Source organism: Lactuca serriola, chromosome 4 (assembly GCF_051521515.1).
Source record: "Lactuca serriola cultivar US96UC23 chromosome 4, Lser_US96UC23_V15, whole genome shotgun sequence".
Taxonomy (NCBI): Eukaryota; Viridiplantae; Streptophyta; class Magnoliopsida; order Asterales; family Asteraceae; genus Lactuca; species Lactuca serriola.
Window position 1 is genome coordinate 184,385,049 of NC_136411.1, and position 61,015 is coordinate 184,446,063.

The 61,015-nt window shown below is 39.2% G+C and overlaps 1 protein-coding gene, 1 non-coding gene and 1 pseudogene across 2 annotated transcripts; 2 read left to right on the forward strand and 1 right to left on the reverse strand.

Annotated features, from left to right (window-relative positions):
* The first annotated feature begins 26,858 nt into the window (after positions 1 to 26,858).
* LOC145103016 (uncharacterized) lies at positions 26,859 to 30,023 on the forward strand. Its single transcript, XM_079040551.1, has 6 exons — positions 26,859 to 27,193; positions 27,293 to 27,425; positions 28,227 to 28,330; positions 28,424 to 28,568; positions 28,672 to 28,812; positions 28,907 to 30,023. The coding sequence occupies exons 1-6, from the start codon at positions 27,153 to 27,155 to the stop codon at positions 29,849 to 29,851; spliced, it is 1,509 nt and encodes a 502-aa protein (XP_078896677.1). The 5' UTR covers positions 26,859 to 27,152; the 3' UTR covers positions 29,852 to 30,023.
* Positions 30,024 to 30,221: 198 nt separating this feature from the next.
* Positions 30,222 to 30,294, forward strand: TRNAE-CUC (transfer RNA glutamic acid (anticodon CUC)). The gene has a single exon. It is a non-coding gene; the product is annotated as a tRNA-Glu (tRNA).
* A 27,692-nt stretch (positions 30,295 to 57,986) lies between these two features.
* LOC145049180 (5S ribosomal RNA) lies at positions 57,987 to 58,104 on the reverse strand (annotated as a pseudogene).
* Positions 58,105 to 61,015: the final 2,911 nt, after the last annotated feature.

Here is a 61,015-nt window from a genome sequence, read left to right on the forward strand (position 1 = left end):
TTCCCATGCTCCACATCGCTACTTCTTCTTAGCCCCTGCAAATCATAACAAATGTGAAAACCATATCCTATATCAAGGACCCAATAACTATCATGTGATGATTTATTAGATTGAATAGCATAAATACATGCGAATGTGGGTTTTATCTTCCCAACCTTGATGTCCTGCAAGTATTTTGGGCAACTTCGTTTCCAATGCCCCTTGTCGTAACAGTAAAAGCACATTGCTTCTTTGGGATCGGATGACGGAGTAGCAGAACCACCTTTACCTTTGGATCCATTTGAAGTAGATACATCATGGGGCTTTCCCTAGTGGTTCTTGGAGGGAGCTTTCCTCTTCTTCCCTTTTCCATGTCCTATAGCAAGGACCGGGACAGCAGCAGCAGGGGTGGAATCGACAGCTTTGCCTTTAAGTCCACTTTCAGCAGTTCTTAACAAACCTTGAAGTTTGCTTAAAGTGAATTCCTCCTTGTTCATATGATAAGTCATCTTGAATTGATCATACCAATGAGGTCAAGAGTGGAGGATTATATCAATCATTGGCTCTTCGTCAAAGTTGACATTTAACTTCAGCAAACGATCCACATACCTTTGCATTCTTTGCAAGTGGGTTGTGATAGACTCTCCATCTTTCATCTTGGTTGTTATTAGTGAGGCAACAATCTCGTACCTTTCTTGACGCGCACTCTGATGGTACTTTTCCATCAAATATTGGCACATCTCGTAAGGCTAGTAGTCCTCGTAGAACCGCTGCAGCTCAGGAGTCATAGTGGCTACCATGATACACGACACCTTTGTCGCGTCCTTTTCGTGAGCCCTATACTCAGCTATCTGTTCAGGGGTAGATTTAGTTTCATCGATCTCGTTGAGTTGTTTGTCCAAAACGTATTCCTTCTCTTCGTAACGCAAGGCCATTCGAATGTTGCAAATCCAATCATTGAAGTTAGACCCATCGAAAGTGATCCTCGTACAAATGTTCATGAGAGAGAAGGAGCTTGAGGAGTTGGAGTTCGAGCCAGAAGCGTTGTTTGAGCCAGACATCTGAAAAAGAAAAAAGAACAAAGTTTAGATTAGATAAAGAATCTTTAATATAACACCCAAATGAAATATTAAGGCTAGGACCCAACACAATAATTTACAATTCGGAAGAGCGATGTCGTAATCCAATTGCAAATTATTTGAAGGTAGGTAAATAACGATTTACCAATTCCACCACGAAAAAGGAAATGAAGAATTAGGTTTTAAATGAAATGAAATTCCTAGATTATTTTGAGATTCGTTGAACTTTTCAATGGCATGTTTAATCTCGATTATGCCCTTTAAGTTTGTGACTGGGATACCGAGGATCACAAATAAGGTGTGAATAACCATGCAAATTAGCTTGGCACTCTCGAGTCATTTACCACCTAATCAATGTGTCGGTTAACCACACATGCTCCATTGATCTATGATAATTTTTGAGCTACCCTTTGCCACCCTTGTTGGTCCAAGTTAGTGTGTTGGTTAACCACACACGTTCCACTAACAACTTGGCAAGGTGCAAAGTGCAATTTCATGGAATAGCACCATTTTCACATTTTCCTAAAGTAACTAAGATCAGGAATTTATAAAAATGTTTAGTTACTTTATAATATTCATTATACTTATTAATGAGGAATTAATGTCCTATCCTATCCGTTTGGCTAACGACCCTCCACCAATCAAGGAAGCGGTAGGTGAGAGTGAACACACATTCAACCGCCATTTTATAGGCAGATTCCTTATACCCCCTTATAGATTGGCTTCGTGAATGAGGCATACTAATGGTAAGACCGACTCATCTTATACATATATACCTATTAATCTTTTAATATTACAACGATATAAGGGTTGTATTTTAAACTTTTAAAGCACTAGGCTTTTAAAATTTAATATTTCAAAAATAAAACTTTTTAATCAAATTTTAAATTCCAAAACTTGAGGGAAATTTTTGAAACTTTTCAAAACTTCTAGATCAAATTATAATCAAACTAATCACATAATTTTGAAAATTATCTTAATTAGATGATGATATTCATTATCATATCAGAAAATTCAAATTTAAACAATTAAAAAATTTTAAGGTAATGATCCTTATCTAATCTTGGGCTGAAATCTGAAAAATATGCAATCAGACGAACCAACTCGTCGATTCAAGGCTTGGACTCGTCGAGTTGGTCCAACTCGTCGGGTTCTGTAGTCAGAGAGCCAAAATCGATTTTGTTCCAGCTTTGGCAAAACACAACAGCATCAAATATAACATAAAAACACTCTAAGCATACAATTTTTGGATTTAACAATTAAACTAGAGTTAGAAGAATACCTTTCTTGGTAGCTAGTAGTAACAAGCAATCCTTTCCTTGATCTTAACCTTCAAGAGCTTAGTGTCTCAATTGTTGCACCTCCAATGGAGTCAAAAACACCACTTAGCAATGGATGAACAAGAGAGAGAGAGAGAGAGAGAGAGAGAGAGATGGAGGCTACAGGATTTCGGCTAGGGTGTCTTTTATGGTATCAAGTGCCGATTTCAAAAGCCTTGGGGTTCCTTTTATAGTTGAGGCTACTGGGGTTTTCAACCGGAAGATTTGGTTTTAATTTTGTTTATCAAACTGTAAATTGATTGTATTAAACTGTGAATTTAGTGTATCAAACTATAAATTGATTGTATTAAGTTGTAATTTTTTTTATTTTGTTTAGGCTTCTGAAATAGATTTGGTTTTCTCTAATATTGAATAAAGTACGTAAAATTTAAAACGGTGAATATTATATAAATAAAGTTTTCTCCACATCTAAAGGTATAAAAGTAATTTCTAATTCGAGAATATTACTGTAAATATATATTTTTTATGTATAAAACTGTGAATTTGTTATATTAAGTTGTGAATTTTGTGTACTAAACTATAAATTGATTGCATTAAGTTGTTAATTTTTTATGATTTTTTTGTTAAAATGTGAATGTTTATATTAATTTTATTGTGACTATTTTTTGTATAAATATGTAAGAATGTATTAGTTTTTTTAATTATTTTGCATTAAACTCTAAATTATTGAATTAATTGGTTTATTAAACTTGAAAGGAAGTGGTCGGAGGAAATGATAGTGATGTATAATTGTATTAGTTTATTTATAGAAATATTTATGTAAATAAACTTTGAAAGAAGCACTAACTTATAGGTCTGAAGATACAGATGTTAGTTTTAAGTGAAAAATATGGTTTTGAATGTATAATTTTTGTGCATAAAACAATTACTTTATTATATTAAACTATGAATTGTGTGTAAAAAACTATAAATTGATTGTATTAAGTTGTGAACTGGCTCTGTTAAACTGTGAATTAACTCATGAATTTTGTATTAAAATATGAATCATTTATGTATGAATGTGTGTATTAATTTTCTTGTGAATGTATTTATTTTTTATGTTATATAAATATATAAGAATTCAGAATGGTTTATTAAACTGTGAATATAACATTTAAGCTGTGAAACCATGATTTTATATGCATATATGATTTGGAAGGAAATATGGTTGTGACGGTGGCAGGAAATGCTTAGTGTGGCGGTGTATGATAGTTAATGATGGTAGCGCCGGTGGTAGAATTCGGGTTTGACTTCTCAGAATATGTGAATTATTGTATAATGAATTGTATTAAGTTATGAGTTTTATATATTAAACTGATAATGGATTGTATTAAATTGAGTATTTTATATAAAATTTGTGTCAAAATATGAATGAAGATATGCATCAAAATAGTAAACTGTGTATTAGTGAATTATTATGTTTATTAAACTGTGAATATTGTTTTTTAAATGTTAATATTTCTTATACATGATACATTTATTTTAAAGAAATCTATAATTTAGAAGAAAAAAAAGGAAAACTGAATTTTTCATGATATAATTCTATTTTTATACTAAAATTTTGTATATTTTGCTGGAAAAATAAAAATTATTACCAAAGAAATAGGAATTATAATGTTTGTTCTATTAAATTGTGAATACGACCGCAAAATATCATTGAATTTAATGTTTGTACGTCAACGGTCCGATGGTGGTCCGAAGACAAGTGGCAAGTAGTTTGTAGACAAAGGAAAGAAAATGATTGCTTAATACAATATAAATGTTAGATTTGTTAAAAATATCTTTAATAAAAACATTTAAAAAATGGTTTTTAGGGTTTTTAACCTTTTTGAGTTTTCAAAGCACTCCATATATATATATATATATATATATATATATATATATATATATATATATATATATATATATATATATATATATATATATATATATATATATATATATTCTAATCAATTTAAAATAGTTCTCTACGTGAATCCATTTAAAATTTATTTATTAAGCAATAACAAAATTCATTTAAAAAAACCTCACGAAACGTGGTCACTGATCGACATCTACTAACGTTTGATGCCCCATCATGTTCTCGTTGGCATGATCGATCGATCCCGTTGTCCGTCGTCCGGCCGGGCCATCGGCCACTGTCACCCCTCCACCATGCGTCAACGCCTCCTACTCATATTTTATATATTTCAATTTTTGAATGATAGTTAAATGTCGCATATAGAAAAAAGTGTTTTAAAAAGTATTGATAACGATATAATTATTAATATATTTCAAGATATAAGACCTGGTAGAGTTCAGATATAAAACTTTATTATAAATATTGAAGTTATGTTTAACTATTTTAAGACATACAACCCGACAGGACATCATTAATATTTTTTATTTTTTTATTTTCATTAACATAAAACTTCATGTGTTTTTTGGTTCTAGATTTGTCTATGTTTAAATATTCAAAGATCAGCCGATAGAGATTTTGAAAATTAGATGGCCCGTTGTATGTTGTAATTGTGAGTTGTGAGTTATGAACTGCGACTCATATTGTGAATTTGTGGCTGACTATAAAAGAGGCCCATGTGACTCAACCTTGAAGATTTGAAGGTGTTTCACTTTGGTCATCCAATATTCTCATAGTATTTGTGGCAGCCGGGCTTGGTGGGCACTGGGCAGGTGGGGTGATGGAACTGGTTGAAATTATTTAACTCAAATAAATACTATATATTTTTGAAACTAGTGGTGAACAAAATAGGGTTTGGAATGATTTCGGATTGGTTCGGTATTTTTTTGGTTTTGGGTGAATTCGGTCCGATTTGAAGTGGTCTTTTTTTTTTGTTTAGTATTTTTTGGTTTCGGTCTAATCTAGACCAGTTCGGTCGTACTGTCTTTTGCATTTGTTTTTTGTTTGGATTTTTGTTTTTGGGTCGGGTTTCGTTTCTTTTTTGTCCGGTCTTTTTTTGGATATTTTGTCCGGTCTTTTTTTGCTCAGGTTTGGTTTTGGTTTTTTTTGTCCGGTCTTTCTTAGTAAGATTTTAATGATGCATCTTATATGTGTTAGAACACTAACATAAAAATAATGATTAAAGGACGATAAACTAGTGAAAGAAATGACATGTAAAACCTTATCCATAAATTGGCTTACAGTACTCAAAATTCTTTCATGACTTCATCGAATTTAAAAGATTTAGGAAATGATCCTACATTCATTTTCCATGAACATGTAAAGATGCATTTTTTAGTTTTTATGTAACAGAAGAATGAAACAAATGTGAAAAAAGTGCAACCAGAAAATTGAAGGTAAATGACCTGTGTATAACATCACAGATAAATAATAATAATAATAATAATAATAATAATAATAATAAACATGTAGGGGCCAAACACCCAACATAAAAATGGTTAGCATGAAGTTGCTGAAACTTATACTCAAAAAACGATGCCAATTGGCAACTCATCAACTACTTCGCCTTATTAACCCACTCCATCACCTCACAATTGCTGTCATGATATTGAGACTCCCTATTCCTACTTTTTTTTCCAATCATTTCACATAAACAGAAAACTTGTATAGTGAAATATATTGTATCCTTTTGTAATTTGCCCAAAAAAAAAGGTTTAAATGATGGCCATATATATAAATAGATGACAACTGGCTCAAAAATTGAGTGTAAAGGGAACAATCATCCTTTTAGTTTGAGGCAAGGGACAAGGATCTCTCTTTTGCTTTCTTGGCAAGTTTTCGGCTTCCTTGTCATGAATTGCCAATAATGACAAGACATAATCAATCAAACAAAAGAAAGGATATAAAAGTAAAAACAATAATCAAATGTTAAAATATTCATAATTTGTTTAATATATAAATTAGTCGTAACACCCGTATAATACACGAGTTTATTGAAAAAATATGAATATGATAAATTTAGGAAGTTTGAATTTATAAAGAAAGAAAAAAAAAATATATTGAATTATTTGTAATGTTCATTTAACTTTTTTTTTTAATTTCTCTTTTAAATTTAAACAAAATAAATAAACAAACAAATAAAATAATTGGATTAAATTTAGAAACTTAGAAATTAAAAAGAAACTTGCATTAATTAAATTGATATGCATTTATTATTACATTTATTACAATTATTACATTAGATATTATATTATATGGAATTTAATAAAATGAAAAAAAAAAAAACATACAATGACAAGTGGAAAAAACAATAAATCAAAAAATCTTATAAAATGACATGTGTCAAATGCAATGAGAATATGGCATTTGTCAAAAATGATTTTTATTTATTAGGATAAATATTATTCTTTTTATGTTATCTTTGTTTAGGCTATCCGGAGTGGTAGTTATTCAACCCGTTAAATGTTGAGTTGGACCCTTGGAGACGCGTGAACACCGCCCCCAGGGTGGGTGGGTTGGATGTGACATGGGTGGTAAGACGGAAGAAGACGTGCAATATGATTGGCTAGCCTTTGTATTCGACCGTTGCTCCATAATCCTCTCCTTAATGGTATCGAACAACAAAGGGGTAGCATCCAACATATCGGGAGTAACCTCACAAGAAATGGACTCGCGCAGACGTTCATCAATTGGTTCTATGTTGGAGCTAGAACCTGAACCAGAACCATAGCTAGAGCCAAAACCTCTTTGAGTAATCATCACCATCCTCCAAACTGAAACACAACATATAAACAACCAGCAAAGGACTCGAGGGGATTCCTCTACAAAGGCCTCCTTAGAGTTTCCAGGTCTGCTCTTGTCACAGGTACATGTCATGTGTTTCTAGTAGTACGGGTTCAATACTACCTTTCACACTTACCTTTACCTTCCTCAAGGTCAGTCCTGATTCCCCTAAGCCACCATACTAAAACCATATACCAATCCTATGGTATACAACATACATATCCTAGACTCTCCTAGGAATTCTCAACTCCTACCACTCACAATACCAAGAACCTCAATCAACATCGTTGGTTGCATTATGCATGCAAGTTATACACAAAATAGGATTGCATAAACTGTCAAATGATGATTCTACCTTAAGTACATAACCAAGCAAGGAACAGGAAATGAGGCCAAATCGATCATTCTAGGGATATACAATCATAATCGTATATAACTTTGAAAGCATGTAGTTAGCAATTAATTGAGCCGATATCAATTCCAAGTAATACATAGCATCAAGTTCAACTAGGCTATAAGGCATCACACAAATCAGGCAATTCTATCATATGATCCCTAAATGTATCCTTAGCCCTAATCTAACATGTAATTCTCATATCAAGCATACTACTCATAATACATAGGTATGGGTAATTTGGGAATCACTTACTTGAGCTTGGCTAATTGCATGCATCTCACCCCTTCATCTTAGTAAAAAACATTTTGAAGCTTAACTTTATTTTTCTTTAGAAAAATTATCATTTCCTTTGTTTGAGTTCTGACACACCCAAAAGTGCGCTCGAATCCCTCAAATCAAGGTTCTGATACCAACTTATAACGTCCCAAATATGGTAATAAAATTTTTCATTTAAAAGTCTACCAAACCTTTCATTAATTGTTTGAATCAACACCTAATCATAATGTTCAAAACATTAGAGTACAAGTATTTCAAATGCGGAAAACATGAGCGGAGGATGTTGTAACAACATAAAATTTCAAACAAATTTTTTCATCTTAAAATCATATATTTCTCATAGCACATTTCACAAAAATCTCATTGATTTAATTTACAAAACACAACTCCATAATTATTTGATTCGTACTCCAGGATCATCAAAACATAACACCTTCTAAATATCAAGTGAACTCGTCGAGTTGATGAAACAACTCGGCGAGTTGGCTAGGGTTTGATCAGGTTGTTTGGACTCGGTAGGAACTCAATGAGTCGCTAGATGCACTCAACGAGTTGAGGTCAACATGGACTGTTAACTTTGACTTTGACCAGGGCTGACCTTGAGGGTAATTCTGGGATTTTGACAAGTCTATCTTTTGATGCTTACAGGCAGTTGAGTTGGAGCAACACGTGGGACATATCTGGTTCTAGCATTGTCAGTTTCAGCATATGAGAGAGGTGAGTCTTCTCAGCATACCAATGGGTCTAAGGTACCAAGGCCGTCCCATTTTATGTTATGTGGTACACTAGTGTTTCTAGGGATATGTGGTATGATAGTTAGCTTCGTGTTAAGTAGTATGCTAGTGATTGTATGTTATTGCATGGAAGACCTCGGGGGAGCCTGTGGCAGTTAGATATAAGAGCCTGTGGGGTAGCCCATGGCATTCCTAGGTAAAGACCATGTGGGGTAGCCCATGACATGATGGTATAAGACCCTGGGGGAGCCCATGACATCCTTACAGGTTTATGTATGTGTATGAAGTATGTTAGACACTTCTGTGATATGATATGCTAGGTTGATTATGTATGTTATTGCATGAAATACCCCGGGGGGATCCCGTGGTAGTTAGATATAAGACCATGTGGGGTAGCCTATGGAATTCCAAGGTAAACACCATGTGGGGTAGCGGGTAGCCCATAACACGAATGTGTAAGATCCTGGGGGAGCCCACAACATCCTTACAAGTTTATGTATGCATAGCTTATGTGGTATATGTAGCTTTTATAGCTAATATGATATGTGTTATGTGGATTGTGTGTGGGGTATGCTATGGGGAACTCACTAAGCATTAGCTTACAGGTTGTGGATTTGTTTCAGGTACATCGGATCCCAAGGGCAAGGGAAAGACTTGATGGTGCGGCGTGCACTCTTACACAAGCATTTTATGGGATAGTCTGATATTTTAAATAAAAGTTGTAATTGATATGAGTTTGAAAACACACACACACACACACACACACACACACACATATATATATATATATATATATATATATATATATATATATATGGGATTTTGTAATTTATGGAAATGTGTTCAGATAATCAAAAATGAAAATTTTCCTTTGAAAAATCGAGTCGTTACAAGTTGGTATTAGAGCCTTAGTTTGAGGGATTCGGACACACTCTTGGTTGTGTCAGGACTCAAACTAAGGAAATGCTAAAATTGTTTTCAAAAATAAAATGAAAAAGCATTTAAAGAAAGGAAAAGATGAGAGTGCAACGCACGTGATCAGCTGAGCCAAGTAAGTAGTTCCCTAATGTGTTAGCCATGTTATACTAATGCTTGAGCTTTGATAATCATTTGGAACTTGTTATGTGTATGCTTTTAAAGTTGTATACGGTTAGGAGCTTATAGCCTCAGAATGATTGATTTGGCCTTATAACATGTTCCTCGTTTGGTTGTGGTCCTAGGGTAAAATCTTTTATTCGAAAGTCTATTTGATCCTTTTCTGTAATCTGCATGCATAAAGGCAACCAAATATGATTGGTATGGGTAGAGCAAATCTTAGGACAACCTAGGATTTGAGGGGTACGGTAGTTTGTGGAATGTGATTTATTTTGGGACGAACTGAAGTTGTTAGGTAGAGCATTGGGAAAGGTACAGGTAGGTGTGGAAGGTAGTATTGGGCCCGTACTACTGAAAGCACAGGACCTGTACCCGAACCAATGTTAGATCTTACGACTCCAAGGAGTACCAATGTAGGAAAATCCCTTTTATGAGTATCCTGATCGTTATAATTTATGACATTTCAGCTCAGTATGGTGGTGACACGATTTGGAGCAGGGGGTCAGGATCGGGATCTGGATCCGGGGTTGGATCAGGCGACACTACCGATGTCATCGATGAGAGGCTGCACGAACTTATTGCAGCCGAGGTTACTAAGGGCATCCTTGAAGCTACCCCAATCATCTTTGGGACGATCAAGGAGGGTATGATCGAGATTATGGAGGAAAGGCTCAGGGCATTCAGAGCCAAGATTGTTGCAGGCCAGGTTGGGGCCCGAACTCCCTCATTCCGGGAGTTCAAGGCGTGCGGAGCACCAGATTTTTTCGGGGTCAGGGACCCCATTGTTAGCCGACGCTAGGTGGAGGGTAACGAGAACTCCCAACGCACGAGTTCTTGCCCGGATACGGCAAAAGTGGGATTTACTTCTTGCATGTTGAGAGACAAGGCCCGAGATTGGTGAGGCGAGGTCACTAGTCAGGTGGGAGAAGCCGATGTGGCTGAGATGACAAGGGTCGAGTTTGTCCGGCGATTTGATTTGGAGTTTGCACCATCCATTGAGGTGAAAAGGATGGTGAGGGAGTTCCAGGAACTCCAACAGACCACCGAGACTGTGGCGGAGATCACCGCCAAGTTTCGTAAGCGAGCATTGTTGATTCCACAGTATGCTACCGATGAGGATATGTGGAGGACGAGATATCATTCTATGCTGAGGGATGATATCCGGGAGTTTATGAGTTTTACATGGTGGAAAACCCTTAACAATATGATGGAGAAGGCCTGAGAACGGGAGATGTAGTTAGACTTCCGCACCAAGCGGAAGCCGAAGCAAGCACAGACAGCGGTAAGTTAGCCTAAGAAGCCTAATACCTCAGACACTTCCAGCAGGGGCCAGCAGGGTCGGGGCTGGTGTGCCAGGTGCGTTAAATCGTACAGTGGGGCTTGTTGGACAGCAAGGATATCAGGATGTTACTTTTGTGGTCAGCAGGGCCATTTGAGCAGAGATTGCCCCAAGAAGGGCTTAATATGTTTCCACTGCAACTAGACTGGCCATAAAAAGGTCGACTGTCCGAGGTTGCAGGGATGGGGAGGAGCAGTGGCAGTACCTGCACCCGCCACACTGAGGATCACCGATGGCCGCCTTGCTAAGGCGGATGCCCCGGCGGTGAAGAGTCACGCATTTCAGCTGACTACCGAGGAGGCTCGGACAGCGCCAGACATTGTGGCTGGTACGTGTCTATTATTCTCTGCTATTATTATTTGTATGACTTATGTGTGCTTTACGCTTGTTGGTGGTTGTCGAGGCCAACAAAATTAATAACCCTAAATATTACACACTAAAATAGTGTATAGTGGTAAAGGGGTCAAATCCATGGAGATTGGTTCAATTTATAACTCTATGAAAAATCTCTTTGTAAAAATACTTGTAAAATAACAATAAAAATATAATGGGGGGGGGGGGGGGTGTTTAGTTCTTTCGAGTGGTTGACAAAAATTAAAACTAGCTAGGATGAAAATATGACAAGTAAACAAGTAAAAGATTGGATTAAATTCAAAGAAGTGGAATTGGTTGATTTTGGGGTACACCTCATGGATGATATAATTGACTTATCATTAGACTTAATGGAATACCACTTGTGAATTGGTTTAACTTGGCTATAGCAATTCATAAGCACAAATTGCCTCAACTCTTCTTAGAAATAAAAATGGTTAGAGGAGCTCTTAACACATTTCCTTAATTGAAGTCACAAAATCAATGAAGCATAAAATCTTGTGAAAATCAATTAGCTTTAAGTTGTAAGAGTTACCAAGTCCAAAAGATAATCAAATGCTTACATTATCATTATGGAGGAAATATTTCCATGGTCTAAATGAAATGAAAACAAACATATAAACCATTTGTTGCTTACTAATTTGAAGATCCATTACTTAACCAAGAAATTAGTCAACAAAAACAAGCATTCATTCATCCAAGCTCATGATCAAAGATAAATAAACACAACAAGATGTTTAACTACAAAACATTCCCATAAACTTCAAACACAATGTAATAATAAGTCTTCAAAGCAAATAATCATCCATGGGTCAAACCCTAATCAACCAAATGAAAGTTTAGCCAAGCATGGCCAAGGTAAAAGAAAAACAATAGAGTTTAGAGATACCAAACATTGTCTTAGATGCAAGATGAAAGGAAATTACACTAATCTTCCAAATATTCTTCAAATCTTCCAAAGCTTCTTAGAGAGAATATGGAGTATGTTCTTCAAGTCCTCCCTCTCAAATGAGCCTCCAATCACCAGCTAAGGAGAGCCAATTTCCGGATTCAAAAAGAGACCAAAAGCTACCCACCAAACTTCCACAAATAGAGTCAACAAGTCAAAACCCGGAAACAACTCAGCACAATTCACGCGGACCACGTGGGTCACTTTGAATGTGAAACTTGGGCCATTTAACATGCATTTAAGCCCAATCTTCATTTCTTCAACTTCAGCCCATAATCATAACTCTTTAAGACCCATTTTCCATTCCAAAGCCTTCTAATGATTGACCCAATACTCCTTAAATTTTCTTGTGGCTCGATTCCGCGCCGCATCATCATCATCCTTGCCCATAAATTAGATCCAAATTGATTTCTTCTTTTACGCAAGCACCTAGCCCAATCGCACCACTTCAAGTCCACAAGCAAATCACATGCCTTCATAAGTCTCGCATCCTTCTAAGCCTCCAATAACAAATAGTCTTCAGTAAATCCTGCAATTAAGCTCAAAAGACTAGAAAGCACCCGGTAAAGGAGAAAAATGACAAAAAGAGAAAATATGCATGAAGATTGACTAAAATGAGATGGTTTTAACTAAAAATAAACTATGAAAAAAAGTAATAAAAATGAAACTATCACTTGTATAGGGACCTTTTGGTCAATGGTATGTCTGCTCATGTCTTGTTTGATTCGGGTGCTACCCGATCGTTCATGTCCCTTGCACTTAGCAAGAAGTTTTGGGACGCACCGGGAACTTTGGATTCTCCACTCGAGGTAGAGATTATAGATGACCACATTGTGAATGCTACGAGGGTGTATCAGGACTGCGTCCTGAATGTGTTGGGCGAGAGGTTTCGTGTGGATCTAGTCTCGATACCGTTGCAAGGGTTGAAAGTGATACCTTTAAACTAGGAAATCTGCTTTAAACCCTACAAAATATTGACCTCTCATCACATTCATCCTCATCGAGCATATCATCCCCCTCAACATCTCGCCACCGGTTCTCATCTTCGTCCTCCTTCTTCAACTAATAGTCTTCTTCATTTTTTTACATAGAACCTATTACACTCCCTTAATCTATCGACCAAACCCAATCCCATTACTTATGTTAATTTTCACCCATGCCTCCATAAATTTAAGCGGACATTAGTTGCAACAGAGCACTTCATCACAGCTATGTAAGCAATATATTTGTCTTGTTATTTAGTTTCTCGACTATAGGTAAGAGGGAGTAGGTATGTCGGTTGCCAATAATTAAAGTACGGACAAGTGGGTGAAGTCGATAATAGATCCAGTTTCAAAAAATCAAAATTGAAAGATGGAAAGGGTTAAGATGGAAAGTTAAGCACTTCATCGCAGCTACTCAATTCTTCTATTATTCGATGCCTCCTTCTACGATTCAGTAATCCATTTTGGGTTCAAATTTTTTAATAGTGAATAATCAACAGGTTTGTATTTCAATCTTGTTTTCTTTATTTTTTATTATTGTTTTTACGTTATTACCAGTTACCAAAATCTCATTGTATATGTTCTGGGAACCAAAATCGCATTGTCTTTGCATTGTCTATTTCTTCTTTGGACCTTTATCACCGCTAATGTCTTCATTTGTTCTTGATATTTGATTGTTCTAAATTTGTCTTTGATGAAAAGGGTTAAGCTGGTATTCTGTCAGAATTTGCATGAAAAGGGTTAAGTAAGGAATTTTTTTTCATATCATAATGCAATCACATGTTCATTCTATGATAATATAAATATTACATAAAACATGTGTTGCGTTAAAGTACAAAATGTTCTTGAAGCAATAACTTGGTAATTTGATTGTTCTAAAATTGTCTTTGCATTGTCTATTTCTTCATTGGACCTGTTTCAGCCTTAATTTCTTTATTTATCCTTAATATTTGATTGTTCTAAATTTGTATTTGATGAAAAGGGTTATGCTAGCATTTTGTCAAAATGTGCATGAAAAGGGTTAAGTTGGGGATTTTTTTTCATATCATAATGCAAACACCTGTTTATGTTATGAGAATATAAATACTACAAAAAAAACATGTGTTGTTAGTAATTCTGACAGAATACATTTATACATGCTTTAGAATGTATATACACATAGAAGAAAAGACTATGATTTAAGTGCATTATGTAATGTATTCTGTAATAATTTATTTATATAAATGCATTATGTTAGAATGTCTTTAAGAATGTTTGTTAACAACAAGTACATTTGTTTAACTGGTAATACTAACGAGTAATGTATCTTATTCTTTCAGAGTTGCATGGAGAATGAATTCAATATTGATCATACAAGAGAAATATATGGAATCGAGTTCAACAACAAGTATATATGCGAAGAATTACATTCTTACGATAATACATCACATTGTCGTAAGAATAGTTTGAATCAAGTGGATTATCTGGACTATTGAAGAACGAACGGTGGTCCAAATTTGTGCTTACTGGCATACAATTGTTAGTGAAAACACAATAACCTAAGCATATATATATATATATATATATATATATATATATATATATATATATATATATATATATGTGTGTGTGTGTGTGTGTGTGTTTTATTATAAAAAATAAATAATATAATTATTAATAGTTGTTTGTTTTCGTTTAAATTATTTAACATAATCTTATTATTTGTGTTTATTTTTTATTTAATTGTTTTTTTTACGTTTTGTTAAATATAATGTTAATTTTTTTATGACGTTTAAAGTTTACAATATTTAGTATTGTAACTTAATATATTTTTTTGGCGCTTTGTTGCTTTGAATTCAATTTACATTTTTCAGTTATACTCCATCTTTTTTAAGCTAATTTTTAATAGTTATTCTGTAAATTCATAATTTATGCAAAAAAAATCTGATAAAAACCGGTTTGGACTTAACCCACTATACTCATATCGAATCAATATTTGTCCACTCTTTTTCTCAAATTAACACACTATTTTTTTAAATCCATTATATATTTTCTACTAAAATAGAGTTAAAATAAAAACTAAATAAATAATAATTTAAATATAATAAAAAAGTGTATAACGGATTTTTTTACCGGATTATTATTGATGACGTATTTATCACCCGAATTGTTTGTTAAATTCAACAACAACAAAAAAAAACAAAAAAAAACAAAAAAAAAAAAAAAAAAAAAGGTTAAATCTAAACCGGTTTTTACTGGATTTTTTGCATAACATATATCCATCGAAAGATGGAGTGTAATTAAAAAATATAAATTGAATTCAAACAAACAAACGTCAAAATATATATTAAATTACAACACTAATTATAGTAAACTGCTAAAAAACAAACAACATTGTATTTTAACAATGTGCAAAAAAAAAACATTATAGAAAATAATTAAATAAAAAGAAACAAAAATAATAAAATTATGTTAAATAATTTAAATAAAAATAAAAAATATTAATAATTATACTATTTTTTTAATTAAGAAAAAAAAACATATATATTACTTAATTTATCTTAATATAAAAGTATAAATAAACTATAGAACATAACTATTAAGTCATTGGTCTGTTTTAGCCCTGTTAAAAATACCCGATACCCGAATTTCCCGTCATATTTTTTCGGGTATCGGGTATCGGGTAAATTTTTTCGGGTAATGGGTTACCCGGTTTTTTCGGGTCGGGTAAATGGTACATTTTTTTGGTTTCGGGTATACTCGAATTACCCGAATTACCCAAATTATTTTAAAAATTCATTTTTTTTAGAGCTTATACTATATAGCAGGTATTTGATCACACTTAAACTAACTATCATTATTGTAAAACATAAAGATATTTATTATGACAATACGACACTAACAATATTAAAAGTAATTTTTATATATCATCACGTTCTTTAAAACATAACTGTTTTCTAGATTATAGTTTTTATTACAACTAACAAACTCATTAAACATTTTAAACTTTTAAATTAAGATCTTTAGGTATTTGTTTTTTTAACATCTTATTAGATTAGATGAAGTTGTTAAAAAATTACTTGATATCTCATGTACTATTGACTAAAAAATTTCAATGTTCAAAGCTTGAGTAACTTCGTTTATGTCTCGTTTGTTTATATAAACAAGACTAATAAAGCACGACGCATTTATTTCATTAAATTTATTTTTAGGTGAAATTCAAAAAAAAAATCATATATTTCGGTGTAACGACCATAAAATTCCAACCAATTTAAACTTTTCAAAAACAACCCGGTTTCATAAAATTGTTACAAAAAGGTTTTCAATACAATTATTTCAGAGTATTCCCAGAATCACATCACAAAACATAATCATGAGGAGCGGTACGATTACACCTTTGTCTTGTCACGGTCTCCTGAAGAACCTGAAAAACATTAAACCACAACTGTAAGCCCGAAAGCTTAACGAGATATCCCCAAAATACCAACCACATATACCATACACGCATAACATGCCATATCATAACAAAACACAGAACAGCCATGCATTCCGGGTCTACTATATGACTGGTCCGCCGCACCGGCCTTCAGTCCACCTGGTCCACCCTCCGAGTCTAACCACATACATCGAGTCTACAGTGTGATTGGTCCGCCCGCACCGGGCCTTCAATCCATCTGGTCCACTCTCTGAGTCTATAGTATGACTGGTCCGGCCGCACTGGGCCTTCAGTCGGCCTGGTCCACTCTCTGAGCATCGGCACGTCTGGTCCGCCCTCTTGGGGCCTACAGCCTATCCGGACCGCTCGCTGGGCCTTCGGGATAACCGGTCCGCCCTGGGTATGTTGGCCTACAGCACAAAGCAGGTCCCGCCTCAACCCAACTCCAGTCCAACAACCATGTGCACATAAACATTCAATCATATAACATATCACATCCAATCAAACCGATCTAATAAATCACATAGCATAACATCATCCTAACCAGGATACCGACCTAACCGGTCACTAGCATAGCATCATCCTAAACACCAAGATTCCGACCCTAACCAGGTCTCTAACTTATACCATCCTAACTACCAGGATTCAACATAGCAAAGCAATAACATAACAACGATACCCGGATCACAATCCGATAAAGGGTCGGCCTTGGTGCCGTAGACCCTGTCGATACAGTGAGGATAACTCACCTCGCAACTGCCGACTGAATAGATAAACCCAAGCTGCTCCGACCACTGATACGATCTCCAACACTGGCCAACACCAAAACTCTGAACTCAAAACAAAAGCCAACAATTACCAAAATGCCTCTGGAAATTAACTGGTCAACCCTTGGTCAAAGTCAAAGTCAAAGTCAACCCCTGACTGACTCTACTCGCCGAGTCAACCCGATGACTCGCCGAGTCCCCATGCACAGAACTTCCCCAATCCGCGACTCAACTCGCCGAGTCCAACAACTCTGAGTCCTTTCACACTCGACTCACCGAGTCATCCCTTGACTCACCGATTCACATCTCAACCAGAAGAAAGGTTAGGACCTCACGACCAGACTCGCCGAGTCCAAGAACAGACTCGCCGAGTCCAAGGCTATCTGCAACCAACTCGCCGAGTTCCTGACCATATTCATCCAACTCGTCGAGTTCCAGCCTATCTTCAAGAAACTCGCTGAGTACACTCGTGTGACTCGCCGAGTACCTCTAGATCTGGATCCATACAGAGGCTTTCCAAGCCAGGCAGTTGATCCAAAACGTAGATCTACCCTTCTACAACCCATCCATCACGTAAAGTGGCAAACTTTACGTGAATCCAAAGAGATCTAAGCATTTACACTCTAGGGCTAGGGTTTGGGACAAGATGGCTTTACCAATCACTCAAGAATAGGGACTTTAATGCACCCTAGACCTTCTCCATTCCAGATCTGAGGTAGCAACCTCAGATCTAACCCCCAAACTCAAAGCATCACAAGCTATTCTTTCCAAACACTCCAAAATGATGCATAATAGCCCAAGCAACGAAATATTACCTCAAAGGAAGCTCCAACAGAAGAGAATCTGTGTCCTAGCAAGGCACCTTGCTCCAAACCTTCTAACTCTCCAAGATCTCTTCCAAAATCTCTTCTCCAAGGTTCAAAAGCCCTCAAAATCACTCACAAACGCTCCTTAGGGTTTTCTGGACTTCAAGAAAGGGTAAAGAGGCTGGGGGAAAGGTATAATGTCCTTTATATAGGGCTCATCCTCCGAAATTTGGGTTTTCTCCACTCAGCGCCTACTCGCCAAGTCCATCCTACGACTCGCCAATTCGGCCACTTAACACGCGACCAGAGTCGCGACCCTACTCGCCGAGTTGCCCTCTCACACTTACACTTTTAGCCCTTCAACTCTACTTCCGATATTCCGAGATGTTACAATCTCCCCCACTTAAATTAGGCTTCGTCCTCGAAGCCTGCGGCAACACAACTCCATAACTACTCTCGCAATGCACCACCTGGCATTAACCAGACCAGGTTCCTCAAAACACAACCACTGAAATCCAAGACCCAATTTTCCTTCCCGCGGTGTTCTCACCACCGCTTCAAGCTGGCCACTGGCCTCGCCCTCTGACAACCACACTTACCAACTTATCAATTGAGTATCATTCCATGATACTTCACCCGCTCCAAATCACAACAATCACTCGACTCAACGAGCTAGAAATAACCATGAACCACCGGAATTCCCGGTCTGAGCCCAACTTATCCATTCCATGCTAACAGGATGACACATCCTTCAGCCTCAGAGCAACTCCCATGAGTTTCTCCACCGCAATCTCATACCCATGCTGAACTGGCTCTAGCATCTTCGGGTTGGGAAAACCCGATACACTAACAACACCTCCAAACATCCCCCAGGATGAATTTCCACCATATACAAAAATCCTTGATCGAAATCAAACCGGAAATGCAAGATTCCATCCCTGCATCCTTTCCGAGCCTCTTGGCTCTACACCCGCGGAATTCCTTCCGCGACCTTAGCAGACATCCAACCCGGATGTGATTCCAAACCACTGCCGCAACCTACTGCTCAGTAACCATAATTGGGAACACCCCAATCACAACTCCACACTACAGCTTTCACTTCCGTGAACTTACACTCCCTCTCGGAGCTACATTCCTTTCCCTTTCCTTACCAAGAAAATCCACTTGGCCGCCTTGTCACTATGACAAGTGCCACGGTGTTCACCCAATATTACACCATTTCCTTATAGCATAACTGCTATCCCATGCACCACACATGCTCTGGATCCACTCACAAGGACTCTCAAGTCCATGCTCTACCTTCCACTTACCACGATCAATACCCGGGGCCAGACCTTCTGACGCTAACACGTCACGACATACTCAATCCATATCCTCATACCGATCTCTCAACACAAGCAGAGTCTTCAGCATGACTGGACCGCCTTTCCAGGCCTTCAGCCCATCTGGACCACTCTCGGAACCTTCAGCAGGTCTGGACCGCCCTCCAGGGCCTTCAGCCTGTCTGGACCGTTCTCCGAGCCTTCGACCTGACTGGTACGCCCACCGGCCTTCAGTCTATCCGGACCGCTCAACCAGCATCCAACATCCCGAATTATCCCTCTAGGAAAACTCTCCCATGCATATTGTTCTAGCCCTCTAGGGGTTCCGAACTCTATCTCCACCCTACATACTTAATCCCGGCCCGATCCCAGGCCTTCCACAATCGATCACCCTTGGTCTGTATCCCGCCCCACATGCCTGCCACTTACTCATACCAGCCTACACTCTTGGCTGACAGAACCAATGTTGAATCCCAAGCAGCTAAACAACCTCTCATGCCCATCGATCTTCCGGAGAATTTTCCAATTCTCCCCCACTTAGAGCACTGACTATCAACCACCGGTCGCCATCACCGACCTCCCTTATCAACCCTACACAACACAATCCCTTACACGCGATCTGGTTCCTACTAGAACGAGCAACCTTCCCAAAATCACATATTATCACGGATCATCACGGCTCGAAAGAAACCCGACCTTCAGCTAACCACTCTTCAGACTGCAGATGTTGCCCAACATTCAGACCCAAGCCAAATTCCCACTAATAACCCTCATGAATGATAACCAATTAAATTCCCAACACCAAACCCTTAACCATACCATAACCCGCGAGGAACAACGAATACAATACCAGAAATCACACATCAAGACTAGCAGACATACAATACTCCACAATAATCATAAGATAACAAGACATCAAGAAAGAAATTAACATATCCGCGGCTGCATTCGGCACTGCCCTGACCTCCTCTGCTGTAAGCTGAAAAGCACGACCCTGAGCCCTTGGGGGCTCCGCTCCACCCTGACCTCCGCCCGTAATTCTCAAAGTGGCCGGTGCTAGAGCCTGCACTAGTCCTGCAGCAAGCTGTGGACAATTGACCCTCAAGTGTCCAACCTGATGACAATGATAACAAATCCTCAAATCCCGACCCGGGGCTGCCTGCCGACAATCCCTCGCATAGTGCCCCTCCTTTCCGCACTTGCGGCATGCACCACCGGACCTACAGACCCTAGTGTGACCCTTCCCACACTTCCCACAAGTGTGGCTGCTCTGATCTCCCAATCTAGAATCAACGGTCTTGGACCGTTTCGGCGCCGGCTGCGACTGCACCGGAGCCTGCCTCAGCTCTCGCAACTGCAACTCAATCTCCAACTCACGCCGCCTGGCGGCCTCCTGCAACTCTAACAAAGTCTCACACCTCTGCGTAGACACAAACTGCCTGATATCCCTCTTGAGCATACTCAGATATTGGGACATCTGAGCCTGCTCCGAAGCGAACTCAGGGCAAAACATCGCCCTCTCAGTGAACATCCTGGTGATATCCGTCACCGACTCCGAATCCTGCTTCAGCTCCAGGAACTCCTAATCCAGCCTCTCTCTCTCTCTCAACCCGCGGAACATAACGAGTACTGAACATCTCCCGGAACTGATCCCATGAAACCACAGCTCTCTGTGCATCCGAATACGACCCCGTGGTCAATCTCCACCAATCCTTCGCCCCGAGCCTTAACAGGTTCAGAGCACACCTCACCCTCTGATCAGCAGGGCACGAACACGTGAAGAAACACCCCTCCACGTCCGACAACCATCTCATAGCAACAATTGGGTCCTGAACCCCGTCGAAGGTAGGAGGCTTCGTATTATCGAAGTCCCGATACTGAAAACCCTGACCAGCTCCTCCCCCTGCCGCTGCGGTAGCCGCCGCGGCATCCGTCTCTGTGAGGGCCGCATAGCGCTCATCAAAATACTCGGCCCGGAACAACACAACAACCTTATCATGCAGGATCTCACGAATCCTAGCATCCAACTCGCCTGTGCTCATCTGACCAATAACTGACCCGCCCTGAACTCCTTCTCCTGCTCCCGATCATGACCTGGATCCACTCCCAGCATGCCTCGGAATCTCCATACTGAAAAACACTGCAAAATCTCAGATACTTCCCATTAACCCGGGAACCTACTCCCAATCCAACCCTAGGGGTCATGGTTCCCCTGATACGCGTATGGGTCCTGTGCTTTCAGTAGTACGGGCCCATACTACCTTCCACACCTACCCATATTTGTATTAAGTACTACCACAATACCCTAGCGAAAAAAACATGCATAACAAGCACTCAACCCTCACTCCTAGAGGAACACTGGAAATCTCCCATAAAGGAAACCCTAGGCTAATAGGCATCATAAAAAAGGCAACATTATCATGAAATCCTAAAGATCCCTAGCCTAGTACTAGCATGTTGTTCTATCAAAGCTCAAAACAAATATCATGTATGGTATTTTGGGGTTACTTACTGGCTCCGTCTGATCGTACCTCCGCATCCTCCTTTACTCATTTTGAAAACCATTTTAAATTCTCTTTTGAAAAAACCCTCCTCGATTTGAGACTGGATTCACACGAATGCTCCTCTAATTCACTCAAACCAAGGCTCTGATACCAACTTGTAACGACCATAAAATTCCAACCAATTTAAACTTTTCAAAAACAACCCGGTTTCATAAAATTGTTACAAAAAGGTTTTCAATACAATTATTTCAGAGTATTCCCAGAATCACATCACAAAACATAATCATGAGGAGCGGTACGATCACGCCATTGCCTTGCCATGGTCTCTTGAAGAACCTGAAAAACATTAAACCACAACTGTAAGCCCGAAAGCTTAGTGAGATATCCCCAAAATACCAACCACATATACCATACACGCATAACATGCCATATCATAACAAAACACAGAACATCCATGCATTTCGGGTCTACTGTGTGACTGGTCCGCCGCACCGGCCTTCAGTCCACCTGGTCCACCCTCCGAGTCTAACCACATACATCGAGTCTACAGTGTGATTGGTCCGCCCGCACCGGGGCTTCAATCCACCTGGTCCACTCTCTGAGTCTATAGTATGACTGGTCCGCCCGCACTGGGCCTTCAGTCGGCCTGGTCCACTCTCCGAGCCTCGGCACGTCTGGTCCGCCCTCTTGGGGCCTACAGCCTATCCGGACCGCTCGTTGGGCCTTCGGGATAACCAGTCCGCCCTGGGTATGTTGGCCTACAGCACAAAGCAGGTCCCACATCAACCTAACCCTAGTCCAACAACCATGTGCACATAAACATTCAATCATATAACATATCACATCCAATCAAACCGATCTAACAGATCACATAGCATAACATCATCCTAACCAGGATACTGACCTAACCGGTTACTAGCATAGCATCATCCTACATACCAGGATTCCGACCCTAACCAGGTCTCTAACATATACCATCCTAACTACCAGGATGCAACATAGCAAAGCAATAACATAACAATGATACCCGGATCACAATCCGATAAAGGGCCGGCCTTGGTGCCGTAGACCCTGTGGATATAGTGAGGATAACTCACCTCGCAACTGCCGACTAAATAGATAAACCCAAGCTGCTCCAACCACTGATACGTTCTCCAACACTGGCCAAAACCAAAACTCTGAACTCAAAACAAAAGCCAACAATTACCAAAATGCCCTTGGAAATCAACTGGTCAACCCTTGGTCAAAGTCAAAGTCAAAGTCAACCCCTGACTGACTCTACTCGCCGAGTCAACCCGATGACTCGTCGAGTCCCCATGCACAGAACTTCCCCAATCCGCGACTCAACTCGCCGAGTCACCCCGAGACTCGCCGAGTCCAACAACTCTGAGTCTTTTCATACTCGACTCACCGAGTCATCCCTTGACTCACCGATTCATAGCTCAACCAGAATAAAGGTTAGGACCTCACGACCAGACTCGCCGAGTCCAAGAACAGACTCGCCGAGTTCCTGACCATATTCATCCAACTCGCTGAGTTGTTCTTCCAACTCGTCGAGTTCCAGCCTATCTTCAAGCAACTCGCTGAGTACACCCGTGTGACTCGCCGAGTACCTTTAGATCTGGATCCATACAGAGGCTTTCCAAGCCATGCAGTTGATCCAAAACGTAGATCTACCCTTCTACAACCCATCCATCACGTAAAGTGGCAAACTTTACATGAATCCAAAGAGATCGAAGCATTTACACTCTAGGGCTAGGATTTGGGACAAGATGGCTTTACCAATCACTCAAGAACAGGGACTTTAATGCACCCTAGACCTTCTCCATTCCAGATTTGAGGTAGCAACCTCAGATCTAACCCCCAAACTTAAAGCATTACAAGCTATTTTTTCCAAACACTCCAAAATGATGCATAATAGCCCAAGCAACGAAATATTACTTCAAAGGAAGCTCCAACAGAAGAGATTATGTGTCCTAGCAAGGCCGCTTGCTCCAAACCTTCTAACTCTCCAAGATCTCTTCCAAAGTCTCTTCTCCAAGGTTCAAAAGCCCTCAAAATCACTCACAAACGCTCCTTAGGGTTTTCTAGACTTCAAGAGAGGGTAAAGAGGCTGGGGGAAAGGTATAATGTCCTTTATATAGGGCTCATCCTCCGAAATTAGGGTTTTCTCCACTCAGCGCCTACTCGCTGAGTCCATCCTGCGACTCGCCGAGTCGGCCACTTAACACACGACGAGAGTCGCGACCCTACTTGCCGAGTCCACTCATGGACTCGCCGAGTTGCCCTCTCACACTTACACTTTTAGCCCTTCAACTCTACTTCCGATATTCCGGGATGTTACATTCGGGTAATACCCAAATTACCCAAACCCGACCCGATACCCGAATTACCCAAATTTAGTTTGGGTAGGGTAACGAGTAATTTTTCTGACATGAAAAACCCGAATTACCCGAAACCCGAAAAAATTATCCGTTCAACACCCCTAGTCCGTTTTATTGTTTTATTGGTTTTTTTTTACTTTGATGTCATGTGGGTAAGTAATCAGGTATAACCTATCAAACTTGGAGACAATGGTATTTTAGAACCAAAATTGAAAGTTGGTTTTATTATCGGATGCGATTAAAACTTAATATATGTAAGTTTGTGTTAGGGTAAATTACACCAATCGTCTCTCGTGCAAGTGTTAGAAAGCACGTTCAGTCCCTATTTTTAAAAATTAACTCGTAACATCCCTCATTTCGTTAAAAGTTGCACGCTTCATCCCTCTAGACATAAAAAGACACTTTTGCCCTTGTTTATTTCTTTTTTGATTTATTTTTCTATTCGGTTGTAATTATTATTTATTTATTGATTTATTTATTAGAAAAACTTTTAAAAAGAAATGGGACCCTAAGCATACGTTCATAACTTGTCCCCCTATTTCTTCTTCAAAACACCTCTTATCCACCATCACCACCCACAGTGGCGACTCAGACGACACCTTTGGCCGACTTCAATACTCCGACGACATCTCCGAATGACTCCACCAATCCACCCCTCCCATTTCCCCAAATTCCTTTCTTCTTCTTCTTCTTCTTCTTCTTTGAATTCGATCGATAATCTCTGCCACTCTCTTTCTCTCTCACACAGATTGCTCCCTCTCTCTCTCTCTATTCACTATCCTCTTTTTAATTTCCGACACCTCCACCTATCGCCGCAAGTACCTCCTGTAACCATCACCGGTCATCATTCAAATCTCAAAAAATGAACCCTAAACTTGTAAATCGTAGAAGAGGGAGATTCGGATTGGAGAAGCAAGCTCGGATCGAACCCAAATCTTCTCCATCGATGACTGAGACGAAAAGGGGATCACATTCCAGGAGGTGTTTGAGATGGTTTTCAGGGACTAATTTCGTGGCAGTTCTAGGCGGTTTTCATGAAGGTGAGTTTCAAAAATGGTTTTTGGTATTCAACATCAGGTTTGATTGTTAGGTGGTAGCATTTGAAGGCAACCATTTTCGAGGGTGGTGGCAGCAACGATTGTTGTTTTCGGTGGTGTAGAGGTTAGAAACGGGTGGTGTGGAGGTTGGGCTCCTTGATGGGCGACCGATGTTCCAGGTGAAGTGGTTCATGGTGAAGGTGGTGTTTAGGAAAAAAATGGTTGATGGTTCTGTGAATAAGGGAGGCTACAAAAGAAAACCACAAGACCAACGAGCAATATTTACAAACCATATGGACCAAATTCGTAAACGTTTCCATAATTGTCCCTCCATACAACTTTTGGCAGAACCAATAGTGTAATTTTCTCTATTAACTACATGGAATGAGAGATGATTTGTACACAATAATTTTTCTCCATACATAACAACTGGTGCTTTAAAATGTTGTACTGTACAATTCAATCATGCATAAATTATTATGTATGGCAAAAAACTGTTGTATACGAATCATTTCCCATATGTAATTTCTCCTTGCAATTTGTTGGAGATTTGGTCATTAATTTGGAAAGACATAAGTTACATAAATGTCATTGTCCCAAGTGCCAGCTAAATGCATGGAGCCATGACATATACTTCCTATCTTTTAAGTTTTAACTAGACAATTGGCATACGATTCCTGATTGTTTTCCAAAAATAACTTCCTTTAACATCATCCATGTTTTGATCCAACCTATTTTAATTCGAAAAAAAAAAATCTTTAGCAAATATCTCTATCGCATTGTCAAAAATATACATATGTTTTCTAGAGTTATAACATTTAAAATTTTCAGATATCGTCATATCACTATTTTCTGGTCATACAAACACTATCCCAAATAAAATGTATCAGAAAAATTATCTTGTTGTTTTTTAAGAACGATAATCATACAATATCAAAAGATTTTACACAAAATATATAGAGAAACCAATCTCTAATGGAAATGTGGAAAATATACATATGTTTTTAAATGATTTAGAAACCGATAATCATAAATAATTTACCGAATAACGTCATCGGTTTATAAAATAACAAACAAATATATAATGTTATCCGGCAAATTAAAATATGAAAATTCGCAATTAAAAAATATAAAATAAAAAGTACGGGTACTCGACGGTTTATTTGCCGGTGTTTTCTGGGTATTATTGTCATTTCGGCAAAAAGCTGTTCCGACGTGGCAACCCACTCCGTTAGTATATTCGGCGGAGAAAACATCTCGTGTCATACACGCACCATGTTATCGGTGTCCCACTATCTCACAAACTCATCTCAGCCGTTGATCTTGCAGAAAAAAAGGGTCATATTCTGTTTGACATGGTCCCATCGTTGAAACTTATGGACAAATATTGAATTGTCCAGCTCACCTGATTTCACTCACCCCCTTCATCCTCTTCGTTACAAAATCTGCGTATATACATTCAAATATCGATAAGAAAATATATTTCCAACATCTGTGTGTATCATATATATCTGTATGCGATATTCTCTTGGATTTCTGAATCAAATTCGTTTTATCCTTCTCCATTCTGATTCATTGGTTGATATTATTGCTGCTTGCGAACCTAGATTCTCGCTGCAATGGCGGTCGTTTGAAGGTTTTGATCGCAGTTTTTGATAATCGTTCGTCTGGAGTTACAAAAGTAAGGGTTTGAGGAATTAATAGAAACGCAAACATGTTTGACGCAATATTAAGAAGCAAGTTTTACTCGAAATGGTAAGCAATTCTCTCACGGAGTTATTTTTTTGTGATTTTTCTCGTTCAAATCTGTTCGTATTTGATTTGTTTTCGTGTATTGTTTGTTTGCGATATCAGCAAGTCAGAAATCAAGATGACAAGAAGGAGAATTGAGATTATAAAGAGAAAGAGGAACGCAATGCAGAAGTTTCTGAGGAACGATGTTGCTGATCTTCTTAAGAACGGACTTGATTCCAATGCCTATGGCAGGGTAATTACTTCTTTAACTTTCTTGATCTTCTTGTATTCTCTTTTTAGTTTGAAGATAAAAATGGATTGATGTAATTAATTTAAGGTTTATGACAATCAGCACCATTGAATACAATCATCCTCTGTTAATGCACCATTTGACTTTTGATACAACATAAATAGATTGATTTCACATCCGAAGAGTTTGTGGCTGTTTGATTTTAGAAATTTTAGAACATGGCATTAACTTGCATCTGATAGGAGTCTTGATTGCATAAACAAGCATTTATTCGGATACTTGATTGTGTAAGAGATGTTTTGCTATTTCTAAAAAGCATATAATTCAAGGATGATAGCGTAAGAACAGCTGGGAATATATGTGTACCATACTTGACAAGAATTATGATTCCATTAAATTATGTCTAAGGTATAAAAATATGTATTTGTGGGTCCAAAATGTGAATTTATCTATCTGTTTGATTTCATTAGGATGATGACCTCTTTAGTATGATAAAAACTGATTTATCAACATAAAACATTAGATTAAATTTGGATGTAGATTAGGCAGGTTTATGACTAAGGTTCATGTGACAACTTAGATATATAAATTGATCATTTATGCCTTTTACTAATGAAACTCTACTTTTAAAGATTCTTTTATTCTCAAAAGACTTCTATTCAAATATTAAATGTAAGCATTTAAACTTTTAGGTTGTGATGTGATTGAGTTCTTTAAAGATCCTTTTATTCTCTAAATAATCTCAAAAAGACTTCTCTTTAAAGATTCTTTTGTTCTAATGAAAACTTTACTTGATGGAAACAGGTTGAACAGTTATATGTTGACCAAAATCTGTCATCATGTTATGAATTTGTCGAACAATCATGCCTGCTCATTCTAAATCATCTCTCAGCCATGGATAAGCAAAAGTAAACTAGTAAACTTTTTCAAATTTATTACTTATAAAGGTTCATGTAATATTAAAAAAAAAATTTAACAAATTAATTCTTCATGATCTATAGGGAATGCCCAGAGGAATGCAAGGAATCTATCTCAACTTTGATGTTTGCTGCTGCAAGATTTGCCGATTTGCCAGAATTGCGTGAACTCAGAAGTTTATTTGCTGAAAGATATGGAAATTCTCTTGAACCTTATGTCAACAAAGAGGTGCTTACTACATCTACATAATCAAAAACATGTTTTTTTTTTTTTTTTTATTAATTCTTTTGATCAAGTAAAAGTAAAAGGGAAAGAATTATGTTGTTATTAGTTTGTGAAGAACTTGAAGGCAGAGACTCCTAGTGAGGACATAAAGCAGGTAATGATGCTAGAGATTACACTGGAATATGGTATAGAATGGGTTCCAAAGGCTTCAGAACATAAATTATACAAACCACCTCAGTTTGTACAGGTAAACCATTTTCTGATTTTCTTCTAACTGTTAAACATTATTGTTATTATATTTTTTAAGAAAATTAATAAGACATATGTTTTGGTTTTTGCAGGATTCGTGTGAAAATGTGAATGAAAGAAACAAACAATTACCTAAACTTCATCATCAAAATGGGGTTGAAACAACAGAAAAGAAGCAAAGTAAAGTTGCAAAAAAGGAGCATACAGTTGAAAATGAATTCCCATACAAATACAAATCTTGGGCTGAAGCTGAAGTTGAAACGAAAAATAACAATAAGCAGAGGACTGGAAACAGTTTGCCTTACAAGTCAAGGGGTGAAGTTGTAAAGAAAGAGAAAGAGGAGGAGGTGAAAGTCAAACATTCCCCTTATTGGTCAAGTACAAGTAGTAGTAGTAGAAGTAGTTGTTCCACAATTAGCCAAGATGATAATAGTAGCAGCAGCAGTAGTAGTAGTGCTTCTGAGGATGGAGGAGGAGTTTATGATGCATCAAAATCATCATTGCCTCCTTACTTGAAACCAGATAAGTATACCCAAAGTGCTTCTAAGGGTACATGTACATTAAGGTCAGTGGGCCCTCCTTACGTTAAAACAGAAGCGGCAACGAATTCAAATGCTACACTTATTACACCTCCTAAGCAGCAGCCATCAGTACCAAGATCAATGAGGGTTCGAAGACCATTACAGGCAGTGTCAGGCTCTCATGGCCACAATGAAATTTCAAAAGAAACACCAACATCCAAAGTTTCATATGATGATGAAGAAGAGGAAGAGAATAATAAAAGAATCAGGGAGAGAAAGACGTTGAACAAATTAGGTTGTGATTTTAGACAATCAGCTCATGCTCCGACACGGATAACTTCACTTCCTGTTGAGGTGGAATCTTTGGAAACAGAGGAAACTAAAAAAGGGCTTGCGAGGGCAGTTACGGATTTGAGTCAAGGCCATGGACATGGACATGTGCATCCTAAACTTCCTGATTATGATGATTTTGTAGCAAGATTAGCGGCTTTTAGAGCCACCAATACTACTTCATAGTCCATACAAGTTTTGTGTAGATTGGTTTGGTTATGTGATATGTGTAATGTGTTTGTTGGTGGGTCAATTAGTATCAGCGTCTTGCTGTTGACTTTGCTAGGATTAGAGAGTTGTAATACTACGATGTTCAAACTGTTACGAGTATATGAAATTTATTAATTTTTCAGCTGCATATGGTATATGGATCCGAAGTTCGAAACTTGTCACAGTTAAACTTTAAAACTATTTGACCCACCAACGAACCCCAAAAGTAGCGTTTATTAAAAAGATTAAAACAACTTGATCCGATATAGACAAATATAAAACAATATATTATCAAAAGCAGGATTACTTAAAGTCATAATGCTTCTGCGTGGCTTTCAATCAACAATCCGTTGTAGTCTAGTTGGTTAGGATACTCGGCTCTCACCCGAGAGACCCGGGTTCAAGTCCCGGCAACGGAATTTTTTTTTATTTCGACTCATATTTGAGCTATTAACAAACAGCATGCACATCAAGCAAAATGTTTTTACACCTATTTTTCTCCCAATTTGATTTATAAAAATATTAGAAAGGAATAGCTTGTGTCCCAAGGTTGGCTAATGATGGAAGGGTGTGTTCCTAGAAGATTATGAAGAAAAAGACAAGACATGTGTACCAATCAACTATAATAAATGATGAGATATCATGTGTTCTTAGGATGAAATTTTCAAGATAAAGAATCGTCGCATGTTCCATGTTGGCCTGGTCTTGAAACCAGATATATGCATCTGCATCATTCATATTATAAGCAAATACTGAATTTTCTTATGGTTAATTTACCTTTAATTATTGTTGTTATTGTTGGCATATATATAACTCACCAAAACCGTCTCACATGCACTCCCAGGTGATACATGTAATAGCAAGGTACGTGCAGCGAGTGTACTATTTATTGAAGCAAGAACAACTTTTTGTGCTAACATATATAACATATGTAGATATTTGATCTTGCAATGAGAGTGAGTCTCGTGGTTGAGATGAATATTTTCCAAGATGTGTAGATATCATTGCAGGATTTAGATGGCTAATACACTTAATTGTTTTGTACTTTTGTTAGTAACACTAGATGTCACTCATAAATTGAATGTTATGTGTTGTTAGTAGTATTACCTCATATATTAACTTAATAGATTCATTCTTATTATTTTAGTTAGGTTGTAAATACACGTTTGCCATGAATATGTTTTTTTAAAGGTAATCCAAATGTCCATTTGTTGTTATGAGGTGTTATAGTTTGCCATTTTCGACGTAACGTTACAATCATTACTTTAAAAAAAGACTGAGAAAAGGTTCATCAATACTTTGATTAAAATATTATACGTAGTTTTTGTAAAACCAACTACTTTTTTCTAAACAATTTGTAAAACCAACTACTTTTTTCTAAACAATTATATATCACGGGTTTGTACTTTAGTAATTATAAATAATACCAATTTTAATCATTAATCTGACTATTTATTTATATTCTTTTCGCCATGACTTCAATAATCTAATATTACAAACCACAAACAAATAGCTCCGTGATTGAGTGATTGTTGAAAGCCTTCTAACCTATTATGAAGCAACTTTTGCATATAGAAGACGTAGTTTAAATTTAACATAATCTTAAAACGCATACTTCAAAGTTAATATTCAAGACCCTATATTATATGGTTTATACTATTTTCCGATGAAAACATATCTCTATGGTTTATACTATTTTCCGATGAAAACATATCTCTCGTTAGACAAGTATACATACACAATGCAACATAACCTGGAAACACAATATTACACGGGCCGAGCCCAATGGACTAAAATACAATATACACAAATACGAACACCTTAACATCCCCCGAGGCCAGAGTTGCATATTGGTGGTCCCAAACAAGTCTTGAAATGGTCCGGTCTTTTTGAGGTCGGTCTCAGAACGGACCGGTCATTTTCTCAGAACGGACCGGTCTTTTTGATTCTTGTCTCTCAGTCTTCCATGCGCATTTTTTGGTTTGATTTATGGGTTTTTTTTGTTCGGTTTCAGTATTTTTCGATTCTTTTGTTTTAGTTTCGAGTTTTTTTCATTAACAAATATGAGATTATCACCAAAATGATAAATTAAGATTTATTAAAAGTGATAATTTAAATTTAATAAAAGAAAAAAATGAAATAAATTAGATAGTTTCTGATAAAAAAAGTGTATAATTAACACAAAAATTATATATTTATAAAGTTTGGTTATGGTTTTTTTTTTCCAGATCGGTCTCGTTCAATCTCGGACCGGTCTGGTCTTTTTTTTTTTTGACCGGTCTCGGAACGGTTCGATCTTTTCGGATCGGTCCAGGATGGTCCTATTGATTTAGGAGTTGTTGCAACACTGGTTGTTGACGGTTGTTAGCGAGGTACGAGCAGGAGAGTGGCAGGTCTCGAGCCGATCTTTTTTCGGTCCGGTCTCGTTTTAAACCGGTTCAGTCTCGGTCTTTTTTTGGGTCCGAGACCGGCCTTTTTGTGCAGGTCTACCCCAACCCCCATAGTCGAAATATGGGTAATTGGCCGAGTCTCTTTGTGAAGATCTACATTGTGTACCGAGATGAAGACCGCACATGTAAAATCCATATATATATATATATATATATATATATATATATATATATATATATATATATATATATATATATATATATATATAGGGAAAAGTTCAATAGAGAACCATAATTATGGGTTCTTCAAGGAATCAAATCTTTTTTTCAATTTATAGAACTTATTCTTTATCGAAAAAAAAATCTAAAAATATCTAAATTCATATATTAACATTGTGAAAGTGAAAAATATTTTTCGGATTCACCGTGTGAATTTTCAAAGATTCACATTGTGAACTTGACGTAAAAAAATATAAAAAAAAAATCGAATTTTATATCATTGGAAAAAGGATAAAAAGTTATGAATTTCTGTATTTTTAGTTTTTTTTTTTGATAAAAAATAAGTTCTAAAAGATGAAAAAAAGATTGGTTCCTGGTTAATTATGGTTCTCTATTGAATATCACCCTATATATATATATATATATATATATATATATATATATATATATATATATATATATATATATATATATATATATATATATATATATATATATATATATATGGCCCATACCAATTTTTTCCGGGACAAAGTGGATATCAATCTTAATGTGTTTCGTACATTGATGTTAAACTGGATTGGTAGAAAGATAAACAACACTTGCATTGTCACAATACACTATTGTAACATTGGTAACAAAGAAGTGGATATTGGGTAGCATAGGCACCTAAATACACAAAGATGCATATAGATAGGATGACGTTGGAAAAGGCAGACATATATGGTTTCGTTTTCAATAGAAGTTGATGGAATGATAATGAGGAGATGATTTGCAATGTTAAGAGCTTCAACCCATAACTCAGGTGGAAGATGGGAGGGGAACATAAGAGTGTGCATGACATTATTTATGGTGCAAAGCATTCGTTCAGACATGTAACACCATGTTATGAATCGTTTCCTAATGCGGGGCGGTGACCCGAAGATCAGGTATCATAAGGCTTAGGGCCTTTGGAAAAGAGGGATTTAGACCCATTTGGGTGTTGGTAATGTAAGTTAGATGATCTGGGAGTCCAGTTGGTGATTTAGAGCCCAAGGGTATACCTATAAAGTGGCAGTTTAGGCTTTTATGGAAATTGTATTCTTTTTTCGGGAAGTTTCAAAGAAAGGATGAGTTGATAGAAGTGTAGAGCTTCTTGTCACCTTTTCGTGGATATAATGTAACGACCCAATTTTCACGACTAAAAATTTTCTTTTAAAACATTACTAAAACCACATTTATAAAGACCGTATCATAAGTCATAACATAATTTCATAATATTAATTCCAAACATAACTTATTATCAGAGTAAAACATTCCCAGACTAACTGACTATGGTGTGTGCATTGCAACGTCTCCGAGCTCCTCTTTTAAAAACTGAGTACCTGAAACCAAAAACTGAAACCGTAAGCACGAAGCTTAGTGATCTCCCCCAAACTACCACATACCATACAATAACATATAAAGCACATACTGGGCCTTGCCCGCTGCATCGGACCAAAGTCTGAAAACTGCATCGGGCCGAAGCCCGGACTAACTGGGGCCTTGCCCCCTGCATCGGACCGAAGTCCGGAAACTGCATCGGGCCGGAACCCGGACTAACTGGGACCTTGTCCCCTGCATCGAACCGAAGTCCGGAAACTGCATCGGGCCGAAGCCCGGACTAACTGGGACCTTGTCCTCTACATCGGACCGAGTGCCGGAACTGACTGATCATAGCATAGCATAAACACATATCAACTAGTATAAACACATATACTGCATCGGACTGAAGCCCGAAACATATAACACATACTCATGCTTGAATCACACAGACACCAAGCATACTGAACTACTGCGTCGGACCGAAGTCTGGAACTACTGCTAACTAAACAGGCCGGCATTGTGGCCTTAGACCCGTTCCTACTGAAAGGAAACTCACATGAACTGCTGAGCTCTGCTGATAACCCTCTGGCTGCCAACCGACAACCCTTTGAGCCGCTACTCCTCTAGCTCTCCGAACTACCAATATCAATATGACACTTAGTCTGACAGTCCTCCAAAAGTCAACTAAGTCAACTCTGGTCAAAGTCAAAGTCCTGGTTACAGTCAACCTTCCAGGTTGACCCTACTCGCCGAGTCAGCCTACTGACTCGCCGAGTTCATGAGATCAGAAACCTCCTCCCTTCTCAACTCGACTCGCAGAGTCAGACCATGACTCGCCGAGTCTACTGATTTCCGAGTCTTGACCTGTCCAACTCATTGGGTCCCCGCTCAACTCACTGATCCGAGTCTTAACTCGAAGGGTTTGGGGTTTCACGACATGACTCGCCGAGTCCAAGAACAGGCTCGCCGAGTTCAAGGCAATCTTCAACAGACTCGCCGAGTTGTTCTTCCAACTCGTCGAGTTCCTGCCTATCTTCATCCAACTCGCCGAGTCCACCCATGTGACTCGCCGAGTTGCTACGCGATTTAAGTTTGATATCTAGCCTGACTCGCTGAGTCATCTCCCAGACTCACCGAGTCCATACATGCATTTCCATAATTTCGAGTCACAGAGCTTCTCCTTTGCTCCAAACAATAGATCTGGGTTCCTAGAGTCCATTAGCAACATAAAGTTGCTAACTTTACGTGCTTCTTGCCTCATAATACCAAAAACCAAGCTAGAGAGGAACTCAACTCATGGGGAAAGGCTTTTGCATAGCAACTAACATGGCTTTCTGCATTTTCGATCCAAAAAGAGCTTAGATCTGGAGTCTCAGTTCCAGATCTAGCTTATGCACCAATTTCTCATCACATACTCTCAAAGAAACCTTAAAACTCCATGAAAGATGGATCTAGAAAGGAGAAAGCCAAGGATAACGATTCATTACCTCCAAATGCTTTAAAAAGTTCCACCAACTCTGGATCCAAGGCCTCCTCTTGCACCACTATGAATCTCTTCTCTTCCAAGCTCCAAATTACTTCACCAAGGGTAGATCTTGCTCCAAAAACGATTTTGGTGGCTAGGGTTTGGGGTTCTGGACTATAGGGGCCGCAAATGAGCCCTAGGGAAGAGAATAAGATGCTTAAATAGGGTACCAAGTGTCGGAATTAGGGTTTCCCAACCCAGACCAGACTCGCCGAGTCCACTTGCCGACTCTCCGAGTCGGTCACTTACTTTACACCCGGATCCCGCTCCGACTCGCCGAGTTCCTCCCTGGACTCGACGAGTCAACCCTCTTTAACTTAGGGTTTTTCCTTTCCTTTCTTGACCTTTCTGATTTCGGGTGTTACAACTCTCCCCCACTTAAACTAAACTTCGTCCTCGAAGTTCTCTATGGTCAACTGACCTGCAATCCGCATCAACACCCTTGCCTGGTGACTTTAACCCTTTTTTCCATCACTCCAGCCACTCTCAGTGCTGGTCACTATTGTTGGTACATACTGAATTCTTCTCTTTTCCATAATTTCCTTAACATTACTTCCTCCGACTGAAAATTTTGTTGCCCCTCATCCGCCTACCGGATGCACTGAGACCGCCCTGGTCCAACTAATATGCCGATATCTGAGTTACCGGACTCCCACCGGTCACTACACCCCATCGCAACCTACTAGTTGCTTCCAGCGACTTCTGAAGATACTTCGATTATCTATAACTGTTCTATCCACTCTGTCGCTCATACTGAAACGATGTTGTTGGAACCAGCCTGCTTATCTCCCATCTGATTACTCAACTCCTACTAACTCAAGCCTTCCATCTTGAAAGAAAAGCTACCTGCCTAACTATCCTTACATATCACTTATACTTGGCAGAAGGCTCAACTGATCCTGCTGAGAGGGACTTGCCATTTCCAAATCAACCAACTATACCGTCAGCACTTGCATTCCAACACACATACTAATACTGACCATCACACTGCAACTATCCGAAACACTAAACTGCCTACAACACTGAACTGCCTGATACACTGAACTACCTAAAACACTGAACTGCCTGAAACACTGAATTGCCTGAAACACTGAACTGCCTAAAACACTAAACTGACTGAAACATTGAACTGCCTGAAACACTGAACTAAAACACTAAACCACCTGAAACACTGAACTGACTGAAACACTGAACTGTCTGAAACACTGAACTGCCTGAAACACTGAACTGACTGAAACACTGAACTGCCTTATAGCTACTTCCCAAATATCTCGAGACCTTCCTGGTCTCTAATCATTCGTCGGTTATCTGCAACACCAAGTTCCAACTCAGCTGTGGAGTCCAAGGACTCCTTACTTTGTCACTCCCACGACTTCTGAACGAAATCATTCTCTGGAACTAGTTTCCACTAGTTCTCCTGTCACTGCGGCCCTGACATCATTAGATCCAAGACTAAAAATGATGGCTCCCAGACTAGCGGTAGCCCTTAACATACGCGAAACCAAGCGGTCCACTACTTCCCTAATCTCATAATTGAGGTGACGATCTATTGCCAAATCGTCGACTTAACCATAACTGAACCATTTGGGAAATCCGAAATCTAACCCGTGGATTCCCATATCCTCACTGTTGCACCCGAACTGGTGGGTACTACTGCTTTCCCCGCGTCCAACAACGCGCTCATGCTGCCTACCAATCTGATAAAGGCCACGGCTACACCTGCGGACTTACAACTCTCTAATACTATCTGGCTGCTAGTGAATGCTACGGCTACCCCCGTAGACTTACAACACTCCACTACTATCTGACTGCTAGTGAATGCTACGGCTACCCCCGCAGACTTACAACACTCTACTACTATCTGACTGCTAGTGAATGCTACAGCTACCCCCGCAGACTTACAACACTCTACTACTACCTGACTGCTAGTGAATGCTACGGCTACCCCCGTAGACTTATAACACTACTACTACTATCTGACTGCTAGTGAATGCTACGGCTACCCCCGCAGACTTACAACACTACTACTATCTGACTGCTTTACTAACCTACTATTCCGAGGACATCCTGACTATCCCTAGTCCTGCTAGCGATCCCTCATTCTGATTTCTCAAAACCAGTCCTCATTCATCGAATACTGCATCAACCTCGACATCTTATATCCTTGATATACTTCACGTTTCGTCGAGGAAGTCTTCGGCTTGGTTCCTAAACCAACTGTCTACTAATCCGGATACATGAAACTATTGTTGGGAAGTTTCCAAACTCCCAACTCCTGAATCTACACAACCCTGCATGCTGTCTCTGCCACTGGCTACTAACACGGAATCATCTCTTGCTAACCGTTCTCAAGATCCTCATTCCGACTCACTAGATTCCTACAGGCGATCCTCCAATTCTGGATTCCCAACCAGCTACTAACCATCTCAATTTCATGAACTAACTGTTGGCAAGTTCCTCAAACTCCCAATCCTGAACTCCTCAATACATCCATCGATGTGCTACTATCTTTTCTTCTTAGAGGCCGCGTACTCATTTTGGGTCTACGTGCTCTTATCCCTGTATACTCGGAGGGTTCTCCCCCACTTGGATCCGGCTAACTCCTCACTGCTCACTGGTCGAAAGGATTCCCCAACCTTCCTTCCATGAAAAGGGGTAATCCGCTGCCCGCCTACGTTTACCTCTGTTGGTGCTCCAACTAACCCTTACCGGGTCCGAACCATTCCTGCTTAACTAACTGAGCACTCTTCAATCCTTCACTGTATCTACTTAGTGATTGCATCCTGAGAACTTACGTTTAGGGTGAACATCTCTAACCCACTTCCTTACCGACCGCTAGCTACTCCATTAAAAGCTCTGGATTGTCACTACTGAGAATATAACTGATCATTACCCGACTAACACCTTCCGCAAGTAGTGAGGCACTACTGAATCTTACACATACATGTTACAGTCGCCGCATCTGAAGTAACCTGATCTAGAGGGAACGACCTCCAATTCACCATTCTAATCCCAATGTATGCAAATGGCATATAACTTAACCATAGGCAGGTAATATAATACCCCAACACATATGCTTATTGATATCAATGCAGCAACATAACAATAATATCATGAATAATAATTGTCAGGTTGGTAAAAGATACGTACCCCCAATATCCAGTGCTGCCTGAATCCTTGTTGAAATCATCCGGAATACTCTGCTCCGAGCCGTGGGCGCCCTTGCCCGACCCCGGCAACCGTTGGTGGTACTCGAAGTCACAGGAGCAGGAGCTATCACCTGCTCTGTTGTATACAAACTCGGACAGTGGGACTTCTTGTGGCCCCTCCGACTGCAATGGAAACATATTGGGTCAAGTTCCTGGGTGATGGTAACAGTACAATCTCTGCTAAAATGGTCAATCCGGCCGTACTTGAAACATCCAGCATCGCCACCACTTCTACGTCTGCACGCACCCTTGTGCGTCCTACCACACTTTCTGCATCGACTGTGGCTCTAATAGTCCCTCGTTCTCAAATCCGACCCCTTGGGCCTCTTGCCCGAACATGTGGCTACCTGAGTCTCACCCGTTTTCCTCTTCCCTTCCGACTCACTGCCCGTCTCTCGCTCCTGCGTTACCTTTTCGACCCCATCCATCGTCTGAACAACAGCTATCTGATCCTGGAGCTTCGCGGTCAACCTATCAGTGATCCTCCCGACCATGTCGGGCAGATCCTCGCAAATGGCTCGCGAGACCTCCTCAACTATCCAATCATGCAGAGGTATCTCTTGGAGACAGGGTGCCCTACTCACTCCTGTCCCCTGATGGCAAAACTAGAAATGGGATCTCCCTCCCTGATGGATCCCTGATCTCCATAAGCATCGGGCTCTAGACGAGCCCCAATCTGCCCTGAAACTATCCCGGCCCTAAAGGCCTCAAGATGACTGTCCATAAGCTCCACAATGACCTCTCTAACCGAGCCGAAAATTAATGGAGTCTGATCAATGATGTTGCTCATAATCTCTGCGGAAATGAAATCCCTCATCTGATCATCAAGCTGCCCGGCTCCAGAGTCGGAGCCAGACCCCTCCCCGGTACCTGAACCGCTAACTGGTAACTCATGCAATGTCACCATGCTGAAAATATAACACTTCCCGATCAATATACACACCACTGCTGAGGGATCTCTCACACACTTTACAATTTCCCTGGTCTTGTCTCGGCCCCTCTTGACTCGAGTACGGATCCTCTGCTTTCAGTAGTACAGGCCCATACTACCTTCCACATCTATCCGTACTTTCCTCAAGAGTTACCTCAACTCCACCAAGTCACTCTCCTGCTACTGATCTCTGCTACTACCTTCCTAGGCTTGCCCTAGGGAACCTCTGACTCCACCCAAACCAGTCCTCAGCTGCTGAAGGCCTCCTTGTAATGCCCATTAGCCACCACCTGAATACCATCACATGCAATGAGGCTCGGATAATCCTTCGAGTAAAAGACTCGTCCCTACAATGGTTAGACTCATACGAGAGCTGCGTAGTAGGGCCAAATCCAGCACTCTGAGATTATTCAACCCTGATCACTTGTGATGTGACGTATTCACCTAATGGCTAACTCCCATCACTCAGAGTCCTACAAAGCACAAAGCAAGCAGCATTCGGATAAAGGGAACATACTCATGCGAAACTATTCTCATTACGAGAGACTGTACTAGCATACAATGCTAATCTCATACTAGCAGGCATAACCTACACAGGCTATCCCAACTCTTTCTACTCAATACTAGCATGCAATTCTTATCAAGCTAAAACACATAAAGCAGGCACATAAGGCATCCTCCTAGATCCTTAGTCCTATACTAGCATGTTGTTCTACTGAAACTGAAACTGAACTGATCTGAAACTGAAACTGAAACTAATAATCATAAACTTGTATAGGTAATTTGGGAGTACTTACTTGAGCTCGGCTGATTGCACGTACCACACCTTTTTTCTCTTTTCAAAGTTCTTTTCTTTCTAAAAATTTCTTATCGCTTTTTCTAAAACTCTTTTCTTTCCTCAAAAATTCTTTTCGAAAATGTTTTTCTTTTGAAAACCTTTTTTTTCGTTTCCTTAGTTTGAGTCCAGACACACTCTCAAGTATGTCCGAATCCCTCAAACCAAGGCTCTGATACCAACTTGTAACGACCCAATTTTCACGACTAAAAATTTTCTTTTAAAACATTACTAAAACCACATTTATAAAGACCGTATCATAAGTCATAACATAATTTCATAATATTAATTCCAAACATAACTTATTATCAGAGTAAAACATTCCCAGGCTAACTGACTATGGTGTGTGCATTGAAACGTCTCCGAGCTCCTCTTTTGAAAACTGAGTACCTGAAACCAAAAACAGAAACCGTAAGCACGAAGCTTAGTGAGCTCCCCCAAACTACCACATACCATACAATAACATATAAAGCACATACTGGGCCTTGCCCGCTGCATCGGACCAAAGTCCGGAAACTGCATCGGGCCGAAGCCCGGACTAACTGGGGCCTTGCCCCCTACATCGGACCGAAGTCCGGAAACTGCATCGGGCCGGAACCCGGACTAACTGGGACCTTGTCCCCTGCATCGGACCGAAGTCCGGAAATTGCATCGGGCCGAAGCCTGGACTAACTGGGACCTTGTCCCCTACATCGGACCGATTTTCGGAACTGACTGATCATAGCATAGCATAAACACATATCAACTAGTATAAACACATATATTGCATACTGCATCGGACTGAAGTCCAAAACATATAACACATACACATGCTTGAATCACAGAGACACCAAGCATAGTGAACTACTGCGTCGGACCGAAGTCCGGAACTACTGCTAACTAAACAGGCCGGCATTGTGGCCTTAGACCCGTTCCTACTGAAAGGAAACTCACATGAACTGCTGAGCTCTGCTGATAACCCTCTGGCTGCCAACCGACAACCCTCTGAGCCGCTGCTCCTCTAGCTCTCCGAACTACCAATATCAATATGACACTTAGTCTGACAGTCCTCCAAAAGTCAACTAAGTCAACTCTGGTCAAAGTCAAAGTCCTGGTCACAGTCAACCTTCCAGGTTGACCCTACTCACCGAGTCAGCCTACTGACTCGCCGAGTTCATGAGCTCAGAAACCTCCTCCATTCTCAACTCGACTCGCCGAGTCAGACCATGACTTGCCGAGTCTACTGATTTCCGAGTCTTGACCTGTCCAACTCACTGGGTCCCCACTCAACTCACTGATCCGAGTCTTAACTCGAAGGGTTTGGGGTTTCGCGACTTGACTCACCGAGTTCAAGGCAATCTTCAACAGACTCGTCGAGTTGTTCTTCCAACTCGTCGAGTTCCTGCCTATCTTCATCCAACTCGCCGAGTCCACCCATGTGACTCGCCGAGTTGCTACGCGATTTAAGTCTGATATCTAGCCTGACTCGCTGAGTTATCTCCCAGACTCACCGAGTCCATACATGCATTTCCATAATTTCGAGTCACAGAGCTTCTCCTTTGCTCCAAACAATAGATCTGGGTTCCTAGAGTCCATTAGCAACATAAAGTTGCTAACTTTACATGCTTCTTGCCTCATAATACCAAAAACCAAGCTAGAGAGGAACTCAACTCATGGGGAAAGGCTTTTGCATTGCAACTAACATGGCTTTCTGCATTTTCGATCCAAAAAGAGCTCAGATCTGGAGTCTCAATTCCAGATCTAGCTTATGCACCAATTTCTCATCACATACTCTCAAAGAAACCCTAAAACTCCATGAAAGATGGATCTAGAAAGGAGAAAGCCAAGGATAACGATTCATTACCTCCAAATGCTTTAAAAAGTTCCACCAACTCTGGATCCAAGGCCTCCTCTTGCACCACTATGAATCTCTTCTCTTCCAAGCTCCAAATTACTTCACCAAGGGTAGATCTTGCTCCAAAAACGATTTTGGTGGCTAGGGTTTGGGGTTCTGGACTATAGGGGCCGCAAATGAGCCCTAGGGAAGAGAATAAGATGCTTAAATAGGGTACCAAGTGTCGGAATTAGGGTTTCCCAACCCAGACCAGACTCGCCGAGTCCACTTGCCGACTCTCCGAGTCGGTCACTTACTTTACACCCGGATCCCGCTCCGACTCGCCGAGTTCCTCCCTGGACTCGACGAGTCAACCCTCTTTAACTTAGGGTTTTTCCTTTCCTTTCTTGACCTTTCTGATTTCAGGTGTTACATATAAGGATAGTCGAAATCAGACTCAGAACTAAGAAGTTATGCCTCCGGAAGTTGGTGAATTAAAAGGCTAAGCCTTGTACGCAGGGCGTAAAAGGGAGTATGTTGGGCGTACGAGGCAAAAAGGATCGTGGACCTTCATGGAGTATGTTGAGCGTACTGGGAGTATGCGGAGCGTACTCCATCTAGATGAAAACCCTAATTTTTAGGTTTTGCACCCTATTTAAGCATCTTAAACTCACCTACTGGACATTTTTTACTAGCCTCTACATCTTCTAAACCCTAATTTCGCCCAAGCCATTGTTTTGGTGCTTTTGAGCTCTTATGAAGAATTTTGGTGTGTTCTTGTGTATTTTGAAGTGGTAGAAGACGATTGAAGACTCATTCCTTGCAGTGGAGCTTAGAGATCTAGATATAACATCATCATTTCGCGCCATTAGAGGTATAAAGTTCTTAGCTTGATAACTCCTTATGTCGATCTAGTATGGGTTTGTTTATGGAATATTTTGGTCCATTTTGGTTGGTCCTTGTGAGTAAAGGTTGTTTCAGAAGCTTAGCCCTTAGATCTGGACGTTTTAGGGGTCCCTTATGCAAAAATGCAAGCCTTATGGTGTATCTTGACCCTTGCATGTATTAAGATCTTTATTAAGCTCTTTTTGAGCACTTAAGCCCCATTAAGCCATGCATGCATGTAAAGTTGCAAACTTTACGTGATAGGTAACCATAAAGAATCAGATCTGAGAGTTTGGCACTTTGTCTTAATCGATTAAGTGCTTATTGGAGTGAAAAGTGATGGGTTTTTAGCATTACAACATTCCTATGGGACACATGTAACCTTAATTGCTTTGGATCTAGGTTTTTTTTCAAGTTATACATGGAATTCAATTTTCTAAATCAAGAACCCTAAACTAGCATACAATTCTCGGATTCAATGAACAGACTAGGGTTAGAAGAATACCTTTCTTGTTAACTAGTAGTAACATGCAATCCTTTCCTTGATCTTGACCTTCAAGAGCTTAGCGCCTCAAGCGTTGCACCTCTAATGGAGTCACAAACACCACAAGCAAAGAATGAGGAGAAGGAGAGCAGAATTTCGGCTAGGGTTTCCCTTGGAAGCAGTGGCTGAAATTGAGAGGTCAGGGGCGCTTTAAATACTTGTGGCTGCTAGGGTTTCTAGGTGGAAACCCTAATTCTCGACTTAGGCTCCAAGCAGTCCATGAACCCCCTTTCTAGAAGGCCTTGGACGATTTCTATAGGGTCTCCTATAGATTTCGTCCAACCCTTTACAAGGGAGTCCAACAACCCAATATTGCAACTATCAGTGATCTGCAATATCAGTCCCTCTACTTTTAATCAATCTCTTTTGATCACTAAATTAATTCCAAATTAATTTCTAATCAATACTAATTAAATAATATGATTTCTCAATAAATATATTATTCTTATAATATCTTAATAAATCATTAATTAACCTCTTTCTCCAAAATTCATCCTATCAAATTGCTATGGTGAAGGCAACCCAAAAGGACCATGCTACTATCGGTTCAAGTACATACCAATTATAGTTATGAGCTTAGACACCCAATCCAACAGTCTCCCACGTGGATAAGTCTAATAACTATAACTGCAAGTACGACTTTAAAATCCGATTAGCAATCGTAGCTCTCAAAAGCCACTGTCGAACTCTGACCAAGTCAATGATGCGTCCTTTAGATAAGGGATCATGTAATCCTCCGTTCTACAAGATATCATGTGGACAAAGACATGGAACATAATCATTCTCAATGTCCAACAGTTTGTTTCCCGACTTCTGATTTTTTTTACATAGAATTTAATTGAACACATCAATTCAGTCCTGACCGGGCCCGGAACATAAGTCAACACAAAATCATTGAGGGGCCCAAGATATCGCTTTTACCCTCCTAGGATAAAAGGAACAAATAAACTTTGACTTATATGTTTGTACTATTTACTCATCAAATCATACACAACAACACGTTTTGTAACATCAAGTTACTGATGCGTTTACGCATTATCAATGCACAACCGACTTGTAAACAACAACTCATATATATCGGTTTAAAGATTATACGATATTGTAGTCTCACAATCACTCGTGATAAATTCCATGAAGTGGTTCAAATGAGCGTGGGTTTAATCTAATACTCAAACCTTATTTCAAAAGTACTCATGAACGTTGTAGCAAACCTTTGCTATGTCTAAGCACTTAGACAATACTCCCAAAGTATGATTGACTATGGATAATTTGAAAAATCTAATAATTATGGAAGTAAAACATGCAAAATTTAAACAATAGTAAACAATCAACACAAGATAGTAAACTTTACTCATAAATAAATCTCCACTACTTAATCATCAAATGTCAATTACATTTATCTATTACAAGTTTCTAAACATCTATCTAATCACTAAAACTAATATCGTCCTTCAGACCAATGTTTCTCGCATGTTGTAAGTGCTTAACCCTGCTCAAACCCTTTGTGAGAGGACCTGTTGGGTTCTGCTCTGACAATACCCTCTTGACTACGAGGAGTCCCTCTTCTACCCGATGTATGATGAAGTGGTATTTTTTGTCGATGTGTATGGATCTACCATGATCCCTTGGTTCCTTGGTTAAGGCAACCGCTCCTTCGTTATCATAGAAAATATCCATAGGCTCCTTTATCGCTGGTACAGCTCCAAGGTCTCCAATGAAGTTCTTCAACCATATTGCCTCCTTCGACACTTCGCTCACTGCTATGTACTCTGATCCGCACATTGAATCAGCCACGGTCTCCTGCTTCGAACTTTTCCAAGTAATTGCTCCTCCATTTAGGGTAAATACCAGTCCGAATAAGAGTGGAAGTAATCTCTGTCGGTCTAAAAGTTGGCGTCACTATACCTTATCACTCTCAAGTCATCACTCCCACTAAGTGTTAGGACCCAGTCGTTAGTCCTTCGCAGGTACTTGAGAATGTTCTTAATTGCTATCCAGTGAGCTCTAACCAGGTTCCCTTGATATCGGCTCACCATGCTCAACGCAAAATCCATATCAGGGCGAGTACATGCCATAGAGTACATGATTAAGCCAACGGTGGAAGCATATGGCACGCAACTCATTTTCGTTATCTTGGCATCGGTACTCGGACTCTGAGTCTTACTCAACTTGGTATTGTTTTGGATTGGCAGTTCCCCTTTCTTGGAATTCTCCATGCTAAAATGTTTCAGCACCTTGTCCAAGTAAGTACTTTGACTAATTCGTATTAGTCTCGTGATTTTATTTCTCAAAATCCTTATCCCCATAATGTAAGCAGCTTCCCCTAGATCCTTCATAGCAAAACACTTCCCAAGCCAGGACTTAACATCCTACAAGGTCGGGATGTCATTTCTTATGAGCAGTATGTCATCAACATACAAAACTAGAAATCTAATTATACTCCCACTAGCCTTGACATACACACAAGACTCGCCCTCGCTTCTCAAAAATCCAAACTCTTTAACTTTCTCATCGAAACAAAGATTCCATCTGCGAGACGTTTGCTTTAATCCATAGATGGACTTCTCAAGCTTACACAGTCTATTAGGGTACTTTGCGTCTACAAAACCCTCTGGCTGACACATGTAAACATCTTCAGCCAACTTCCCATGAAGGAAAGCAGTTTTGACATCTATCTGCCATATTTCATAATCATGAAAAGCAACTATGGCCAACATAACACTTATAGACTTGATCTTGGCCACTGGTGCGAAGGTCTCATCATAATCATCCCCGGGGGTTTGAGTAAAGCCCTTCGTAACCAGTCGTGCCTTGAACGTCTGCACTTTCCCATCCATGTCGGTCTTCTTCTTGAAGATCCAATTGTACCCGACCGTCTTACGACCCGGTACATTGTCAACCAAGTTCCAAACTTGATTGTCATACATGGACTGAATCTCACTGTCCATTGCCTCTTTCCATTTTGCAGACTCGTGGCCTGCCATGGCTTCCTTGTAGTTGTTAGGTTCATCCAAATTTATTAGTGTACTATCACTGATAAACATATCACCTTCAGCAGTTATATGGAAACCATAAAACGCAGGCGGAACACTAACTCTACTAGAACGTCTTAGAGGTAAGGACTCATCAACTGGTTCAACAGGAATCTCTTCCTTAGGTTGAGTGCTAGTGTTAGACGTTCCTTCACCGCTTGACTCTTGAAGCTCTTCAAGATTAATTTGCCTTCCACTGTCCTCTTGGAATATGAGTTCTCTCTCATGGAAAACCCCACTCCTTGCTACAAAGACCATGTTGTCACTAGGCCTGTAGAAAAGATATCCAAAAGATTTTTGCGGGTAGTCGATGAAAATACACCACTCATTGCGATATTCAAGCTTGTCGTGAGTCTCTCGTCTTACAAAATCCTTGCAACCCCAAACCTTGATATGTGCCAACGAGGGAACCTTGTTTGTCCATATCTCGTGAGGTGTTTTGGAAACCTTCTTAGTTGGGACTAGATTAAGGATATGGGCGGTAGTCTCTAAGGCATACCCTCAAAATGAGATAGGTAACGAAGCTCGACTCATCATCGAATAAACCATGTCCAACAAGGTTCGATTGCGCCTCTTAGCCACATCATTAAGCTGCGGTGTCCTAGGTGGCGTCAATTGTGAAACAATTCCACATTCCTTAAGATAGTCGTGGAACTCGATACTAAGATACTTATCACCCCTATCGGATCTGAGCATCTTTATCTTCCTGTCCAATTGATTCTCCACATCTTTTTTAAACTCTTTGAACTTTTGAAAGTTTTCCGACTTGTTCTTGATTAAGTAGATATACCCATATCTGTTATAATCGTCGGTGAACGTAACGTAGAAGCGGTTAGCATCCCTTGTGGTAGATCTGAAGGGCCCACACACATCTGTGTGTATGAGATCCAACAATCCTTCACCTCTTTCACAAGTACCAGTGAAAGGTGATTTAGTAATCTTTCCAAGTAAACAAGATTCGCACGTGTCATCCGACTTTAGGTCAAATGACTCCAAGACTCCATCCTTTTGGAGTTAGGCTATGCGCTTCGTTTAACATGTCCAATACGACAATACCACAAACATGCCTTGTCTAAACCATTAGACGAATCGATGTGCAACACATTATTTCGTAAGTTGTCTACAATCATCACAGTTTCATATACACCATTACAAGACAATGCTTCAAAATATAAAGTACCATTATAGAAAGAATTAATAGAACCCACTTCATTATTAAATAAAAATCTAAAACCTTGTATGTACAAGCCATGAAAAGAAATAATATTCACTGTCAACTCTGACGAGTAACAATAATCATTCAACTCTAATTGTAAACCACTACTAAGCACTAAAGATTAAATCCTGATATTGGTGACAGAGGATGATTTCCTATTCCCCATTATCAGGTTCATCTTCCCATGCTCCACATCCTTACTTCTTCTTAGCCCCTGCAAATCAGAACAAATATGAAAAATCACATCCTGTATCAAGGACCCCAAGAACTAGCAATTATGAGTTATTAGATTGAATAGTATAAATACTTGCGAAGGAGGGCTTTATCTTCCAATCCTTGATGTCTTGCAAGTATTTCGGGCAGCTTCGTTTCCAATTCCCCTTGTCGTTACAATAGAAGCACATTGCTTCTTTAGGATCGGATGAGGGAGTGGCAGAATCGACTTTACCTTTGGATCCATTTGAAGATGATCCATCATGGCACTTTCCTTTGTGGCTCTTAGAGGGAACTTTCATCTTCTTCCCTTTTCCATGTCCTATAGCGAGGAAGGGGGCAGCAACAGTAGGGGTGGACTCGACAGCTTTGCCTTTAAGTCCACTTTCAATAGTTCTCAACAAACCTTGAAGTTTGCTCAAGGTGACTTCCTCCTTGTTTATATGATAAGTCATATTGAACTGATCATAACAAGTAGGTAAAGAGTGTAGGATAATATCAATCGCTAACATTTCGTCAAAGTTGACATTCAACTTGAGCAGACGATCCACGTACCTTTGCATCTTTTGCAAGTGGCTCGTGATGGACTCTCCATCTTTCATCATGGTTGTTATTAGCAAGGCGAAAATATCATACCTTTCCTGAAGTGAGTTTTGATGGTACTTTTCCCTCAAATCTTGGCACGTGGCATAAGGCCATTACTCCTTGTAGAACCGATGCAGCTCAGGAGTCATAGTAGCTACCATTATACATGACACCTTTGTAGCGTCCTTTTCGTGAGCCCTATACTCAGCTATTTGTTCAGCAGAAGCTTTGGTTTCATCTATCTCTTTGAGTTCTTTGTCGAGGACATATTCTCTATCCTCGTATCACAAGGCCATTTGAATGTTATGAATCCAATCATTGAAATTGGATCCATCAAAGGTGACCTTGCCACAAATGTTCAAAAGAGAAAAGGAGCTTGAGGAGTTGGAGTTCGAGCCAGAAGCGTTGTTTGAGCCAGACATCTGAAAAGAAAAGGAACAAAGTTTTGATTAGATAAAGAATCTTTAATATAACACCCAAATGAAATATTAAGGCTAGGACCCAACACAATAATTCACAATTTGGAAGAGGGATGCCGTAATCCAATTGCAAATTATTTGAAGGTAGGTAAATGATGATTTACTAATTCCACCATGAAAAACAAAATGAACAATTAGCTTTTAAATGAAATGAAATTCCTAGATTCTTTTGAGATTCATTGAACTTTTCAATGGTAGGTTTAATCTCGATTATTCCCTTTAAGTTTGTGACTGGGATACCAAGGATCACAAACAAGGTGTGAATAACCATGCAAATTAGCTTGGCATTCTCGATGTCGTTTACCACCTAATCAATGTATCGGTTAACCATACACTCTCTATTGATCTATGGTAATTTTCGATCTACCCTTCACCACCCTTGTTAGTCCAAGTTAGTGAGTCGGTTAACCACACACACTCCACTGCCGACTTGGCAAGGTGCAAATTGCAATTTCATGGAATAACATCATTTTCACATTTTTCTTGAAGTAACTAAGATTGGGAATTGCTAAAAACATTTAGTTACTTTATAATATTCTTTATACTTATTAATGAGGAATTAATGTCCTATCCTACCCGTTCGGCTAACGACCCTCCACTAGTCAAGAGTATGGTGGGTAAGAGTGTATACCCAATGACAGTCATTTTCTAGGTCGCTTCCTTAAACACCTTTTATAGACCAGCTTCGTGAATGAGGCCTACTAATGGTAAGATAGACTCATCTTATATATATATATATATATATATATATATATATATATATATATATATATATACAGATTAATATTTTAATATTATAATAGTATAAGGGGGTTGTATTTTAATTTTTAAACTTTTAAAATACTAGGGTTTTACAATTTAATATTTCAAAATTAAAACTTTTAATCAAATTTTAAATTCCAAAACATGAGGGTAAATTTTCAAACTTTTCAAAAATTCTAGATCAAATTTTAAATAATTAAACTAATCACATAATTGTGGACATTATCTTAAAGTTTGACCATTATCTTTCAATTAGATGAGGATATTCATTACCATAACAAAAAATTCGAGTTTTAACAGTTAAAACAATTTAAGGTAATGATCCCTATCTAATTTAGGCTTGAAATCCGAAAAATATGCCATCTGATGAACCAACTCGTCGAAGCAAGGCATGGACTCGTCGAGTTGGTCCAACTCTTTGAGTCCATCTTATGACTCGTCGAGTTTTGCAGTCAGAGAGCCAAAATCGATTTTGTTCCAGCTTTGGCAAAACACAATAGCATCAAATATAACAGAAAAACACCCTAGCTCTGATACCACTGATGGGTTTTGAGCGTTACAACATTCCTATGGTTCATATGCAACCATAATTGCTTTGGATCTAGGTTTTTTTCAAGTTATACATGTAATTCAATTTTCCAAAGCAAGAACCCTAAACTAGCATACAATTTTCGGATTCAATGAACAAACTAGGGTTAGAAGAATACCTTTCTTGTTAACTAGTAGTAACAATAATTCTTTTCCATGGTCTTCACCTTCAAGAGCTTAGTGCCTCAAGCGTTGCACCTCTAATGGAGTCACAAACACCACAAGCAAAGAATGAGGAAAAGGAGAGCAGAATTTTGGCTAGGGTTTCCCTTAAAAGTAGTGGCCGAAATTGAGAGGCTAGGTGGGCATTTAAATACTTGTGGCTGCTAGGGTTTCTAGGTGGAAACCCTAATTCTTGATTTAGGCTCCAAGCAGTCCATGAACCCCCTTTCTAGAAGAGCTTGGACGATTTCTATTAGGCCTCCTATAGAATTCGTCCAACCCTTTACAAGGGAGTCCAGCAGCCCAATATTGCAACTATCAGTGATCTGCAATATCAGTCCTTGTACTTTTAATCAGTCTCTTTTGATTACTAAATTAATTCCAAATTAATTTATGATCAATACTAATTAAATAATATGATTTCTCAATTAATATAATATTTCTTATAATATATTAATAAATCATTAATTAACCTCTTTCTCCAAAGCTCATCCTACCAAATTGCTATGGTGAAGGCAACCCAAAAGGACCATGCTACTATCGGGTCAAATACATACCAATTATAGTTATGGGCTTAGACACCTAATCCAACAAAAAGGTGGTCTGGGAGTACGCTGGGCATACCCAGTTGGTACGCTGCAAGTACTGACCCTGGACGGAGTATGCTTAACGTACGAGCTGAGTACGCCCCACGTACTCAGCAGATGGTAGTTTGGGCTTGGTATTCTCAGTTTGGGTCATTGGTTGGGTCTTATTTGTTGGGACTTGATGGGCTTCTAGTTTTTCTTTTAGGCTCCTTTAGATTTAGGCCCACGATGAGTTTTGGGCCTAATTTGGAATATTAGGCCATATTGGGCTCTGGAATATCATTTAGGATTTGATCATTGGAAGTAGTTGAGTTGGGCCTTGGATTTGGGCCAAGTGAGATGAAGGGTAGAATGGTCTTTTACCTTAGTTATGGGCTACTAGCTTAGACTATTGGTTATGGGTCATAACCTAATTAATTTTTTGATGTCATTTGATGTTGATAGCGCGAGGATTTTTTAGGACCAGCAGTCAGAGATTTATTCGAGTGTTTCAGCAGCTATAGGTGAGTCTCCTCACTGGTCTCGTGGGTCGAAGGCACCAATGATGTCCATCTAGTTTCTAATACGTTAAATGTCTTTGTGAATCTTGCAATGTATGATGGGCTAGGCCTATTTATATGTTAGGCTAGGCCTATTGTATGGCTGGCTAGGCCCATTTTTATATTGGGCTAGGCCCATTGTATGGTATGTAGGTGCTAACTGTCTCTGTGATTTTTGCATTTATATGATTTGGTTGGACTCATTGATCTGGCAGGTCTAGGCCCATTATGGTGGGTTAGGCCCAATGTGTGGGTTGGCCCAATGTGAGGGCTACGCCCAATGATATGTATGGTATGTGGTATTTTGAGGAACTCACTAACCTTTATGCTTATGGTTTTTATGGTTATGGTTTCAGGTACTTTCGGTTCAAAAGGAAAAGGCTCAGTTTGATCGTAGCGCATCCACCCATGTTCAACATTATGATGATTTTGGGATTGTACTCTAATAACTGTTTTCTTATAAAGTACTTTTGAATATTTAGAAAAAGGATAATGAATGTTTGACTTAAAGATAACTAATGTTTTTCTTGAGTTAAAAGTAAAATTTTTACCTCATAATTTTTGGGACATTACAAGACATGTCTTTTTGATGGGATGAATGATGGCATGAGAAACAAAATTGAATACATTGGGATGTAAAAGAACTCATGAAATGCAATGTTGTTGTACCGACCACCATTGTCATATTGGAGTGATTTTATGGTACAACTAAATTGATTTTTATTAGTGCGGAAAAATATAGAAATTTGGCAAAAACATCAAAATTTCATTTAAGTAGGTATGCCCATAAAAAATGTCTATAACGGTCCAAAAAATATTACATATTAGATATTAGAGATGTCCCTATAGGATGATATCACATTGGAATTCAAAAGAGTAAATGGAAATTTAATATTTATGTCTAATTGACAGGCATGACATAAAGTATTAGATAATTGTTTGTAAAAGAAATTAAACAATTGGAAATAAGAGACTTTAAAACTTGATATTCATGATGACCCAGACTTTAGTAGAAAAGGGACAATCTTGCAAAAACAAACACTTTAGGGGTAAAAGACACAACTTCATAAGAGGGACCAAAGATATCACATCATATTGGAGGTTGTTGGTTCCTCACAGACCCAACCTGATACATAGGCGAGTTGGGCTAAGGCCCAAGGCATCAAAGGGGCATATTTGTTTACCCAAAATGTGTATATATATATATATATATATATATATATATATATATATATATATATATATATATATGTATGTATATGTATGTATATATATAAATATATATATATATATACATATATATATATATACATATATATATATATATATATATATATATATATATATATATATATATATATATTAATGTGACATAGATCTGAACCACCTCTTCTTGTCTTCTGCTGCGGCGGAGATCTGCTAGTCACAATCAGAGAGATGCGTTAAAGCCGCCCCAGGGACTGTGCCCCGAGAGCGGACTCCGACGATCAAGTTAGATCAGCTGGTAGATCTGAGATGGTCCTCCATAGCTGGAGAGAACCATCTTGGTGCTGGTGGTGGTGTATGGTGGCTAACAGCGGCGGGTGGCGGCTGAGCCACCCGGCCGGAGTAATAGTGTGGTGGTTGAGACATGGGGGAAGTTTAGTGGTGGCTGAGCCACTTGGGGGATATTCCTCCTCCATGGAGAAGGCACCATTCTATTTATAATAGACAATTAGGTCAAGGGGAATTAGGTCAGGCCTTGGGCTAACCCAATTCAGGCCCAACTAGCACGGAGTTGGGCAAGGCCGCCCGGAGGTGTCGGGCGGGGCTAGCGGGCGCTCACCAGGAAAGGCTGGCAGGGGAGCGCCAGGCGAAGGAGCGTTGGGTCGGGCCGGTAGGAGAGTCCCCAGCATGGATGGCAAGGGGGCGACAGCCAAAGCTAGCAAGGGAACGCCAGGCAGGGCTGGCAGGAGCGCGCTAGGCTAGGCTAGCGCCCTAGAGTAGTCTAGGCCATGCTAATGGACCATATATCATCAAGTCCCACCACTCTAATGTTATTGGTACGCGTCCAATGACATCGAACTGGACTTAGTCATATAAATTGTGCGTCGTCAAGTCCCGCTAGTCCGATGTGATTGAATTGCTAACAACCGGATCGGACTAAACAAAGCACTAATACATTAAATAATAGAGAGAACGTTCGAACCTCGCCCACGAGAGTCGTGGGGTTGTGCGATGAGCCACACATTGCTTATGCAGCTTGAGCTGACTTGATACTCATTTATTTAGAGGAGTGCGATCCGAGATACCACATCACGTTGGAGGTTGTTGGTTCCTCACATGCCCAACCTGATACATAGGCGAGTTGGGCTAAGGCCCAAGGCATCAAAGGGGCATATTTTTTTACCCAAAAAGTAATTATATATATATATATATATATATATATATATATATATATATATATATATATATATATATATATATATATATGAGGTTTGGTTCAACAAAAAACCATTTGAAACCATGGAACCATGGAACCAATTTTTTTCAACTTTAAAGCCTATTTTTGTATAAAAAATAACTAATAATAAAAAAATATAGATATTCATAACTTTTTATCCTCTTCCCATTGATATCAAATTCAATATAATTTTTTTTTTACTTTTTTGATCTTCAGATTCATAGTGTGAATATGCATTAATATAAATTCACAATGTGAGTATGAATAATATATAATTTATTTTTTTAGCATTCACAATGTAAAGTTATGAATTTAGATATTTTTAGTTTTTTCGATAAAAATAAGTTTTAAAACTTAAAAAAATAGTGGTTCCTTTGTTTTAAGGTTTACAATGGCTTATATATATATATATATATATATATATATATATATATATATATATATATATATATATATATATATATATATATATATATATATATATAACATCTCAAAAATCACAACAAACTTAAAATTTATAAAAACAACCCATTTACTTAAAAAGTGTTACATAACCATTATTTCCAAAAACATTATTCAAAATCAGAGTCTCTTAAGATCCAACAACATAAAACCAAGGATGTGTACAGTCACGCCTTCGCCTTGCCACGATCCTTAGAAGTATCTGAAATAAACTAAAATTGTAAGTCAACTCTTAGTGAGTTCCCCTAAAGTACCACCACATAAACATAACAACAAAAACATGCATACAGAGCCTTTAGCATGGCTGGACCGCCTCACCAGGCCTACAACCTATATGGACCGCTCTCTGGGCCTTCAGCCTGACTAGTCTACCTCGTAGGCCTTCAGTCTATCCGGACCGTGCTAGGTATCTTGGCCTTCAGCCTATCCACTGGTCTGCCTCAACCCAGTAAGCCATAGCATATCAATGCATAACATTATCAATCAATAATAGTAAGCACATGTATTCCTATAGATCTACCAGCCTAAGTACATAACCAGTGCCACATAACTCCGCATATCAGCATACAACAAATCAGGATATCTAATCCAATGGGCCAGCCTTGGTGTTTTCAACCCATAAGTATAGTGAGGAAAACTCACCTCGCAGTCTGACGAATAGCTAAACAATACACCGTTCCGAATATCGGCTCTACAGGTCACATATTTAACAGATAAAGACCAAGGCTTTACTATAGCTCAAAATACCTAAAATACCCTTAAGTCAAAATTGGTCAACCTTGGTCAAAGTCAAAGTCAACGGTCAAGGTCCAAAAGTTAATAATCTTTCCCAGTAGAGTACACCCTACGTATAGAGGGAGTAAACCCAACGTACTCTGATGTTGACAAAAAAGCGGGGTGCTGACCGCGTACGCGCAACCTACCTCTAGGTACGCCCAGTGTACGTACACTGCCTAGTCCCAAAACTCCATTAAGAGCTTATTCCATTAAGCCTTTTTGTCAAAAATTCAAATCCAAGCCCAAAATGATGTCCTAAGTCATGATGTTTCCAACTTTATGACTTTTCATGGCTATAAAGTGCTTAATGTCCAAAACCCTATGTTCTTAACCCAATAAGAGCATCTAACACATTAAGATCATATTTTTATGTACAACAACACTCTGAAATGTATAAAAGGATGACTCAAATAACTTAGAGTAACACATACTCAAAATGTCAAGCTAATGGGACCAAAATGTTCACAACTTCAAGGCTAACAAGATCTTAAACAATTAATCATCAGGTTCAAAGCTTTTTACCTTAAAATGGTGCCAAATGGTGATGAGATTATGGATCTAAGGTGTTTCACTCTTCCAAGGTGGTCCTTTTTTCTTCTCCTTCCTTCCTAATCACCAAAAGTACCCACAAAAGCTCAATAACACTCGCAAGATGGATTAGGGTTCTAGATTGACGAAATGGTAGGTGGAGGCTGAAGAGGGAATGAGAAATGAGGAGTTAATGATGTTTATATATGGACCAAACCCTAAAAATTAGGGTTTCAGGATCCTTCACATACGCCCTACATACGCGGTGTATGCCAAGCGTACTAAGACTCACACATGTATGCCCAACGTACACAACATGCGCCTCACATACTAAGCGTTGGCCAGATTTTATGAAAATGCCACTATGGCCCATTTTGCCAGCTTTCTCATACACAAGGGCTAAAAATCATAAACCTTCATACTTAAGAGTTAATTTTGGAAATACCTCATTGTCGGGATGTTACAAGTCTCCCCAACTTGAACTAGACTTCGTCCTCGAAGTTTGCTGCTACAAATAACTCAGGATAATGCTCTCGCATCTCTGCCTCCAGCTCCCAGGTCCACTCAGAGCCTTTCTGATGCTGCCACTGAACCTTTACCAAAGGTATCTCCTTGTTGCATAGGACCTTCATCTTTCGTTCCACCACCGCTACCGATCTCTCAATATAATTCAAGTTCTCATCGACATGAATATCATCCAAAGGGACCACTGCCTCTTCACCCAACACACACTTCTACAATTGCGAAACATGGAAAGTGTTGTGAATCTGACTGAGCTCACGCAGAAACTCCAACCGGTAGGTCGCCCTGCCTACCTTGGCGATCACACAGAACGGTCCAATATATCGGGGACCCAATTCCCCCCCCCCCTTCCCGAAGTGTATCACACCCTTCCAGGGCGATACCTTCAGTAGCACCATATCGCCACCTAAAACTCTAACTCTAATCGACGCCGATCGGCATAGCTCTTCTGCCGACTCTGAGTTGTCTATAACCTCTTCCTAATCTATTGGATGAGCTTTGTGGTCTGGAGGACTACCTAAGTCCTTCTTATGACTCTGTTACCGACCTCCTCCCAAAAAAATGGGGTACGACATCTCCAACCATATAGAAGCTCGAAAGGTGGTCACATATGTTGGGGTGATGATTGTTGTTGTAGGAAAACTCTGCAAGAGGTAGGTAGGAATCCCAACTCCCACCAAAATCTATGACACAAGCCCGCAACATAACCTCAAGTCTTTGGATGGTCTGCGCACTCTGGCTGTCAGTCTGCGAATAATAAGCAATGCTGAAATGCAGTCTCGTACCCAGTTCCTTGTGGAACTTCTGCCAGAATCGAGTAGTGAACCGAACATCTCGATATGATATAATGGAAACCAGAACTCCATGATGAGCAACAATCTCACGAACATACACATCGGCCAATTTCTCGGCCGAGGAGCTCTCCCGGATGGCCAAAAAGTGAGCACTCTTGGTCAATCGATCCACAATGACCCAGATAGGATCAAACCCCTTGGCCATCATCGGTAGGTTGGTGATAAAATCCATGGTGATATGTTTTGTAACACCCGTAGATTCGGGCTAGTCAACTAAGATATACTAAGCGTTAAAAATGATTTTTTTATAAAAGATTAACTGGGATAAATAATCTTAACCAAAGTAATAGTTAGGGTCAACAATTGTGTAACATCCCCCTCTGGCACGTATCACAATATTGTCCGCTTTGGGCCACTCGGCACGAGGACTTCCCAGGGGGTCACCCATCCTGGTACTACTCCCGACCGAGCACGCTTAACTGCAGAGTTCTTATGGGATCTACTGCCCTCACGACTTTAAAACGCGTTGTGACAAGGAAGGTATCCACACCCCTTTATAAGGAAATGTTTTGTTCTCCTTCCAAGCCGATGTGGGATCAGATCTAACCCACTTTCACCCCCCATTATAGGGTTCGACGTCCCCGTCGAACATATCGACCCGTGCCCTGGCTCTAATACCATTTATAACATCCCCCTCTGGCACGTATAACAATATTGTCCGCTTTGGGCCACTCGGCACGAGGACTTCCCAGGGGGTCACCCATCCTGGTACTACTCCCGCCCGAGCACGCTTAACTGCAGAGTTCTTATGGGATCTGCTGCCCTCACGGATTTAAAACGCGTTGTGACAAGGAAGGTATCTACACCCCTTTATAAGGAAATGTTTCGTTCTCCTTCCAAACCGATGTGGGATCAGATCTAACCCACTTTCAAAGTGGGTTAGATCTGATCCCACATCGCCTGGGAAGGAGAACTAAGCATTCCTTAAAGCCGTGAGGGCAGCAGATCCCATAAGAACTTTGCAGTTAAGCGTGCTCGGGCAGGAGTAGTACCAGGATGGGTGACCCCCTAGGAAGTCCTCGTGCCGAGTGGCCCAAAGTGGACAATATTGTGATACGTGCCAGAGGGGGATGTCACAAATGGTATCAGAGCCAGGGCACGGGTCGATGTGTTCGACGGGGACGTCGAACCCTATAATGGGGGGGGGGGGGGGGGTGAAAGTGGGTTAGATCTGATCCCACATCGGCTTGGAAGGAGAACGAAGCATTCATTATAAGGGGTGTGGATACCTTCGTTATCACAACTTGTTGTAAACTCGTGAGGGCAGCAGATCCCATAAGAACACTGCAGTTAAGTGTGCTCGGGCGGGAGTAGTACCAGGATGGGTGACCCCCTGGGAAGTCCTCGTGCCGAGTGGCCCAAAGCGGACAATATTGTGATACATGCCAGAGGGGGATGTCACAGATTGTAACATATTTGATGTAATAAAGAAGAATTATTTGAATACTATATGTTTCATTATTATTATAATATAATAAAATAGAAAAAATCAGTCGAATCATCCATAAATTGTAAAAATAAGTGTGCCAAAACATATATATATATATATATATTATATTTAGAAAGTACATATCTTTCAGATCCCGAAAATATAAATTTCGTCAAAATCCAAATCCATATGAATTAAATATGATTTTTATAAGATATAAAAGTCAGTCGCGCATAAGGAATATGTGACGTAAAGAGCTACGAAGAGAATGGTTGACTTTTAGCTAATGTCACCAAAACAAAAATCGTAGTACTCCTTAAAATGGGAATTTTGAGAAAAATAATGCCAAAAACAGAGTCCGTATGAGAGAGTTATGATTTTAGCAAAATCATTTAATTTTAAAAAAATATGGACGAAAAATAAAGTCAAAATTAGCCGACGGAGTCTAAACGAAAGTTGTAGATCTCGTCGATAGCTACGTGTGGATATAAAGAACGTCAAAAACGCAGTTCGTATGAACTAGTTATAAATTATAATAACATATTTACGTATTAAAATAAAGTATAAATCATATATACGTATACAGATATATACATATGTATATATCATTAGAAAAGTATCGACGATGCGGTCATTATAAGACTAGTGTTGAATACTTTCGACATTAGTTTAGTACAAATATCTTTAAATCTATCTAAAATAGTATTATAAAGAGGTGTTTAGTCGTTTATATAACTATAAGGTCATTAAGTAACTATAGATGGTAGTTTTGGAAAATTCAATTACTATAAATAAGAGCCTCTAGGCTCTCATATTTCTTGCACCATTCTCTTGATTCAAGAGTCATTCTCTTCTTATCCCCCGAGCATTTCGGTCCCTCGTGATTCGACTTCTCTTTCTGTAGTTTTAGTATAGTAAGGTGAACGCTGAAGCACTACAAGAATCTTTTTTTAGAAAGATTCAGCGACGAAGCTCTGCCCCTATAGAGCCCGACTCCTAGTTAAAACACCCTTGTAAGTAAGTTATGCTTACCCTACTTCAAGTATAGCTCATGTTTAAACTTAGTATCATTATTATGAACGTATAATAAATATATGAGCTAGTATTATGACTTATATAAGTGTCTTTATAATATCTTTTTAGCTACTCGCGGTACGGGGAATCTGGTTTGAGGGCCGCATAGGGTTGTTGGATTTCAAAACGGCTTAAATGTTAAAATGGTCATGCCCTCCGGTGTTTCATGTCTGGCCCCTGTCTGTACATAGTGGTTGAAAAGTATTGTCTAACGCTTATATAAATAATAATACTAAGACTAATAAGTAGTCACAAGAAACATTAGACTAAAATCTAGTGGTGATAATACTAAGTTTCTTCGAAGGAAATTATATTAAGAAGCGGAGCGCTCTCTGAGTTTGGAGTCATCACTTTAACAAGTGAGTGCATAGTTACTTTCATCTTACACATAGATATGAAGTATTTTATATAAATTACGTGCTATGTGTGCATATTATCTGTTTACTTGATATCTATGCTAGATGAACGATCTTATACATGTTTTAAATGATTTAAACTATATATGTATTTTATATCTACAAAATATGTTGGGTAAAACATAGGTAGATGAATGATAAGGGATGAAAGTTGATATACAGGAACATTGGTAGTTATGGACATAGTGCACTATAGGTGAACACTGGCAACAATGGACTTAGTACCCTATAGATGAGCATGGGCAGCTATGCCACAACCTGTAGATGTTTTGATCTACGATGTACTCTAAACATCCTAGCAGCTACGCCTAATAGAGAAAATCATAACCCTGGCAGCTGCCCCCAAAGGACAATATCGGCAGTTGCGCCTAATAGAGAATGTCATAATTCTGGCAGTTGTGCCTAAATGATAATATTGGCAGTTGTGCTTGATAGATAATGTTGATAGCTTTGTTATTAGGCAAACGATGGACTTCATGCCTATTCCTTAGGACAATCCATAGGAATGAATGAGTGAATGATAAATGATTCTTAGGATAGATCCTAAAAAAAATAAAGAAGATAACGGGGATGGATAATTGGGTTGATTGTTTAATGATTAAACATAATTATATTATTGTGGGTTGAAAACCCTATGTACTCACCAGGTTTCCCAACCTGACCCACTCAAGTTTATTTGTATCATAGGTGTCGATACGAAGCTACTTTACACTAAGAGATTAATGAGATGTAGATCACTAGTGTAAATGAATATAAGGTATGTGTATGCTTATTTTT

Coding starts and splice junctions, on each gene's coding strand:
- LOC145103016 (XM_079040551.1), top strand. CDS start 27,153: ATGTTTGACGCAATATTAAGAAGCAAGTTTTACTCGAAATG. Junction 28,569..28,671: donor AACCTTATGTCAACAAAGAG/GTGCTTACTACA, acceptor TGTTGTTATTAG/TTTGTGAAGAACTTGAAGGC. Junction 28,813..28,906: donor AACCACCTCAGTTTGTACAG/GTAAACCATTTT, acceptor TGGTTTTTGCAG/GATTCGTGTGAAAATGTGAA.